This window comes from Coptis chinensis, chromosome 3, assembly GCF_015680905.1.
Source record: "Coptis chinensis isolate HL-2020 chromosome 3, ASM1568090v1, whole genome shotgun sequence".
Lineage (NCBI taxonomy): Eukaryota > Viridiplantae > Streptophyta > Magnoliopsida > Ranunculales > Ranunculaceae > Coptis > Coptis chinensis.
In genome coordinates, this window is record NC_141458.1 from 76,551,427 (window position 1) to 76,606,521 (window position 55,095).

Consider the following 55,095-nt stretch of genomic DNA (forward strand, 5'->3'; position numbering starts at 1 on the left):
ATTTTAAATCACTTGATCAATGGGCGCGAAACAGGCCTATGAATACATGATTAAGAATTATTTAATTAGGAATCACACAGTAATATCTAAGCTAATTAATTAAGTCTATTGTTATTCAATCAATCTGCTCTGGAGAATAGGTGCCACATTAAATATCTAAACCACCACTTGATCAATGGGCGCAAAATAGGCCTACGAATACTATGATTACCAAGAATTCAAAAATCTTAAAAAAAAACAATAATTTAAAAATCATGCGTTGATTTGCAACACATTCTAAATCATTATTTATTGAAGGAAAATAAATAATTCTGTTTGTTGAACATGGTGGTGTCATAATATGAGGTTGCACCTGTACAACTCCTTAACACCCTGTTTCAGAGAAGCATATATGCGACAGAACAGAAGTACGGTTCTGTGGATTCGAGCCAGTCCATTTTCTTTTCTCATCTAGAAGCTCATTTCGCTTTTAAGTTTTAATAAGAGAGCATTTAAAAACCAAGTCTATAAGAAGGAAGACGCAGCTCATTCCATTTCACATCCTTAAAAAAGTTTCGCTCTCAAAGTTTTTCAATGGAGATTATTCCTGGTCTACCAGATGATGTTGCCAGGGGGTGCCTTACTCGTATTCCTCGTGAATATTTCTCAAAGGCTTTTGAGATATGTAAAGCATGGAAAACAGAAATTGATTCTTCCCAATATCTTCAACAAAGAAAACTTCATGGCTTCAGTCGAGCTATAGTCGTTCTAGCCCAAGCTGAACCAGGTTGCTCATTCAGTGAGGCTAAATATCCACCTAAGCCTTCATACCATCTTACTGTTTTTGAGCCGGAAACTGGCACTTGGAGTAGATTACCGGCTATACCCAGTTGTCCTAACGGGTTACCATTTTTCTGCCAGTGTGCTGGAGTTGGTCGTCGCTACTTAGTTGTTATTGGCGGTTGGAATCCAACGACTTGGATGGCCTCCAAGTCTGTGTTTGTTTACGATTTTGTTACTGCCAAGTGGAAGTGCGGGGCCGACATGGTGGGACCAGTGAGGTCGTTTTTTGGCTGCGCTTCCGATTTTAATCGGACGGTGTTTGTTGCTGGTGGTCATGACGATGAAAAGAATGCATTGAGATCTGCACTGGCGTACGATGTGATTGAGGATAAGTGGGTGCCGTTGCCTGACATGGCTAGGCAACGAGATGAATGTAAGGGTGTATTCCATGGTGGCAAGTTCCACGCTATCGGTGGTTACTGTACAGATACGCAAGGAAAATTTGAGAAAGATTCGGAGGTCTTTGATGTCGAGGCGTGGAAATGGTGCCACTTGGATGATGATTTGCTTCATACAGGAATGTATCCAAGGAACTGTGTTGTAGATGAGAAGGGGAAAATGTTTAGGTGTTATGAAGGCAATGTTGCTGTATTAGATGGCTCCGTTTGGCGAGAAATGGCTGCACTTCCAAATGACGTACGTGTGAGATCATTTGTGGTGATGTGGCGGGAGAAAATGCTTGTGATCGGATCAAGCGTGGTTGATGGAGTCCGTAACACTTATCTGTTGGAGTTCACGGATAATAAGCAGTACAAGTGGACAAAGGTGGAGACACCTAAAGAATACACTGGTAATATTCAAGCTGGTTGCAGCTTGGAAATCTAAGTAAGAGTTCAACAAGAACATAGTGTATATAAGAATCTAGTAGTCTTTGATGTAAAAAATCAATTGCAAGCAACTCTTATCTGTCTTTTAACCAAAAGGAAAACAGGAGAAAAAGTACAATATATGAAGTTAGGTTCAGCAAGTCCACACTCCACCCACACATGGGTGGAATGGTTTCGCATGTGATCCATTGACGACCTGCAAGGTCCGTCCCACAACAAATTGTTGATTCACTAGAACGAAACTTAACGGCAAGAAATACAATTATATTGAAAGTGGGAAAATCTCAAAACTAACTAATATGGGAATCTACACATGCAGACCAAGACAAAGGCCTAACCGGACTAAGACAAAAGCCTAACCACTTGGATAACATGTACGTCACGGCAAGTTTAATACCATCAAGTTCTCGCTCCTAAGAATGTTTCACGCTTGAAGCAACCAGTCTAAGGGGCTCTTTACCAGTAATCAATACACAAACTTGTCACTCCTAAAAATCATAGTAACAATATTGCCGCACCTGAAGAGGCTCTTGGAAATGCCAGTAGCAGCTCACTAAATCTCCTCAGCGGCCTCTGGCTATCACGTGAATATGACTTACAGGTGAAGATGATCAACTTTTCCAAGGCAATGGCATTCTTCAGCAATAGCTTAAGAAATTCAAGTTCATTCACATATCCATGTACATTCCATACTTCAACAAACCTGAGGTTATAGAAGTTGCACTGCAAGACCATATTTGTTTTCCAATACTCCCATATCTTCGTTGTATCAACATTTGTCTAAACAAAAGGAACCAACAGTAAAAAATACCACTTAAAGTAAAAACAGATGTATTTAACTGAATGCAAAGTACTTGATGGTTTTACCGCGTTGCAGTATGGGTACATTAGACGCTTTGAGCAACATCTCTGGAAATTGTTTGAATCCAAAGATAAGAAACATACACGTAGGCGGAGTTAATAACAGGACATATTGTCTAGAAAAACACAACTAAAGTCAATACAAGGTGTTTTACTGTTACCGTAGTTATTTCAACAGGAAGTGTTTCCAAGTTGTAGGACTTCTCCAGTAAGTACTTTATACCTCTGATGCAATCTCTAGAAAGCCACATTTTAAGCTTTAATTGCCTAAGAGCAGAAAATGGAGTTGGCATGCTTCCAATTGCTTCTGGTACAACCTTGCAAATTTTAAGAGACGTGAATACCTATTCAGGTACGTAGCACGGACAAAAGGTAAATACTGCAAAGTCAGATACGTATATGGCAACACAGCACCAGATAAATGTAATAAAATGCCAATCAGTCATATATTGGGGTAATGAGGTAACTAGCAGGACAATAGTCCATATATTGGAGGTATTGTAGCATAAGGTCAGTGAGTCATATATTGAGGTACTGACGTACTGTCGCATGATTTCAGTTTTGAATTTCTGTTATGTTCCTCCAGAACATAGCCCAGGCCTGTATTGGACTTATAACCAAGGGTGTTATACTAAGGAAAAACCTAAAAAACATAGGGTGTCAAGGAAAAACCTTAAAAAACAGTAGAATCAGTTGCAACAGTATCCTAAGTTAAGATATATATCTTCAACAATGACAACTAGCACCATGTGGATGGCATAACTAAATAGTCACACATACACACACACAGCAGATAATCTTACCTTTTAGGGTGGGGTTATAGATTCAGAGAATCTTCCATCTGTGCATTTTTGGACAGTGCACAGATGGAAGCATACTAACATTGTTGAGTTCTTCGCAATATGAACATGTGAAGTTTTATTTTTAGTTCATGCAACCTACCCCTCCCAGCCCCACCTACCTCACCATAAGTGTCTTTCTAGTAATTTGAGAAATCAAAGAGCACAGCAATCTTTATGTATGTCGAATTTACAGAGGTTGACTCCACCAAGAAGACATTAAGTGTTTCTTTCCTAACTATAAACACGTACTCTTAGTTTTCAAATGTATCTTTCATCTTCTCATCGCGCAATTATACATATCATGAGGCCGATTGGCCTGTAGCTTTCCCTTGAGAATAAGGGTGATATATGTAGTATCAATACACCGTAACACCGATCTAGAGAGCTGGAGTTCTCCTTCATTGACTGACTTACATCATCCTTCAAGGGGTAACCTTACCTCTTGTAGAAGAGCATTAGGAATCCATGAGGTTAGCAGACCTATTCACTCAATCCCATACTTTTGAGAATATCCTCAATCTTTATCTAGTGCCTGTTGCACAGCACCAACAGAATCTATACAAATAACACCATCCACTGTCGGCCTAGAGAAATCCTTCTCCACATACAACATGATGAAGTAGCCCAAAACCTGTCATTCAAATAGCTTTAGGCTCACGCACCATCACTCAATATGTTACTAGTAATTTGCACCAGTGATAACACGAAAACACTTAATGAAAGCATACCCTTCTTCGAACTGCTAATATTTGTAGTTCTGTGTCCAATTGATTTCTTCCATCCTAAGAAGTCTTTGGAGTTTAAGTAAATTCCACTTTATCCTCAAGAGGTAGGTGGTTCTATATTACAAGGTATTAGCGGATTTTCCTTTTTCTCATCTTTCCTGTTCTCAAACTACCAAGGAAATGCTCCAAATGAGCTAGCCCTTCATCCAAAATTATATTTTGTCAGTCCTAAGAAAGCTTTAGAGTCACTTCCACTATTTCCTTCGAGAGAAATGTGGTTCTGTGTCTGCAGGTATTAGCCGATTTTCCTCTTTCTCGTCTCTCCTTACTCTCAAACAACCAAGGTCATGTTCCAATTGATCAAGGTTTTACGTCCTTAAAACAAACTTAAGTATGGTCAAATCCAAGATTTAGCTTCTCTTTCAAGTCCAAACGACCTATCCACAAGAGTCCCAAGCATGCCTGGAAATACTATTTCTCACAGATTCATACCAAGCCAGTACAGACATATTGACACTAAAAAATCAATACATCAAGCATGCTATAAGAGGTACTTTTCTAAAAGTATAATGAGAGGTCTGCGACACACAAGCTTCAACAAGAGCAAAAACTCATAGTAAGTACAGATATTCAAGTGCCACTAGGTTCAATATAAAAATTAGGTAAACGATTGAATTCAATTTCCTATATTACAATCCATCTGCATAAACAATTAGTTTCAAGCAAAGACAATTCCACTTTATCCTCAACAAATAGAGGACTCTGTGGAAGATATTAGCATCTTTTCCTCTTTCTCGTTGTTCTTTGCTCTCAGACAGACAAGGTAATGTTCAAAATTGGCTAGCCCATGTGTGAACGTTTCGTGTCGTTAACCCAAGCCTAAATATGGTCGAGTTCAAGAGTTGACTTATCTTTAAACTCTCACACGTCCAATCGGATTTGAAAAACAATTCAACGAGCCTGCTATAAGAGGGTTCGCGAAAAGCAAGCTTCGAATGAGAACAAAAAGTTAAATAAGTACACAAACTCCGCGCCACTAGGGTCAATACGCACATTTTGTAGGCATACAGACATACAGTCATGAAGTATATGGACCTTTTTGTATATTACAATTTATTTGCAATTTAATTACCGAAGAGCCTCATGAAGAAAGTTAAACTAAATACTATTATTGAAACGGAGATGAGTCGCATACCTCGAGCAATAAAGCAGATAGACTTAAAAACTTAGCATTAGAAAGTGCTCCAAGAAACTTGATCATCTCCTTAGCGTACTTTCTCTTCCAAACTTTAGACAACACCTTAATGTACCTTTCCTCCATACCAATATCCGCCTTAACAAGAGCAGAAAGATTCTCCATACCATACTCATTCAAAACATCAACCTTACACCTCAACGTCTCTAGGTTTGGAGCAGATACTGTAATCTTACCATTACAATAACTATAAGCATACAACCGCTCAATTTCCAAATGCTTAAGTTGACCAGAACAAATAACAACACCATATCTTCTATCAAGTTCACAATTAATAATCACAAGAGTTTCAAGAACCGGACAACTCAAAAACAACTTCTCCATAAACTCCGTCCTGCGAAACATAAGCGACTCAAGATGCAAACTCTTAAGTCTAGGCAAATAAACCGATTCGGGTAACTCCAAAGCAGCAAAACAATGTACCCTTTCAGCCCCATCATCATATTCCAACAAATTCAACTTTAATATCACCAATGTAGTACAACTAAAAAGCTCAAAACGTTCCGGTAAATATTCAAGATCGAGTTCCATGACATTACAACGAATTATAATATTAATCCATTTATCTAAATTATCATTAGTAATGCAATGCATTGTAGACCCTTTAATACAAAACCGTTGTATACTACTACTACTACAGTGACGTACTAATAATGCATTGTTTATAAGTTGAAGAAAATTTGGAAAAGTGTAGGATAGTTACGATGGTAAGAAAATGTATTGTAATTGAAAATGAGGAATGGGAGTGATATCCATAGACCATAGTGATCTCCATCTTTTTGATAAAATGCTTGTTTGAATGACATCTGTGATGTCGAGGAATGAAAGTATTTGGTGTAGCATTGGTTCGGGTAAGTTGGTAAGTCTGTCGACTTGAGTACTATTTCGTTTACGTTTCTTGGATGATTTTTTTGATAGTGTTTGGACTTTGTGGTATAGTTTTGGGTCGATTATTATTTTTTCGTTTGAGGATGATGATGAATATGGCGACATTTTCCTTTTTGGTTAGTGTTTGAATGTTTTTGAGTAGAGGAATACAACGAGATTATGAGACCATCGTGATTAGAATATCCTAATATACGTCGTGTGTAATCCAAACACTCAAAAATCAAAATAGAGGAATACCGGACTTTGTGCTTTTTTAGGGCATCTCCAATGGGGGTGTAAACCGTATAGAGTGGAAATTTTACACCTCAAATATAAAAAAACTCTCTCCAATAGGGGTGCTAAACCGTAGGTAATAGTGTATTAGCTAATAGAGAGGGTGGGAAATTCCCCCTCTCGCTATTAGTTAATAAAAAGCCCGGACGTCACTTAAAATAACGTCTGTTTAACTTAAAAACTCGGACGTCACTTCAACACACGTTTGAAGCTTTATTTTTTAACTCGGACTTCACTCCAAGTGACGTCCCAGTTTAAATTAAAGAGGGACGTCACTTGGAGTGACGTCCGAGTTTAAAATTTATTTATTTTTACACCCTTCCATTGGAGAGTATAGAGTGTGGATATTTATGAGTTATACAATACTATACAATTAGAGGTGTAAAATCCTAATGGCACCTACGTGGAGCCTAGGTGGAGGTGTAATTTTACACCCCCCCATTGGAGATGCCCTTAACAATTTGGGTCGTTGGGCCTATATACGATGTAGGCCTGTTTAAAACCTTGGATTCTCTCAAATAAACCCGAGACCTTCCTTCATTTTTGCCCTCTATGCACGTGTCCAAACACATTTTACATTTTACACTTTATTCAACTTTCCCTCAATTGGGATTTTCCTACTATAAGAAATCCTAATTGACTTATCTGGGGAATTGCACAGGGTTAAGAAAAAAAATTCATGTATATCAGTATATGTATGTCTTTAAAAAACAATGACAAAGAAAATCCGTAATCTTCTTATTCTTCTCCAATCGGCGCTCCTTCATCTTTTTTCTCATCTCTCTCTCTCTCTCTCTCTCTCTCTCTCATCTTCATTTTCTTCTCCCTAATTCAATTTTCATACTAATTTGGAAATCCCTACTCATTTATTTCATCTCTATCTTTAGATTGGTGCGGCGACATCTTCCGCAAAATCTTCTTCTCTCTTATTCGCTCATTCCTCTCGCAACTCGTCGTCTCTCTTCTTCGCTCGTTCCTCACTGCTCTGCAGTATACTGTACCAGTTATTTCTTATTTTGAGAACGATAATGGTAATACACACCCATATAATGTCTTGCCAAACAATGTCCTTTAGAGCCAGTCCAATGGAGAACTGCTAAAAGTTGCCACATAAGCTTTTTTGGTAGGTTTAACTAGGCAAGTCAAATTTGGCATGTGAAAACCGAAAAACAGTTCTCATGGGGTTTTAAAGTTGGAGTGCCAAATTGGTACGGACGGTGGAAAGTCTGCCGTCTGTCCAATATTTTCGTAACTTAAGTTGAAAGTTAAAGTACAGACGGCAGAAAATGTGTCGTCCATCAAAATTTAACATATAGACGGCAAAAACACTGTCATCCATCTCCCGGAACATAATTATGGCAGCTGCTAAATAAGGCCACAAATTTGGTTGGGTTTATCACATCAGCCATATTTAGGACCCTTCTAGCAGCCCCATTGGAATGATATTTTGGTGTTTGGGGTGCTATATGGCCTTTTAGCAACCCATATAGCACCCCATTGGACTTGCTCTTAAAACAAGGGGTTTTTAATTTTTGGTCCTCCTAATAATAGGGTAATTAGGCTTTGGTTCAACAATGATCGATTATTATGTTTTGGTCCTCCTAATCGTGAGTTGACTTGGTTGACCAACGATGTGCCTTACACGTGCCTTACACGTGACTTATTGGTTTTTGAATAAAAAATATAAGACACGTGTCAAAATTTGGACAAGTAGCCGTTGGAATTCAATTACACCAGGAAATTCAATTTTCTAATTATGAACTAGCCGTTGGAATTCAATCCTATAAGTAAAGTTGTCTATTCAATCCTAAAGGGGAAATAGAAGAGAGGGGAGAAGATGGGTGGAAGTGAGGTTGTTGCAATCGTTGCCGCTCCTAAGGTAAAGTTATGTTAGTTCAGAAGGACTAAAACCTAAATGATGATATTAACAGAAGGACCAAAAGCTAATTGATGTTTACTATTTTGCAGGTTTGTCAAATGTGCTATGAAGAGGGCCATTATGCTTCAACATATTCATTTTGGCATTCACTGTGATTATGCACCTTGTTGTGGCTTTCTGAGAGTTGTGTTAGGTCACATGAATCAAGAAACTAGGCAATTCAAGTATCTAAAGTGTTCTCGTCCTAGCTGTAAGTTTGTGAAATGGATATACTTCGACAAAGAGGTATACCACCAAGTTTAACCTCTGCAAGGAACAAGTTGAAGTTTGTGAAGAGTGTGAGTTGTGCGCTGTTTGTCATCTTCCTAATACTTGTGTCAAGAGTGTGTGAGAGTTGTGAGGAAGAGTGTTATGTGTAAACTGTACTAAATATAGTGTGTTCTACTATGGGTGTAATCTATGTGGATGTAGTGCTATCAAGTACTCTGTGTGTTCTACTGTGGGTGTAATCTATATGGATGTAGTGCTATCAAGTACTCTATTCATACCCTATAAATAAAGTTGTATGTTTTTAAAAAGTACGTCTTTCTAGCATAAACATTACATAACATGAGGTGCTTTTACATATCAAAACATAACATTGTACTATATAAGATTCTTTAACACAAAAAACACAAAAACCATAGCACTCCAACAGAACATTGTGATAAGATTCTTGAAAACAAAAAAAAAACAGACAAAATAACACTCCAACATCTTATGATGTGAGTGATCTCACTGGGTTTGACTTAAAGGCTCATAGAGGCAAGGAGCAGATGTATTCCCTGGTGTACTTAGTGTCTGAACATGACCACCATCATTATCCTCTCCACCAAACTAGTAATGAAACCCCCTTGATCCTCTTTTTCCCCTTGGCGGTCTGCTTCCCCTAGGTGCTTTCCCCCCTTTCCTAGCTCTTGGCACTTGCTGCCCAACATCTTGTTGATTAGCATTATTCTCCTAATGCTCTTGGTGCTCTTGTTGCTGCTGCTGATGAACATTGTAAGACCCCAAATTATTTTTATATTATTTTCGTAACAATATTTAGCATTTCGGAATTTGATATTTACTTCTTGGTCAACGGGCTAATAAATGTGGGCTTGACTTTTTGATAGAAAGATAAAAGAGGGAAAATTCATATTTTGAATTTTGAATTTTGTGAAGAGATTTTTAATTATTTAGAAAGTTTTCAAAAGATATATTAATATAAGGTATGTAATATATATAGTACTCATAATAGAGAAAAATATTATATAATTAGGAATATATATAGTTGGTAAAATAGGAAGTTTCTAAAAGGTCGAACATAATATATGGTAGGTAAATTCTTTGGAATGGTCTCCGGAAAAAAAAATAAGGTTTTTCTTAAAAACAAAAAGTGCACACACGAGCTAAAACAAAGAAGGAGAAATGGCAGATTTGTGCACCTCTTATCTAGTCATGGATCGGATTTTTTGCGTTATATATATATATATATATATATATATATATATATATATATATATATATATATATATATATATATATATATATATATATATTCAGAATACAAAGGTAAGTAGATATATTTTTAAATCTATTTCACCGAATCTACGGGTACTGTCAAAGTTTTGTTTTCGGCTCAGTATATTTTTGTTATGCTTAATTGCTTACTGTCAATTTTTTTCATCCTATTAGTATTTCTAAAACTTGTTAAATGTTAGTAGGTTGTTTTGCCAAATTACTATTGTAAGATTGAACTGTTGAAGCTTTGACAGGGTGTTAATGGCGGCGAAAAGAAATCAACCAGTTTATGATCTTTTGGACTTAAGGTTTGTTTAGTTGGTTTGGATCTGTTGGGTTAGCCTTGAGTTGGGCCTGTTGAGTTTGAGTGGACTAGATTTGTTGAGTTTGAGGGGACCGGAATCTATTAAGTTAGATGGGCTTTGGTTAGAGTTTGTTTGTTTCTTTGGGCCGAAACCAAATTAGTTGGTTTTTTTGGGTCAGTTTCTATTTTTTTGTTTTGGGCTAGGTCCATATGACTTGAATTGGGTCAGGTTGAATAAATGGATTGGTTTTAGACTTTTGGGCTTGGGCTTTTCCCTTTGTTTTGTTTTGGTTAATTGGGTTAGGACAATGGGTTGAACTGTTTTAAACATGAGTTTGGGTTAGGACCAGTTTGGATGACCACCGGTTTAGGACTGTTGACTGTTGGGTTTGACCTATTGACAAGTCAACCTTTTGACTATTGACCGTTGACTGTTAATTGTTTATTGTATTACTTTTTATATTAATTTTATGGACTAATCAAATGGTAGAATGTTGTGAAAGCCTGTATAAATTGTATTGTCATTATCTAAGAAAGATTTGACGTTGATATTGTGCAATTATTGACACGTGACGAGAGTGAAATTTTAAGAGACATGATATTCTTAAAACGCTATAAAAATGTTATGTGGTACGTTTGAGCAATTGTGACATTATGTGGTATGTTGAAATTGTGGTTCTCTTAAATGATATGATATGTTAGGATATCTATTAAATGCAATATTTTTGAGAAATAAATGTAAACGCTCCATCATTATATCTGTGAGATGCTACTATGTGGTAGTATAATATTTGTGGATATTTCCCAAAGGATTGTGGCTTAGTGCAATAGTTTATGTGACATGTGAAAGAATGAAAGTTGTTATGAGATGTATTGAGATATTTCTAAATATGGTGGTTTAGGCAATAATGTATTTGGCATGCACGTGATAAAGTGAAATGGTTATGAAATATAAATGTATGTTACCTGAATAAATTATGTAACGAAAATCCTAAAACCTAGCCACCACAACTCATGCGATTTGGCCCATGTGTTGGGCGTATGTGATATGATTGACCCTTGTATAGGGTGTATGAGATGTTGATTGACCCATGTGTAGGGCAATCGTAGCCGAATAGTGGCTTGATTATTTCGTTCGCAAAATTAGAACGAGACGCGCGATATTTTATAACGAATATTGGCAGTACCCACGTAATAACGTTTGTGTGGGGGTTACCTGGTATGCGATATCCCGTTTAGGGTAATTACGGACGAAGTGGTTCATTACGTGAGGGGAGGCATGTGGATGTACATGTTCGGCGTTGGAGAGCGATTATGGTAGCCAGGGAAACTAGGTAAGACATAGAGACGACGTGATTCTAGAGACACTTGAAAAAACTTTAAACAATAATTGTGATGATTTATCAAAGTGTACGTTAAATCTATAATAAATGATTTATTGTGATTTAGGTTGCATTCACAATAGTTTTGCAGAAGGGTGGGTTGAATTGATTATTTATGCAAGTGTGACCCACTTTGTGATTTGGCTTACACCAGTGTAAGTATAGAGTAAATTTTAGTTTGGTTATTCTATTATTAGATACAGTTGATTTAGTACGGTTTGAAGCTAAGACGCCTTAGTGGAGGAACTAAATGCCTTATTATTATTGAATTGGAAGCTAAGGCGCCTCAGTGGAGGAACTACCTGCCTTAATTATTATATTTAAAAATGTTGTATTATTCGTTGAAAGTTAAGGCGCCTCAGTGGAGGAACTAACTGTCTTATGGATTATGTATATATATATATATATATATATATATATATTTTATATATTATATATATATATATATATATATATATATATATATATATATTGTTTTTGTATTTTATGGCTACTCATACCAAAGATTGTTCATAATTTGTTTATTTGCATGTTTGCTTATCGGGTGTGTTCATAAAATGAACCCAGTTGATAAGTCTTGACAGGATTAGTGTTGAAGACGGGTGGTTGCTGCTTGTGGTTTGCGTTAGCATTGCATTACAGGATATGTTTTGTTTTCCCTTAAGGTGCAATAGATTTTCAGTTGAGACAATGTTTTTGTATTTTCATTTGTAAATATAATTAAAGAGTTGTTGAAAGGAAATTTGTAACTTAATCATATTTGTGAATTTTTGTAATGAATAGGACTTTTGTTTATTCGAAATTTTTTTATGGGTTGTTTTGGGCGTTAAAAGTGCATCACACCTCGAAAATCGAAGAGTCGAGAACAAATATTGTTTTTCAGATTTTGTCGAAATTCGGGGTGTGACAAACATGGTGCTCTTTGCCGATGTTTGCTGGCCGATGAACATGGTGCTCTTCAAGAGCGATCTTTGATGAACATGGTGCTCTCTTATTCTTTGTTGATAAACATGGTGCTTTTTTTTCCGCCGCCTTGGTTGTGTTGATCATGCTCTTCTTCTTGCCCTCCATTTTGAGCCTTTTCTTTAACTAATCAAGATTTAAGAAACATTCATTGATGCAATCATAATTTAAAACATATGACAATCAGTCAAACATAATTTCATTGAAACACAGTCCTAATTAACAGGACAGTTCCCTCAAACATTTTTCATACAAACATAACATAATAACATTAAAACATATCGTAGTACCCTATACATAATAGACCCCTACAACAACATTCATCACTCAAACATTTTTCACTCAAACATAAACTTAATATACCTTACTTAGCATAGGCATAGTTGATCACAAACATAAACACTACTTCAATTTTGGGAGCACAAATCTCTTAGCCTTTAAGGCTTGCACAACAACTTTCTTTGGTCTGTTATGGTGTTCACCACCATGAAGGTCTTCCTCCTTCCCTTTAGATCCATGATTTTCCTCCCAGTTCAGCTCAACCATATGATCCAGCACCATTTTGTGTGAACACTTTGGATTAAGGTTTATGAATTGTCTACAGATTTCAGCTTGTCTGGCATAGAAATTGTTGTAAACACCAGGAAGGATGAGATCTTTTAAGTGGGGTAGGTACCAGTCCAACAATGTCAAGTCCCTTTCCTTTACCTTCTGCTTTCCCTTTCCCATTGATATGTGTGTGAGAGATGTGGAAATGAGATAAGTGAGAAGTGTGTGAGAGGTATGAAAGTAATGTGTTGGTTTTATAGCCCAAAGTCAAGTCTAGTCTTGGAAAACAGACAAGTTTTGAAAACAGACCATGCTTCTATGTCTAGTCTAGTCTAGTCTTGGAAAATAGACAAGTTTTAAAACAGACATGGATATGTGTGTTGGTTTTGGTCTCCTTTGAAAATAGAAAATAGACAAAATCCCAATAAAATAGAAAGAAACATGTTAGGGCCCTGTTTCGACAAGATTTGCCAAAACACACCAGTTGGGTCGGAAGTGATCTTTTCAGAAGAGATTGCAAAGGGGATGGTTGTTGTTGAGAGTTGAGACTGGACTTCGGTTTGAAGTTGCCTACCTACCTAAAGATATTGCTTGAGATCAAGTCTCGATTGCGTAGTTCTGGAGAATGACGAAGGTTGGATTTTATAGGTAGGATTGGTGATAGTTACTTCCTCGTTCTCTAATATTCCAATCGTGGGATGAAGTTGGAGAACTGTAACACGATATGAAGTTTATGGAAGTGAATCTTGAATGTGGACGAAGTTATAGAAGTTGTTTGACTCGCAAAATATGTGCGCAATTGATATTGATTTTACGTGTAGGTATGTAGACTTTGAGCATAAGCTTTGAACATGGGCTCTGAGTGTGGGCTTTATTGTAGATAAGCTCTGAGCATGGGCTCTGAGCGTGGGATTTTTGGGCTCTGAGCATGGGCTTTATTATAGATAAGCTCTGAGCATGGGCTCTGAGCGTGGGATTTTTGGGCTCTGAGCATGGGCTCTAAGCGTGGACTTTTTGGGCTTTGAGCATGGGCTTTATTGTAAGTAGATAAGTAGGCTGGTTCTGAGCGTGGGCTCTGAGTGTGAGTTTGTATTGAATTGAGCTTTTATTGGGCCACATTTGTGGGGGGCAGAACATCGTCCTCTCTTTGTTACATGAGCAAGGCCCATGTGGCAAAGAAGTAAATAAGATTTGTTTTTTGTATGTACATAAATAGAAGTTGTAGGCGGTCGACAAATATCTTGGATAAAGGTAGATATCAAGTTATTTGGTAAAATGTAATGGAAATTTGGTAAATTGTGGGTAAGAAAGATTAAAAGATTGAAACGTTCGATATTGGTGATTGGTGATATTGGTTAGTGATGACAATTTTGTAAATAAAACAGATTTAAAGAAAAAAAATATGGTCTATTGGGCTTTGCTAATGGGCTTTTGGATTTTTGTTCATTTACTTAGAGAATCGGCAAAAAAGAAAAGAAAGAATATCACAGGAGGACATGGGCGACAAAAGGATCAGCAAAAGAAGGTAAGGCTTATGGATTGGTAGAAACCATATTTTGGTTCAAATAACTAGGTGGAACAGCAATAGGATCGGCAAATGAGGGTAAGCTATTGATCGGCAAAAACAAGTATTGAAAATGCAAACCGATTGAGGAAAATGAAATTGCCTCGTGGTTTTTATTAAGTTAAGAAATTTGATTGATAATGAATGATAATGAATTTTACAATTAATTATGACAAGCGTGCAACAAGCTGCGCCACAAGTCCTTTCTGAATAGCAAATCCTATCCTTCTAAAAACAAACTCGTTAGAACCAGCTGTCATAACGTTACAGTCCATAACTTTCTGAAGTCTCTTGAGTAGCTCAACAGACTGTTGTTCCAAGAACCCAAAAGTGTCGAAACTGAACGGAATAAAACAATGCTGATTAGCCTTACAAACTTCCTCATGCTTCTCCATCTTTCCTGTTGCTGCCCTCTTAGCAGCTTCTCCTACCTCAAAGTCACCATTCCCCAACCCTACCAACGGAGAGACTCCAGTTACATCAACACATTCATGCTTTTCCTCGGACCAACTGTAAATCAAGACATCCGCAGGCCGAAGTGTCGATCTGCCCTCATTCGGATCAGTGAGAAAGTTAACAGGAGCCTTTTTATTCACTTGTACCCCAGCCCTCCAAAATGCATCACACAAAATGTCTCTAACATGATCATGTCGGTATTTAAAACCAGGGAAATGTCTACAATGTACTGCATGGTCCCCAAAAGCATCTAATCTACTTTTTTTGCATACAGGGCAAAGACCCCCGTCAGAGTACAGAGGAATCATAAGACGGTACCTGAGAATGGCACGATACTCCACCTGTGACATACGTTGTCCAAGTCCCTCCATCGGAATAGCAAGTAGAAAATCTTTTGCATGTTCCGACTGCAAGCATCCCATGACTGCTTTCTGACGAGTAGAGAACTCAAACTCCCTCTCAAGACTAGCAACAATCTTACCGTAGAAAGCTTCCGCCAAAACTTTTTGTGGTTTTGAGGGGACGGTAGCATTCACAGCCAGAGAATCAAGGTCAAAATCAGGAAGACAGAGACGCAATGCACTAGTAGCATCACTAAGGATCTCACCCATAGGCACTGGACCACAACTCTTAAGAATGTGGTTCTGAAGCTCTAAAGTCTGAAAATGGGAGGCCACAAAAGCAAAAGCAGAGACATCAGAGGCACAATAGATACCTAACCCACCAAGGCGCAATGGAAGCGTCGCTAAACGCCACTGCAAATCACCGAAGCCAAGACCATCAGAAACTATAATGCCCTGCAGAACCATGCGAATGTGCTGATCAAAAGTCTTAGCTGCCTCTCTAAAAAAAAGTGGTGGACAAGTACGAACTGCAAAAACCAACTTGGAGAGCCCAGCACAAGCTCATAAAAGTGCTAACTCACACTGTGGATCCTCTAATGCAGCTAAACGGTCCATCGAAATCATAGCCTTTTCAACACGCTTACGAGCAAGACTCATGACAAAAGAAGAATCAGTGATAAGTGCCCCTCCAAGTAACCCCGACCCCCTAGCTCTCCGGGATAAATAAATCAAGGAAACGGATCAGAGTGGAACGACGCGATCCAAATGATGGCCAAAATATCTCAGTCTTGGGCACATTAAGAACCAACCCATAAGAAGGCCCTTCTTCCTGAATGATACGCAGAGCTGCCGCCACTTGTTCTGTATCCCCAATTAGAGTCCCATCATCTAAATACCAAGCTTGGAGCAATAACTGACAACTTGACTGGATATGTAGAATCAGAGGGTGCAACACCAGTGCAAAGAGAAGGGGACCCAAAGGATCACCTTGTTGAACCCCAGAAGCAGACCATATGTAATCATCCCCCAAGTATAATCTTGCAGGCTGACAATACAAATACTCGACCCAAGGGGAAATAGCGGGGCAGCGAATGTGAACCTCTCTCAACATAGTAGTCCGATCAACCATATTAAAGGCATTCTGAAAATCTACTAGCAACATAGAAAGAGATGTACTGTCACCGTTAGCATATACCATGCGATTAACAGCATGCAAAATCGCCTCTGCTCCTCCAGGGACACCGACCCCATACTGGAAATCCTGCAAGTACCCTACCACCTCTTTGGAAACCCCTTTCATTGCAATTTTGGAAACAAGACGTCGCCAAACCATACCTACAGCTATCGGACGAATGCTATTATCCGGCTTAAAAGAGGAGAGTGGAGCGAGCACTCGCTATGAATTCTCGCTAACGGCCGCGGACATTGTCCCTCAGAACCCACAGATTCACCACGGGCCAAGGCATCTAAAAAGTTAGACGATATAGGCTGCTGCGCGCAAAGACCACTCATGACATCTAACAAGTCCGAGCACGGAGACCATCAATGACCACAAAGAAGTACCTTCGAAACTACTTAATACATGACAATAAGGTGTCTCTCTCTACTAATAAAGGGGGCTCAGCAAAAGGAACAGTTGGTCTCACAGGTGGTTGTCTCATCGGGTGTTTCTCCTTTAATGCATGTACAGTCTTTGCATTATTGGAGGCAACCCCTGATGATGATAACACTTGTACCACTGCAACAAAATGTCCATCAACAACTTTCTATAAGCATCAACGCACATTCTGAGTGGGGACGGATTTCCTAGTTGACTGGATTGAAGGAGGCTCTATTACAGACTCTAAGAGGCGAAACATCCCACCAGGCTCATTCCATGTCATCAAAGCATGGAGAATCTGTTTCTACTGAAGATTTTTTCGAGTACCAGAACGGCGTTCCTGACGATTCTGTGGTTGAAAAACTTGCGAGTCTGCGGGCGTGAAGGAGACGAACCCAAGACATAACTGAACCAAGATCAACCGTAATATCCCAGAGAGCAGATTTAAGTGCACCAGAAAAAGCCAAACGACAAGCGTGTGGTATACTTTTCACAGTACGAAAAGGTATACGGAATGCACTATCAAGTAATGTCTCATCAAGATGCGAAGCACCACCAAGCAGATTAGGGGTATCACCGTCACCCCTGTGTGCCGTGGGTGTAAGATTCATAGTGTTGGGCTTAAAGGGTGGCTGCGGTATGCCCACAATAACACATGTGAGTTCTCCACTTTCCATCAAAACAGGTGGTTCTATGGTATCATCTGGGTGACGACACGGTATACCAAGTGCGTGAATGCAAAGACAAATGCCACAAACCCATTTGTCAACTGACTTTAAGAAGTTCTCTAATGACAAATACAAGTCACGATCATCCTTAATATCATCTCGTACCCTTTCAATACTCAACTGGCAATCCAAGTGTTGTTTATCGAAATATGTGAAAATATAGGGAACAGTAAACCCATTACCATTCACCCCATTGGTGCAGCCATGACGATCCCGGAAAGGGCAATGAACACGTTTCTTAGGGGGTGGGGCAGAAATCCCTGAAGAAGTAACTGAGAGGGCGAGACCTTTCTTCCCTCTCATAATTCCCTCTCATATTTTAGTGATAAGTGTTTTGATCGGGCAGTATATTGTTATGCAAGTTCATCGGCAAGTTCGATTGGTTTAATCAAACAGATTAGTTCATCGACCGGCAACTTGATAGATCGGCAAATTGGATTTCAAATTGGATAATTGATGATCGGGGTTGTTTGTAGAGAAACTTGTTTTCGACAGGCTAAACTTTATGAGATCGTCCAAGTTTTGAAAAGTGATCAGTTTAGGATTGCTAATTTGATAGGACTTACGGTGAGAAGTTGGATTACAATTGATTGGTAATTTATAAAAAAAAGGGATTGGTAGAGTCTGTTGGGTATTCAACTCAAACTGAAAACTTGACATCAATTTCAAAAGGTTAGTTTTACAACAGCAAAAGATTGGCAAGATTCAAATAGATTGAAAAAGATTAACTGATTTAAATAGATAATTGTATGAAATATTAAAAACAAGATAATGGGGTTTAAGTGTTTAACAGACAATTATTCAAATTGATCGGCAAGTTCAATCGGCAAATTCGAACTTTTAATTGATTTATCGGTATCTTTTTAAGTTTGATCGGTTAATAGGAAGCAATTGATAAGCATATTGGATTTCAATCGGGTAGCAATTGATAGATTGATCGATAAAGGATATACTAGGAGAAGGATTTCTAATTTTACTCAGTTTGAATCATTTCGAAAGACTGATCAGCATCAAAAGATTGATCGGTAATAGGATTGAGCCGCAATTTCAAAACTAACTGATTTTCAATTTAAACCAATTCGATCGGCCAAGCTAAAAACTAATCGGTAAGTTAATCGGTTTAAGGAATTGTAACTCCACAACTATTCAGACTCTGATCAGCTGTTCAAACACCGATCAATTTGGATTGAATGAAGCAATTCAAACTCGAAGTGGTTGGTCAGGTTTCTAACCGATTAGTATCTAATCATAGGAATACCAATCAAATACGAAGTAAATCGACGTGTAGAATTTGAGTGCTAAGAGGTCTGTAAATTCAACAAAGGGTTGGTAAGTTAAAGTGATTAACATGTAAAGGGTAGAAAGTATTGAAACAAGATATTGGGTTCTTTTATGTGAAAAGTCTATTGATTCCATAATTATAACTAAAAACCAAAAGGATTGGCAACTCATTCAGCGGCAATTCAATGGATCGGCAAGTCATTTAGCCCCGACAATTAAAAGGATTGGCAACTCATTCAATTCAAGTTACCAATATTGTCACTAACAAAATGAGGTATTGAAGCGGGCTTTTGCTAATGGGCTTAGTATATATAAATTTGCCCCCACCAAGAGCATTGGAAAAAACAGGAAAGAGCATTATATAGGGTATATATATGGGCGGCAAAAAATTGGCAAATAAAGGTAAGCTTATAGATTAGCAAAAACAAGGATTTAAAATGCAAATGGATTGAAGAAAATGAAAGGTCGGTACACAATTAAGTGCTTGGGATTCAATATTAGTATTGCAATTTCACTGACTGAATGAAGTGAAATTATAAAAGCAGTTTAGGGGAATGGTGATTGATCGGCAAGTTGAGTTGGATTGGTAAGAAATATATTGGGAAGAGGATCGGTTTTATTAAAGGATCGGCAAATATAAATAGTTCATATATGATTTATATGATTGGTGATCTACAATAATGATTGATCGACAAACAGATATAGGTGCTACGATCGGCAACTTTAAGTTTTAATTTGAAATCGGTAAGCAATTGAATTGGGTAATTAGGTTATTCGGAAATAGTGCTTCAACGGAAAATTGTTTGATGAGTAATTGAATTTCGATTGAGATTGACTGAGTAAAAAGTATAATTGGATATCAGTAATTAAAGATTATTAGTCTTTGGATCCCTTGTGGAATTTTAAGTTGGCAATTTATACAAATTGATCGGCATATACGAACTGCTGAGGCAATAAGAACTGTTCAGTTTTTTGTCAAGTTTTGTAATGAAACTTGGGGTGTCACCGCCCCCAATGATAACGTAATGAAACTAGGGGTGTCACCCCCCCCCCCCAATAGTGTAATGATAATGTAATGAAACTTGGGGTGTCGTTGCACCCATAGTATAATGATAATACAATTAATAAGGGGTGTTGCCGCTTTTATAATATAATAATAACGTAATGATATTTGGGGTGTCGCCGCCCCCAAAGTGTAATGATAACAATGAAATTTGGGGTGTCGCCGCCTCCATAGTGTAATGATAACATAGTGAAATTTGGAGTGTTGCCGCTCCCAAAGTGTAATGATAACGTAATGAAATTTGGGGTGTCGCCGCCCCCAAAGTGTAATGACAACGTAATGAAATTTGGGGTGTCGCCGCCCCCAAAGTGTAATGATAACGTAATGAAATTTGGGGTGTCGCTGCTCCCATATTGTAATGATAATGAAAGCTGAGGTGACGCCCCCAGATTGTAATGATTACATATTGAAAGTTGGGGTGACGCCGCACCCATAGTGTAATGATAACGTAATGAAATTTGGAGTATCATCGCCCCCAAAGTGTAATGATAATATAATGATTTAATGATTAAAATGTATGAATATAATGAAATGTTATGAATGCTAATTTAAATGTATGCATGTATGTACGAATAACAAATGAATTATAAATGTAAAAGATATTTAAGATGCCCCATGTATGAGTGGAAGGTCTTTTATTTGATGACAGAGTGATAGTCGTTATTGTAAGATTTTTTTTTTTTTTTTTTTGAATCAAATCAATATGACTTTGAGGTAGAATGATTGTAAGTATCATCATTCTTTAAGTAGTTGGTAAAGCACTTCTTGTCTTGTTGTATGGCTGATCCATTCTTTATTTAGGCTATAAATAGAAGAATATCGATATCATCATATTGGACTGATCTGCATGTGTCGATGAGCCATAGGCTTGACATGTTATAAACTGTGCGAGTTCCATGACGAGATCAATCACTTCTTGCTGTATACTGATCCATTATTTGATGAGGCAATAGACAGAAGAATATCGACATCAACATATTGTACTGGTCAACATGTCGATGAGCCATAAGCTTGGAAGACCACTGTGCCATGATGAGGTTAATCACTTCTATCTATATGCTGATCCATTCTTCAGTGAGGCAACAAATAGAAGGTTATCGACATCATCATATGGACGGATCAGCATGTCGATGGGCCCTAAGGTTTGGGCTACTATCGACTGTGCGAGTTCCATGACGAGGTCAATCACTTCTAGCTCCAATCCATTCTTCAGTGAGGCAACAAATAAAAGGCTATCAATATCATCATATGGACAGATCAGCATGTCGATGAGCCCTAAGGTTTTGGCTACTATCAACTATGCAAGTTCCATTACGAGGTCAACCAAGTTATATGTCGATCCATTCTTAAGTGAGGCAACAAATAAAAAGTTATTGACATTATCGTATGGACATATCAGCATGTCGATGAACCTTAAGGTTTGGGCTACTATCGACTATGCGAGTTCCATTATTGAGGTCAACCACTCCTTGTTATATGCCTTGGGGTGAAAACAACCAAAAACTCGCCTGTAACATAATCAAATTACAAAATTGCACTGGGTTAAGAAAAAAAAAATCATGTATATCAGTATATATATGTCTTTAAAAAACAATGACAAAGAAAATTTGAAATCCCCTTCTTCTTTTCCAATCGGTGCTCTTTCATCTTTTTGCTCTCTCTCTCTCTCTCTCTCTCATATCTTCATTTTCTTCTCCCTAATTCAATTTTCATACTAATTTGGAAATCCCTATTTATTTCTTTCATCTCTGTTTTTAGATTGGTGCAGCGACATTTTCCGCAAAATCTTCTTCTTTCTTCTTCGCTCATTCCTCTCGCAACTCGCCGTCTCTCTTCTTCGCTCGTTCCTCACTGCTTTGCAGTATGCAGTACTAGTTATTTCTTATTTTGAGAACGATAATGATAATACACAACCATATAATGTCTTGCCAAACAAAGTCTTTTAGAGCAAGTCCAATGGAGAGTTGTTAAAAGGTGCCACCTAAGCTTTTTTGGCAATTTTAGCTAGGCAAGTCAAATTTGGCATGTGAAAACCGAAAAATAGTTCCAGTGGGGTTTTAAAGTTGGAGTGCCAAAGTGGTATGGATGGCGGAAAGTCTGCCATCTGTCTAGTATTTTCGTAACTTAAGTTGAAAGTTAAAGCACAGATGACAGAAAATGTGTCGTCCGTCAAAATTTAACATACAGACGGCAGAAACTCTGTCGTCCGTCTCCCAGAACATAATTATGGTAGCTGCTAAACAAGGCCACAATTTTGGTTGGGTTTATCACAGCAGCCATATTTAGGACCCTTCTAGCAGCCCCATTGGAATGACATTTTAGTGTTTGGGGCGCTATATGGCCTTTTAGCACCCCATTGGACTTGCTCTTAAAGCAAGGGGTTTTTAGGTTTTGGTCCTCCTAATAATAGGGTAATTAGGCTTTGGTTCAACAATGATCGATTATTATGTTTTGGTCCTCCTAACCGTGAGTTGACAGTGAGTTGACTTGGTCGATCAACGATATGATAGACATCCGCCCATCTCACATATTTTGCTATTACCCACAATACCCTTGACGTGCCTTACACATGACTTATTGGTTTTTGAATAAAAAATATAAGACACGTGTCAAAATCTGGACAAGTAGCCGTTGGAATTCAATTACACTAGGAAATTCAATTTTCTAATTTCTGAACTAGCCATTGGAATTCAATCATATAAGTAAGGTTGTCCATTCAATCCTAAAGGGGAAATAGAATAGAGGGGAGAAGATGGGATGGGTGGAAGTGAGGTTGTTGTAGTCGTTGCCGCTCCTAAGGTAAAGTTAGGTTAGGTTAGTTTAGAAGGACTAAAACCTAACCGATGATATTAACAGAAGTACCAAAAGCTGATTGATGTTTACTGTTTTGCAGGTTTGTCAATTGTGCTATAAAGAGGGCCATTATGCTTCAACATATTCATACTTTGGCATTTACTGTGATTATGCACCTTGTTGTGGCTTTATGAGAGTTGTGTTAGGTCACACGAATCAAGGAACTAGGCAATTCAAGTATCTAAAGTGTTATCGTCCTAGTTGTAAGTTTGTGAAATGGATATACTTCGACAAAGAGGTATACCACCAAGTTTGTAACCTCTGCAAGGAACAACTTGAAGTTTGTGAAGAGTATGAGTTGTGCACTGGTTGTCATCTTCCTAATACTTGTGTCAAGAGTATGTGAGAGTTGTGAGGAAGAGTGCTATGTGTAAGTTGTACTAATTAAATATAGTGTGTTATATTGTGGGTGTAATCAGTGTGGATGTAGTGCTATCAAGTACTATGTGTGTTCTATTGTGGGTGTAATCTATATGGATGTAGTGCTATGAAGTCCTCTATTCATACCCTATAAATAAAGTTGTATGTTTTTAAATAATAAGTCTTTCTAGCATAAACATTACATAACACGAGGTGCTTTTACATATCAAAACATAACATTGTACTATATAAGATTCTTCAACACAAAAAACACAAAAATCATAGCACTCCAACAGAGCATTGTGATAATAAGATTCTTGAAAAAACAAAAAAAACCAGACAAAATAACACTCCAACATCTTGTGATGTGAGTGATCTTACTGGGTTTGACTTAAAGGCTCATAGAGGCAAGGAGCAGATGTATTCCATGGTGTACTTGGTGTCTGAACATGACCACCATCATCATCCTCTCCACCAAACTAGTAATGAAACCCCTTTGATCCTCTTTTTCCCATTTGTGGTCTGCTCCCCCTAGGTGCTCTCCACCCTTTCCTAGCTCTTGGCACTTGCTGCCCAACATCTTGTTGATTAATATTATTCTCCTGATGCTCTTGGTGCTCTTGGTGCTCTTGTTGTTGTTGATGAACATGGTGCTCTTGCTGCTACTGCTGCTGCTGATGAACATGGTGTTCTTACTGTTGCTCAGCTTGGTTGTACTGATCATGCTCTTCTTCTTGCCCTCCATTTTGAGCCTTTTGTTTGACTAATCAAGATTTAAGAAACATTCATTGATGCAATCATAATTTAAAGCAGATGGCAATCAGTCAAACATAATTTCATTGAAACACAATCCTAATTAACAGGACAATTCCCTCAAACATTCTTTATACAAACATAACATAATAACATTAAAACATGTCGTAGTACCCTATACATAATAGACCACTACAATAACATTCATCACTCAAACATTTTTCACTCAAACATAAACTTAATAGACCTTACTTAGCAGAGACATAGTTGATCACAAACATAAACACTACTTCAATTTTGGGAGCACAAATCCCTTAGCCTTTAAGGCTTGCACAACAACTTTCTTTGGTTTGTTCTGGGGTTCACCCCAGTTCAGCTCAACCATGTTATCTAGCACCATTTTGTGTGAACACTTTGGATTAAGGTTTATGAATTGTCTACAGATTTCAGCTTGTATGGCATAGAAATTGTTGTAAACACCAGGAAGGATGAGATTCTTTAAGTAGGGTGGGTAGCAGTCCAACAATGTCAAGTCCCTTTCATTTACCTTCTGCTTTCCCTTTCCCATTGATATGTGTGTGAGAGATATGGAAATGAGAGAAGTGAGAAGTGTGTGAGAGGTATGGAAGTAATGTGTTGGTTTTATAGCCCAAAGTCAAGTCTAGTCTTAGAAAACAGACAAGTTTTGAAAACAGACCATGGTTATATGTCTAGTCTAGTCTAGTCTAGTCTTGGAAAATAGACAAGTTTTAAAACAGACATGGATATGTGTGTTGGTTTTGGTCTCCTTTGAATACAGAAAATAGACAAAATCCCAATAGAATAGAAACAAACATGTTAGGGCCCTGTTTCGACAAGATTTGCCAAAACACACCAGTTGGGTCGGAAGTGATCTTTTCGGAAGAGATTGCAAAGGGGATGGTTATTGTTGAGAGTTGAGACTGGACTTCGGTTTGAAGTTGCCTACATACCCAAAGATATTGCTTGGGATCAAGTCTCGATTGCGTAGTTCTGGAGAATGACGAAGGTTGGATTTTATAGGTAGGATTGGTGATAGTTACTTCCTCGTTCTCTAATATTCCAATCGTGGGATGAAGTTCGAGAACTGTAATACGATATGAAGTTGATGGAAGTGAATCTTGAATGTGGACGAAGTTATAGAAGTTGTTTGACTCGCAAAACATATGCGCAATTGATATTGATTTTACGTGTAGGTATATAGGCTTTGAGCATAAGCTTTGAACATGGGCTTTATTGTAGATAAACTCTGAGCATGGGCTCTGAGTGTGGGATTTTTAGGCTCTGAGCATGGGCTTTATTATTGATAAGCTCTGAGCATGGGCTCTGAGCGTGGACTTTTTGGGCTCTGAACATGGGCTTTATTGTAAGTAGGTAAATAGGATGTATAACACCCCGTCTTTTATTTTATTTTTCCTAATAATAATAAAGATAATAATAATAATAATAATGTAATTGATAAAATACAGATAGGATATCCAGTAGTTACGGATAAAAGCCCGTAAATAACTAGATAAGAGTTATCCTTATTTTTTGAGAAGTTAAATAAAAACTAGAAAATAGGGGTTTCTCACGTAAAGTTTTTAGGGAAAAACAAAACGAGAGTTTGAGAAAAAAAAAATGAGAGTTTTACTGAGATAAAAAAAAAGGGGAGAGTTTTACTGAAAAAGTTTTGAACGAGGAAGATTATCTTTTCGCGTGACAGTAGACGTCGGGCTTTCGGGGTTTCGATTTCGGGGAGCTGTTCGGGCTGTTTGGTTTTAAAACGGTGAGTAGTTTAGTTTTCATTTCTAGTCGATACCCGGGGATAACTTTAGCTTTACTGTATTACAGTGTTGCTGTCCGTTTTTTGCTCATTCCACTGTTGTTATTCTGCGTATTGTCTGTCGTAGGATAAAGAAAACTTAGAGTATTGTTAAAACTTGTCTGTTATAGATTGTTTGTTCTTAATTACTAAATTTATTGAACTGTTGGAGCTCTAAAGAGGTCGTTAATGGCAACCAAAGCTATAACCAAGAAATCGTCAGTTTATACCTTGAACTATTTTGATTGAAACTCGATAATGTGTATTATGATGTGATGTTGGTGGGATGATGTTTGGTTGTTGAGGGTTGATTGGGGGCTGGACAATAGGGCGGATTGAAGCTTGGAGAAGAAGCGTTAATGGCGGCCCAAATAAAATCGTAGTCTATGATTTGGAAATGTATTAGTTGGATCTTGATGTTGTATGATGGGTTTTGCTTTTTGATTGGGTGATTGAATGTTTCGATGGGTGGTAAGGTGCTGTTGAAGCTTGGAGGTCCATTAATGGCGTCGGTTTGAGATTTTCGCAGTATAAGGAAATCTAAATTTTTGGATATCGGCATATTGGGTTTTTGAAGGGGAGTGGAACCGTTGGGTTCTTTTTGTTTATAGGTGGCCGGTGGTGGCTGTTGTGGTGGTCGGTGGTGGCTGGAAGTTGAATGAGGGAAGGAGATGAACAGTAGCAAAAACGAATTTGGGCTTGGGCCAAAATCGTGTGGGCTAATATCTTTTTACTTTTGGATTTTTATTTTTGGGCCTTAGACTTTGGGTTAGAAGAGTTTATGGACTCGGACTTTGACTGTTGACCAGAGTGGACTCTGACTGTTGACTGTTGACCAGAGTGGACTTTGACTTTGACTGTTGACCAGAGTGGACTTTGACTTTGACTTTGACCAGTTGACCCGAAAATTTGACTTTTTCCTAAAATTATGATTCGGTCTAATAGGATAAGTCTAGGACTATTAACGTGTTTGACCTTAGGCTAGGACCTTTATAAATATACTTGTATACGTGTATTTACTGCTTTGTGATTTTTCAGTCTTTTGCGATACACAACGTTATGACACTTATACATTCATGAAATTAATAACGCGTAAACCAAAAATAATTGAATCAAGATATTCCTACGTTCTCGAAATAATCTATGCAATAAAGTACAATAATCGTAAACAAAACTTACCGCGACCACTTTTTAGAACTTTCCACGCCTCAAGTTATGGAATTTAATTTATGACCGATGAAGTCATATGTTAGGTGGGCATTTATTGAATGTGCCATAAATGGCCCGTTAGTGTTATATAAAATTATTCATTGAATGTGCCATGAATGACCCGGGTATTCATTGAATGTGCCATAAATGACCGTGATTGCAGAATGATTTGCCTAAAGAGGAACTAAGGTATTCGCCTTGCGGGTTAGTTGTATTCATTGAGTGTACGGGAATGTAGGATTGGGTATTCCTTGAATGTGGCAGGAATGACCCAGGGCATTCATTGAATGTGCCATGAATGGCCCGTTAGTGATATGATAGGTATTCCTTGAATGTGGTGGGAATGACCTAAGGTATTCATTGAATGTGCCATGAATGACCTGAGTTTTTGTGCCCAAAGAGGCTGTGAAATATGTGTATGAAAGCCCAAAGATGGCTATGATATTATGGTATTCGGTGGGAGAGAGGCACACAGGAATGTGTGATTTGGCAAATGTGTGGAGTGCAAATCGTGGAGTAGGTACTAAAGGGTGGGTGTATAAGATAAAGTAATTGATTAATTGATAAGAGAAATGGATTTGTTTATAATGAAATGCTTGGGTTTACCTTTGAATACATATAGAATATCTACATATGTTATATATACAAGTTCTAACTTTTTTTGCGGGAGGGTAGGACTTAATAATATTTTGTCTTGAGGGGCCGGTCCTACCCTTATCTACATGTGGCCGGACATCGGTAAGTGTAATTCAATTATTTAGATATTAAAAGGAGTTATTAGAATGAGTTAATAAAATGGAAGTTAATAAAATGGAAGTTTTGCTTGGGAAGAAACTATGTCGGTTGAGATGACGGAACTACATGTCTTCCAAGCTGAGAATGATTAGGTTATGATAGATTTAAAGGGTTAGTTGGATAAGTAAAGTTTGAAATGTTTGTATGTATTTAGTCTACTCATACCAGCAAATTCAATTTGCTGACCCATGTTTGCTTTGTTTTGACAACGTGGGTGTGTTCTTGGGAACATAGGTGGAAGGCAGTGGAACCGCGGCGTGTGATTGAGATTCTTGCCTGGAGCAGTCCGTTAGTTTTCTTTTAGGTCTGATTCCTATTGGAAGAATGTAATAACGTAGTTTACCTTTTTCATGGCATGAGAACATGGTAGTGAGGAATTTTATTCTGAGAGTTTGTTTGATATTTTATTTGGAAGGATGTTATCTTAATAAAGAAGTTGCGGATAATTATTGGGATTAATTTATTTTAAGTTGTTTCTTTTATGACATGGCTATTAGGGTTTGGATGTGTAGTATCCTCCGTCATAGTCTGGGTTTTTAAACAAGTGAACCTAGTGATGTTTGAGATATTTATATTTCAAATATTCACTTTGTTATTGTTTAGAAATTTGGGCTGTGACAGGCTGGTTCTGAGCGTGGGCTATGAGTGTGAGTTTGTATTGAATTGGGCTTTTATTAGGCCACATTTGTGGGGGGGCGAAACAGGCCTCAATAAAGTTACCTCTTTTGCTTGGTGATGAGCTTGTCTCCTTTGCAGCTTTCTTGCAAGTTCTTGCATTATGTCCTACTTCACCACATTTCCTACATTTTCTTTTGCCATTAGCCTTTTCTTCATCATTTCCCCTTATCCTTTGTTTCTTTGGCCTCCTTGGTCTTCTCTCATTTGGAGGAGGTAGTACAACATTCTTAGGTTTAATCTGTTTATATATAAAAAAAAATAGAATCATATTCATTTAGATAACAAATAAATAGAACAGTGTAGATTCAGATAACAACCTTGTTCCAGTGTTTTCTATTTGCAATTGGATAGATATAACCTGCATAAGTTGCTCTGAATGACTCCACAGTGTAGTAAACTACTACAAAAAGGGGCATTAGCCACAGTAGGTGAAATAGTATATACCACTGTGTTTATAATAACAGTGGGTAATAGTCATTTACCACGGTACATTTCGCATTTCTAATCTAGGTACATGCAAAAGCCACTGTTTACGTGATATAGTGGTAAATAATATCTCATATACCACGGTACTACCAAATATTGCCAATTTGTTTTTAGATATTCGAATTCCCCACTGTTTCTTGGAAAAAGGTGGTTTATGTTTTTCTAAAAATTACACCTACCGTGGATAAAGGGGGTCTCCAAAAGTCCAAAACCACTCGATCAAAAAACCAAAAATTAAACTGAAAATAGGGCAAAAAAACATAGCGCTAAAACCCCTCTTTTCAATCGTCACTGGGTTTCTGCTCTATCTCTCTCCTACAATTTTCCCAGTCGCATTCATCATATCGGAAAATTTATCTCTCGCCTAGATACAGTTGCAAGGTTGGTCCTTCCAAAAAATCGCCATGCTCGGTTAGGTGTTTGATTCACTTCATTTTCAATTCATCCGGTAAGAGTTTATCGTTTTTAGTTCGATTTTGATGTGTTTCTTTTTACTGCTCCTTTGAGAAATCCTCACGTGTCTTCTTGGCAATTAAATTTGAAAGAGTTGTTCTATTTCTGTTCTTTCCTTGTTGGTTTGGAAAAAATTATTGTAGCTCTACCAATCTGAAACTTAGATTACATCCTCTATAAGCTGTCTTCTTCTTAATTTCTTAATTTGGCGTGAATGGAAATATTGTGTTGTTTGGGTGGTGCTATCTTCCCCGCTTTTGGGTTTTCAGTCCATCTATAAAGTGTTTGACTAAAGGTCACAGTAATGGTGTATAGTTTATTGGTTTTCATAGCCATTGTTTTTCTGTCCCTCTTTGTCGTAGCAGTAGAAATATAGAAGCAAGATGGTTTATACTATGTAATATAATTAAGTTAACCTTGCTTGACCGCTATAACTTCCTTGACTTTTGATGAACCTGATGCTTTCTTCTCACCCGATGAACCCTGATGTTGCTAGTTTCGGGTTTCCGCTTCCCCTAAATAAAATTGAAAGGGAACATATGCTAGACAACAGTTAGGCACGCTAAGATTTATGAAAGCGAGTGTTGGAAAACCAAGAAAGGTATATCATCCGTTTGGAGTAGCTATGACACCGATCTTAAAATGGATCAGCAAGAGGTATATCATATGTTTGGAGCAGCTATGACGCTGATCTTAAAATGGATCGCCAGCATACCCTAGGATTAGGAAGGATAGGAGTTGCTTTCGGATAGGTTATAAATTAAGTGTAGCAAATTGAGATCGTCGCCAATAGAAAAAACAGATAGAGATGCCCATACTTACAAATATATTATGATGTTTTTACTTCGTTTGGTGGAATGTTGACTTGATTGTCTTTTACAGATCATTGACATTCACAAGATTGTCTTTACAAAACATTAAGATCGGGACACACAAGTGTATCCTTTCACATTTTCATAGAAGCAATTTTTGGAATGGGCATTTTGATATGTATGGTGTGATTGACATTATAAATAATCACAATAAGTCCCCACATTGTGTTATATCCTCCCCCAATACAATTTTTTTTGTCTTGGAATATTTAAGAAAGCGTAACTTCGAACTATTATCTTTGACCATCTGCTTAGATTTGTAGAAGTGTGCAATTTCTTCCTTGGAGACCTTGGGAAGGTAATGTTTAATGTCTAGTCCTTCCCATGAAATTTAAGCTCTGTTTTTTCCTCGGCTAATAATGTCATATTATACAGTTAATTTTTAAATGAAGTAAGGTACACACCTTTATATTTGCTCTTCGTGAGTATTCTAAGATTGCAAAATAAAGATTGCAAACAATAATATCCTTTTTGACAAGTAAAGGTTGATATATTTATAGAGAGTGTAACCCTCACCGACCTACTCTATTAAACCCATTACTTCTACTAAAAACAGATTAAATCGAAATCCCTCCCTTAATAAGAACACTATGCGATTTGAAGTTAAATTCTTTTTACAACAAGAGTCCCCTAGATTAATATTTATGTTTATCTGAATTCACATAGATTAATAAGGTTCACTGTTTATTTATTGGTAAATTGATAGATCATAATGTCAGCCCATATCAAGCATTAAGATTGTCTGCAGCAGTGTAGGGATAGGTAGTTTCTGAGGCAATGCCTTTGTTGAGTTGGACAAATAGAAATGCATCATCCATTTCACCGCCCTCACACCTTGGTCCACGCCTTTAGTGTCGCAATCCACCAATTCTTGTTTGGATAAGGAGATCAACTTCCCTGTTTTTAGTGAGTAAGCCTTCCATAGGCTTCAATCACTGAGAATGCCCAGCAGGATCCTGAAATTTCACAAGTTAGTAATGTATAGTGTATTTTAAAACCTTCTATAATAGTTTGGTAAATTAATCTTTTCACATTGGCAAGTTCTTTCTGTAAAACCCCACATTTTTGGGCTTAAGAATGAGTTGGGCCATTACTTCCAGTAATGGGCCTAAGGTGGATTTAGGGGTGCAATAGAATCCACGGGAAAAAGGGGGGAGGGAGTGCTGGAAAGGGAGGACACGAACTCTCTCTCTCTGTGGTAATTGGAGGGGTTTCTCTTCCTTGGTCTCCCTCTCACAATTTCGAGGGTACACTCATCCACCTCAATATAATTACATGAAAAGGTAGGAGTGGGCAGCAAGAACACAGAAGAAGAAAGTGGAAAAGAAAGCTTTGAATGAATTGGTGCATCTAATTCTTCTTATTTTAATCTTGTCATATATTGGGTTTCACTCTTTGCTGAAAGGTTTTACAAGAGTTTGTTGGTTAAAAGTATTAAAAGGTGACTAAGGTCCGTAGCTATTATCTTTGAACGTCTTTCGTATCTCATTTAGAAAATTTTATAGTAAGTACTATTTGTTAAGGATGTAAACTTTTTGATAGTTATGGGACTTGGATGTATATATTTAACTTGTGTTTTCGATAATGACTTTGTACGAAGTGCTTAGATGATCTGGCATTAGTCGAGACATTCAAGTACTTTGGCGTACTAAGTCGCAGTGATCTCATTTTGCAAACCGGTTACTTAACTGCTCTGGCATTGGTCGAGACGGTTAAGTAGCTGGGTTAATCAATGAGAAGTATATTGCTTAAATTTTCAGGTTATGACAAGATTTTTATTTATGAAATGTTGAAAATACAGAGGAGATTCTGCTAAATTTTTTCCATAAAAAGTCATGTATCTTAGGTATATAGTTGTTTGAGATTTGGGGCGTGACACTTTCCTAGCTCGATAGATCATTTTGTTGTTGTTGGGTGTGTTGTGTAGGGTATCAATTCGATGAAGGGGGAAAAGCAAGAAGACCAAAAGAAAAAAAAAAAGAATTGCATGCTCTCCAATTTGACGATCATCACTGCTATTTGAGTAAGGTATTATCCGGGTTCTTTATGCTTATATTATCCAAGCTCTATGTACTTGTAGCATATTTATTTATATCATGCATTCACTTACCTTCGTCTGTTAGAAAGGTGCCAAATGCTGCATTTTTTTTTTGTAAGCTTGTTTGTTAAAGAGTCCACAGGGGGGGTAAATTCCTTGAATGAATATATGCCACCAATTTTAATTGTTTTGATCCTTGAATGAGTACTTTTTTATTTTATTTTTTAATCACGACTATTTCTTTTTTGTAGGGTGACCAAATTTTGTTTAATCTTGGCTGAATGTTTTGGGGCGAGAATGCCAACATAGAGGAGGATGTTCTTGGTGAAGTTATTTGAATACAAAACAAAATAGAATAAGTTGGTTTGGAGGTTTTTTATAATATATTTGTATTGATTATAATTTGGATTTTCGATTGGGAAGGGATTGTTTTCAAATTGTGTTAGCAATTCAATGTCTTTGTGTTGGATGTGTAAATTTATTTCTTTTGTTTGTGTTGCACTATGAATTGTTTATTTGAGCAATGTGTTTTTAAATCCAGTGTGGATATATATGGTGAAAATGGGCAGGTTGCAGGTTGAATGAATATGATTACAATCAAATAATTAGGGGTTTTTATTAAAAAAAAAAAAAAAAAAAAAAAAAAAAAAAAAAAAAAAAAAAAAAACACGGTTTGATAAGAACCGAGGTATAAGCAATTTATATAACCCACGGTTTGTAATGACTATACACCACGGTTTGATAAGAACCGAGGTATAATTAGTTTATATAACCTACAGTTTGTGTCCAACCGTCGTATATATTATCACTATTTCCCACGGTTTGTAAATATAAGACCAAATTTTTCGGATTGTTAACCACAGTTTGTAAATCCTAATACCACTGTTTTACTTAAAACCGTGGTATATAAGAGGTACTTTTCCCTACGGTTTTGTTAGAAGTATTTGTCACGGTGGTTGTTACTACGGTATGAAAACAGTGGCTAAAGGCTTTTTACCATTGTAAATAACAGTGGTATATGAGCTTTTCTGTAGTAGTATAATGACTGCAGTACCTAAAAAAATATACAAAATATAAGAAGATAATATGAAATACTATAAAACAAAACAATTTACAATAACATAACAACACACTTGGCCCAGCTCTCCTTCTTTGGTCTTCTTGGTCTTATCACAGCTATTGCATAGACACATGGTATCCCTGTCATTTGCCATACAATGCATTCACATGTCATATCAGTAATGTGCACAAGGAAGGTCTTCCCATTCTTGGTATTGGTGGCCAAAAACTCATTTGGTGTAACTCCTGAAATCTTATACCTAAGATACTTGGCTTCTAACTTTTCAATTACACCTTGTACAGTAAGTACCAAATCACCCTCACTTAGTCCATCACCTATCTCTCTTCTATCATACATAAGTGACATAATTGTCAATGTATACTTGTCCACAAACTGCATCAGTGGATTGTCTCAGATATTAAGGATCCAAGAATTAAAAGATTCACAACAGTTACTTGTGACATCATCAGTCTTTGGTGTTATATCAAAATATGATCTAGCCCATGTCTTCCTAGATTCTTTCTCCAACCATTTTTTGGCATCTTTGTCTGTCTGCTCTATTGAATCCATAAAGGCCTCATGTGTAGTTATCATGTATGCTTTAGCTGCTCCCCAACATAAACTCTCCAAATGTAACCTTTAAAGATAGTCTTAAAATTCTTGTACATATGTCTGAAATAGAACCTGTGATTAAGGTGACCTAATGGTGTGAATATAGACTATAATATGAGAAAATAAAGTTTAAATATATGATGTAATATACCTGTGATATGCATATGGGAATGACACTTATACCATTGTTTTTAAGTGTGGTATAAATATATTTACCACTGTTATACAACCGTGACAATAGGTGGTGTAGTATATAATAATAACAAAATTGTGGTATATATGTTTAACGGATACCACGGTTTTTCAAAGAACCGTGGTTTGTAATGCCCATTATATACCACGGTTGTCAACATAACCGTGACATATAGACTATTGAAACCGTGGTTTATATTAGTGTATGTGTTATAATACCGTGGTATATAGTTATACTAAACACTACGGTTTATGCCAAACCGTGGTATATATATATATATGCTAGTAACAGTCTTCCACTTAAAAACCGAATCTGCATAACAAAATTTACACAGCCTGCCTACATACAACATTTCCATCTTCCCAACAAATTCCAAAATGTACAATAAACTATCAAATATTGCAAAAAAAGATAATAATAATAATAATAATAATAATAATAAAACTTCCATTAATTTTTTGAGTGCACTAAGAAAACAAATTTCAAATTCCTTTTCATAAATTAAAAAGGTAAAACTCATAAATTAAACTGGAGGGGTCCGAACATAGCTAAAACTCATCCTCATTCGCTTCTGACTGAAACACCCCATTTTCCTCAATGCTCGTAATCTGCCACGAAATCTTCTAGGGTTGCTTTGCCGTAAACACCAACCTGGGAACTCTTTAGCCAATAAGGCACCTTTTCCGCCCTTGCAGACCATTGTTCTGGCCATTGAGATCCCCGCTCAGATGCATCAACTGGGATCTTGTACATACATGCCTCCAGTGGCACATTCCTACAACGATAAATAATCACGTGTCAGGAAGCTTAGCTCAATGAGTTCTAACTGGACTAGAAACTTATCAAACGAGGACACTGAATTGCCTTTATTTTTAACACGCGTATAGCTCACCAGGTCAAACATATAAAACTACACATAAAAAAACACACACACACACACAGATAAATATGCTGCTAATCTCAAGGCAAGAAATTGTACAACTGCCACAGATAACACAACAATAGTCGAAATGGATACACGGAGTAAAAACGCAGTCTAATATTATAAATTTACACTTCTAATTTTAAAGACTATTTTCGACCTCAGCTACTATACACTTCTAGTTAAAAGACGTAATGATATTGTTTGTAAATATTTATATTTCCAATGAAAAACATACTAACCAGGATATCCTTCCATAAAAGATCTATTGTTCCATAAGGAAAAATGGCCCATTCAGCGTGGTGTACCTAAAAAGTGTGAGCCATAACTTTGGCCAAAATCTAGTATGAACCATTAAACTTTCATGTACTTTTTCTGCTCTTTTTCATTTCTGTATCATAGTGAGTTTGAGTTCTCAAGCAAACTCTTGATCAACCGATCATCACAGTTGCATTTCAACACATAAAAAAACTAGTCCTATTAAAAAATTTCTCCTAATGAAAAAAAAAAATCTACAACAGGCAAGTACAAACTTAAACAACAAACAAGTACAAACTGCGCGCTACAAGATCAAACAAGTACTAATTAACTCACTCAGTCACTCACTCACTCACTCGTCACCTTAAACTGTCTCTCTTCTTTCTTTCTATCATGAACAACACTCTTTACCAACTCTTCCTCTCTTGAGAATGAAGTAAAAGGAAACTATTTAATGGGGTGTTTTCTTAATTGTTTTGGTGCAAAAAAGGAACGTAGACGACGAAAACCGAACAAAAGAGTAATACCTAAAGATCAAAGAATTGGTTGTAATGAATCGGCCAAGAGAGTGCAACTTTTACACAATGTACCCCCATGCAGAAATGTCTCTGAGGAATCGGGAGAGAGAGTGCTACCTGTAGTTGCAGGCCAAAGAGAGGCTTGTGATGAACCTTTGCAAAGAACTGGTTGTGATGAACCTCTTTGTCCCGCTATCTCTTTGAGTCAAGACCTCACAGAATAAGCCGAAACCCCGATTGTAGAATCGAGTGATAAATTGCAGGAGCAATTGAGCTTTGGTACTAGAAAGAAAGTCACTTTTGACTTGAATGTAAAAACCCATGAAGAGACTTCAACTCACGAGATTAGAGATTATGAAAGTGAAGAAGAAAAAGAAAGCGAAGATAAGAAAGAAGAGAGAGATGAGTCGAGCATAATAAGTGTAGTAGGATCTTTCCCATCAAACCATAGATACCAAAATTGCAGCAATAGTGATGATGAATACGAGGTTGAGTCGGAGGAAAGTGAGCTAGATGACGATGAGGATGATTATTATGATGATGACGATGAAGATGACCGGTCAAACAGTTGTTGCAAGATGAGTCTTCGAGTCCTTTTTCTCTTTACCATCGCCAGCATTACACGACATGGCTCTGGAAACTCCATTGGCTGAGAAGGAAGTCAATAGCCCTTTGCTGCTAAGCCGTACTGGCCCTGAGGAAATGAAGACCCTAAGCTCTAACCAGAATACTTGAGATAGAAGCCAATATGTCCATTCAGTTTTAAATCCAGTTGAGAATCTAGCTCAGTGGAAGGTTGCGAAGAAGAGGTTGTTGGAATCTCTTGTGTATTTCTAAATACTAGTGTGTGTGTGCAAAGTGGAGGAGATGAACAAATGGTATTCTCGCCACTTTAGTGCATAGTAGATAGTCCCACATTGGTTATCCACCACATCGGGTAGGGTTCGGGCCTGGGCTTGGGCTTACTGTTGTGGGTAGTGGTTTGACCAATAGCCTAAACTTGTTTTGCCTTTTTCTTGAGCAGCAAGTTTCAGTGTTCTATTAGGAGTTGGTCTCTCTTTCTCCTAACCTCTATAAATAGGACTGTGAGTCCATAGAGAAAAGAGACTTGATCAGAAACTCAACTCAGAGAAACAGAAAACTCAAACCAGTCCTTTTCTTCTTCTCTTCTTCCTGTCAGCCGCCAGAGAGAGTTATATTGCTGTTCTAGAGGGTAGTCTGTTCTAGTGCAAAGTCAGGCTGCTGTTAACCATTGAATCCTGTGAGGAAGACGCCACTGTTGCCTTTCTGCACCATTGGAAGGGGCGAAATCTTTCCTTAAGGACAGCCTAATCCGCGCCTTGGTTATTCCCAGTTACTGCTGTCCTTGTTTCTTCATTGCTACTGTTCCTTCTGTTCTACTTTAGTTGCTGTGTTCATACAACTATTCTAACAATCTTAAGGAAAGATTTTTGTAGTAGAACAAAGGAGAGTGCTTTAATACGACAATCAAAAGATAAGTCTTTTACTTTGAGTTATTGTTTGTGTTATTGGGTTATGACTTTAGAAATTTTCTAATAATTTTGTTTTTGGTAGGGAAACCAATTAAAGATTGAATATTTATTGATATTTTGTGGTTTATTAAACCCTATATGGTTGTAGACTTTTCTCCTACGTTTGTGGGAGTCAAATATGAGATTTCTATCAAGAAAAACGTCAAAGTTCGTCTTTTTGACAGCTACGTCACTCGTTACGGAAACTGCTATAACTTTCAGCTCAGAGCTCGGTTTTGCAATCCACTTCTTGTGTTGGATAGCTGATTCAAAGAGCTTTCCAGTGGTATAAGGCTTGATACCCAATTCTTCATGAGCTGGTTCAGAATTACAGTTCTTTTGAACTGTTTTTTCTAGAAGGAGGAAAATATGGTAATCCGGTTTTTCAATCGGTTAGGTATCGTATTCTTTCACTCTTTGCAATTCTTTTGGTTTAATTATATGGTGATATTCTTGCCTTGAGTTGCATGCTAGTTTTTCTTAGGAGGGAAATCCCTAAGCTTAAACTTCTTCAATAACCTAGTCAACAAATTATACGTGTTTAGCACTGAGGAATTAATTGGTTTAACTAGAAGTAGTTTGATATTAATTTTCTTTGTACATATGTAGATGTATGTAGATGGTCTAAGAGAGACCTTAAGATAGTTAATATCAACCACACTCAAATCTTGGATAGTAATTATAATGTATTCAATGCATAATTGCTTATCTTTATTGAGTGAACGTGTTGTTAGACGATGGTTATAATTGTACTGTTGTGAAAATACATGTTAGATGAAGTAACTTGTAGCTTATATCCAATATAGCATATGTTAAAGTTGTGTAGCATGCTAGTTTTGGATATTAATCATCATGGATTTACTTTAAACTTGATAATAGTTTATTGGTAAATTTTTCTAGTTGAAGACATTAATGGATTGAGCCATTAGATGTTGTGGTAGTACTTGAGGTCTTGTTGATAGGGTATTCTATCTTACTTGAGCTCATATAAAAAGAGGAGGTGGAGTCCTCAGGTTGTTTTGCATATTCATGGCTAGATTTGCTTAAATATCGTTATACTTTTTGTTGTGAGGGGTACAGCTTAAAGTTTACTTTTCCTCAACCTATGATATGATATTTACCATGTTTGGCATGAATGCATTATTTAACATTGACATGAAGTTTAACCATGTCATATATTATTAAGTAATGAGCATCGTTGTCTACGAGAGGAAACAATATAGGAAACAATCAATATCCTCTTAAACCTAATTTAGTCAAGGAGATGTAATGTAATGGTTTGTCTTCTTAGACAATATCCTCCAGTGACTATTTTAGACAAGGAGATGTAACGCTTGTAGATTGTCTTATTAGGCATTATCCTCCTATGACTATGGATAAATAGCCAAGGTGATGTACAAGTGCGTGGATTGTCTTCCTATGACAGTTGGAATGTTGAATGATGAAAAGAAGGATGATAATGATATTATCTCGGGTAAAACCTTTTTCATCTAATTCTTCTATTCTTTAAAATTCATTTGAATCACTTGTGGATTTCCTTTCATATAGATAGCATGAACATAATATGACTATGTTTAATATGATCCAGAATCATAGACTTGAGTAAAATATATTCTTGTCATAAGAGTGCATTTTATTGTTGTTGTTTCTTTTAGTGTTTGTAGAGGTATAATGTGTTTTGCATGTAAGTTTGATTAGGTTGAGTAACCATTGAACTGTGGGGGGTAGTGACCCATATGCATGACACTGTTTTACCATAGTTCATCTCACAAGATAATTGGAAAGACACTGAACTACAAAGTATGGAAAGGTCTTGGGCCTATCCAAAAATGTTTCAAAATGTGGGGGGGGGGGGGGTGTCTTGCCAAGGCTATTGTGAATGAATCTAAAAGAAATTTTTTTTTTTTGAGACCTAGAATTATCAAGTAGATGTTCATTGGTGAAACTCATAATAGTGATGTTTGTTTTCAGTTGTCATGAGTGATAACAATTTTGTAGATACCACACTATTATTGAATGTCTTATATGCTAATTTTATTTGAGGTTGTGCTTTCTGAGAAATTGGCATAGAGTGGTTGAATGTTCATAATTAACTACATAAGATAATCCCATTATTTCTGCACAAGAAATTTGGAAGACTATCAATGAGTATTTCCACCATTAACGGTGATGATGTTTATATGTTTCTTAAGGAAGATTCATTAACCTATAAGGAAGTTGTCCGCCTATGAGAAGTGTCTTTTTGACGGATACAACTCCTTTAAACCGGACTCTTGATTTATTGGGGATCTATAGGTTGAATTGGATCTTCAAGAGAAAACTAAAACGTGATAGTTGTATTGCAAAAAATACAATGTTAATAATAATAGCCAAGGGGTTTCAATCGAGAGACAAAATTTATACTATTTTGAAACCTTGCTCATATAACTAGAATTTCTTCTACGTAATTCTAAAGACTCTAGTTGAGTAGTTGTCTTGAACTACAATACCAAGTAGTACCGTGTGATGAGTTGAAGGTATACAATTTAGTTAAATCTTTGTATGAGTTGATTCAAGCCTATAAATGGCATGAGCAATTCAACAACATATTAGTGTCATATGGATGTCAAAGTATCGTTGTTGATAAAAAAAAAATGTACTTTCTTTAGAGCAAAGCAAGACATATGTGTTAATCTCTTTTGTTTAGATGATTTAATATCATGAGTGCTAGCATTGAGAATGTGTATGAGATGACGAGAGAAATTCTATTTGAAACACGCCATAAACCGTCCATTGAAAATGATAGTTTATTATGTTGTTAAACTCATTTCTCAGAATCGCTATATTCAGTTGTCAAGATGTTGACGTTTGAATATGGTTGAAGGCCACAGCATCTTTTAAACCGACCGGCCGGATGGTATAGGGAATTTCGGCACTCTGAATTGAATGGTGGTGAATATAGGAATTAAAACTCATGTTGGTCTCATTATATTGTTATAGCACTTAGTAGAAATATTTTTCATTGAAAAGTATGGGTATTATGATAGTAAGCATGTGTTAACACATTTTGTGGCAAATATCCATCTTATGAAAAATAATCTCCTTGTGTTTTCTCATACTAAATATGTCAATATCATTGGTAGCCAATTGTACTTGATGGATAATGTATGTGAGACATGACATTGCCTACATTAATGGCATACTGAGCTGATAACCCATTGTGTCCTTATAAGGAACTTTGATGTATATTGTCAGATTATCCAAGTACTATAGCAGAGCCATTGATTATGGACTGATATTTAGTAGATTTTCATCATTGTTAGAAGGGTAATATGTTATAAACTGGATCCAGTAATGTTTATGTGTTTACCTTTGGTGGAAATTGAGTGTCTTGGATATCATCCAAGCTAATCGCCTTAGAAAAGGCATGTGATGATGCTGAGTGGGTTAGCAACCTCTTGGCAAATCTTCCCATTGGCTCTAAACAGCCTCCTGATGTGTATATGCTTTGCAACTGTCTCATTGCAATAGCTAAGACATGTTATCTTATGTGCAATGGGAAAAGAATACATGTAAGTTGAGATATAACTTAATCAAGCAGCTGCTAGAGATTATGTTAGGTTGGACTTAGTTTGGCCACATGTCTAACTGCACCACTTCTTTGGAGGCAAGTGGTTATACGTCGAGGGGGATGGGACTTTTGCCTTAGATAGAGGGCTTACAATCGACGGCAAACCCCACCTATGTGATTGGAGATCCCATGAATTAGGTTCAAAGGGAAAAACAAGTCACCTCGTCGCTCTGGTATGCTATTGTCTTTCTTTGAGACGTCCCACCCTATGACTAGATAGCATTATTGTATACTTTGTATAACTTGAATAGCAATGAGAAAAGGCTGAGTTATTTTACTCTTAATGGAATCCATAGTCCATTATTTTTATGAGATAGTGTATTCTAACTGCTATGTACACTTGATGGATATCCACCTACGTGAATGTAGAACTGGGTCGGTTCTTATGAGTATTCGAGCAAGTACTCTAGAGCATTCATATAACACACAGCAAGCTAAAGGGCCAAAAAGCAACACCGCCTTGAAACGGGCATATAATGAAAGAGCAATGTGGGTGCATGTCCTCTATTTTACTACAAGGGAATGTTGGTTCAAAGATTTTTAATCCACCACTTTCACGTATTATAAGACATGTTACCCTATGGTGGTTCAAGTTCAAGCCCGTGAAAGCACCAAGATTATCTTATGCATTGTTTTTTATTCTCTCTGGCATTTTAGTTAACCCCATTTCTTTTGTAATATTCTATTCCAAAATAGTGGGGGACTATTAGTATTTTGAAATAGTGGGGATTGTTGGAATCTCTTGTGTATTTCTAAATACTAGTGTGTGTGTGTGCAAAGTGGAGGAGATGAACAAATGGTATTCTCGCCACTTTAGTGCATAGTAGATAGTCCCACATTGGTTATCCACCACATCGGGGGTAGGTTTAGCCCGGGCTTGGGCTTATTGTTGTGGGTAGTGGTTTGACCAATAGCCTAAACTTGTTTTGCCTTTTTTCTTGATCATCAAGTTTCAGTGTTCTATTAGGAGTTGGTCTCTCTTTTCCTAACCTCTATAAATAGGACTTGTGAGTCCATAGAGAAAAAGAGACTTGATCGAAACTCAACTCGAGAAAAACGTAAAACTCAAACCAGCCCTTTTTCTCTTCTTCTTCTTCCGTCGGCCGCCCGAGAGAGTTATATTGTCTTTGTTCTAGAGGGTAGTCCGTTCTAGTGCAAAGTTAGGCTCTTGTTAACCATTGAATCCTGTGAGGAAGACACCACTTTGTTGCCTTTCGCACCATTGGAAGGGCTTAAATCTTTCCTTAAGGACAGCCTAATCCGCGCCTTGGTTATTCCCAGTTACTGCTGTCCTTGTTTCTTCATTGCTACTGTTCCTTATGTTCTACTTTAGTTGCTGTGTTCATACAACAGAAGGAGAACACCAATTTAGATCAAGAACTGCAAATACCATTCAGTTTAGAACCAATATTCAAGGTTTCACCATGTAGTTCAAGCCCAAAGAGTGATTGGTCAAAGTCTCCCAAGGAAGAATTAGTCGTGGATGCAAGCCTTTCAAACTGGTTGGGTTTGTCTGAAACAACACCCTCAACCAAGACTAGTAATTTATCTATTGGTAATGAGTCACCGAGAGAAGCATGTCGCAGAGATCAAATTCACCAAGAAGTCACGAAGATCGACCAATCTTAGGTGCTTTAACCGTTGAAGAGCTTAGACATTTTTCAGCAACCGTCACCAAGAAAGTCACCAAGTAGAAGTCCAGATGAAATGCCTATCTTAGGAACTGTGGGAAGCTACTTGAGTCATACAGACAGGTGTGGGATTCATCAAGCTCGGGCTCTTCAGATAAAGGAATACCAAATACAACCAAAGAAATACAGAGGACACAAAAGAGTGAATTGGCATTCTACTCCATTTGAGACAAGGTTAGAAAGAGCTTTGATCAAAGGTGAAGCTTACGCCAGCTAGTAAATGGTTTGAAAAAGTAATGGACTGCTGGCTGGCTTGGTGTTTATCTTGGGTTTGTATTTTGCGTTGATTCACGTTTGAACATATTGTGAAGATACATGTGTTGTTTTGAAAAAAGAGTTTGAGAGTGTAGTTGTGTTTATGTGTTTATGTGTCTCTCTTATCTTGTTTTATTTACTAGTTAATACCCGTGCCTTCGGCACGGATTTCATGAAGTTATAATATATTGTTGCTCCTTAACAATCATTGATCTCAAATTACAATACTTAGGCAAAGGAATAAATTTTTTTTCTTAGCTTTTACACTTACTTGCCTATGGATAGACTTCAGCTTTGCAACAACATCCAAGAGCTACACCTCTTCCTCCGAACACGATAGTAATTAACTATTAGAAGTAATTAAAAAATTGAATCAAAGAAATACTTGAACATCACTGAGAACTGTGTACTCTTCACAAAGTACTATGTTTTATAGCAGTATGTGAAAGACCATTATCTTCTTTAGTTTCGTTACTTTTTGCATCTTAATCAATAATTCTTGGTGATTTTCCAAGTAATTCTTTGATGCTATGTACTTGTAAGTTATGTTCATTTATGTCTAAATGGTAAAATCCAGCTAAATATTGTATAGTGATGAATTTGTGCAGAAAGCCTCAGCACCTACAGTGAATATCATCAGTGGTTGCTAGTTGCTGGTATTGGAGAAGTGTAGATACTCTCCATTGTTCCAACAGTTGGTCTGTGTGATGGTAAAATACAGTAGCATGTAACAATTCAATTGCTCGACAACTTTTTACATACTACAGATACATTCAAATCTTACGTAAAAACAAAAAAACAAAACACACAGAATAGAGATTGCGCTGAACACAAATTACACTGGATCTCACTCACTAACTCACAGTTTTACTATTAAGATTGTGCTAGCAGTATCTGTATAGATTACACTTTTTCTCACATTGTCAATCGTACTTTTACTCTATAAATCAATTTCAAAGAGGTAGCAGATTTTCAGGTAGCAACGGCAGTACCCGCCCCAACACCAACACTACTTCCAATGCCGATTCCAATACCTCCATCGCCAACGACAATGTGAGAGGTGTAACAGTCCAGTGAATATATTTGATAATAGTATGCCAAAGTACCGAAGTCAGAACCAGCTACTACCAAAATCAAAACAGACGACTCCTAAACATACGCAATAAATGCATCATTTTAGACTGTTAGATGAAAACAATATATGCACTAAGTACCAATCAATTTATTAACTGTGCCTATATTGCTAGCAGCATAACTATTAAGGATCGGGAACAAATACAACAAAATATAAGTTACTTGGTCAAGCGGTTTGATCTACAAATCGTTTAACGTTTCACAGCAGTGCAAGAATTTTTAAGCAATACACTATGCCCCCAAAGAACAACCTATAATATGCCTCATTTCCATGAATAATTAAAATGAAAAAAATGGGAAAAAAAAATATTTGCCATGCAATACAACGTGTCTAAACCTTAGCAAGAAGGAAGAATAACAAAAACCCAACAATATGCAAAAAAACAAATTCTATTAAAGACCATATATGATTCTTACTATGCAAAAATGGAATAAACATCCCTGTTAACCTACACAACTTTCATCTAATCGTTGCGTGTGTAATAATAAACTGCGCTTAGCTAAGATAGTCTTCACTAAAAGAGCAATGAAATGCTTATAAATAGTCATGCCAAGTATACATAGATTGGTGTCTTGGCATCAATAATGTTAATTTGATGAACATAAAATCAGTGCACATTTGCAATTTGGTCGAGTGGTTTTGCCATACCGCTATAAGTGTACGTTTTTCCTAGGCAATACAACATGTTTATGTATTTGCACCTCCATTTTAAAACACAACATGAAAATAAAATAAAATACCCGAATAAGGTGTACCTTTGTAGCACATCCTTATTGCTTATAGAGCCTGCTATACAAACTCCATTCGCCGGTGAAAGAATTATAAAATACCATACAAATGGAAAAGAATAGTAATAGAAACAACAAACATAGCAAGTGCAAAACTTTAAACGAAAACAAAAATAGCGAAAACACACAAAAACAAACAAACAACGGTTCCTAAGTTAGGAGGACAAAGAACTAAAATTAAGTACATAGAACTTAGATTACTTTTAGAATTAGTGTGGAATGATTGTTGGGTCCACTTGGGATTGACTAAAGAAGTTACACAATCGGATGTAACTAAATGAAAGAAACAAAAACAAATAAAAAACCTACAATGTAAAACTATTACAGTCTAAAAACAGAGATGAAGAAACAAAGTGCAAGGTTAAGATAAACAAAGTGCAAAGTTAAAAGAAAGGCACTGGAGCGTTAATAACGTGAAAAGGATATTACCTTGGCACAGTTGACCCAAATGAAAGAGATGTGACTTCAAAGTCCTGCAATTGGCAATGAAATCATATTAACCTAAGTGGCCTAAAATGAGGGTACAATCCGTTAAGCGTGTATAAATTTTAAAGGGATTACAGAAAGGTATAATACCTCAAGTGTAATCAATGTCTACCTCAATGACATAACTGAAAGCCAAACAAAAATATTGACTAAATTGGTATAAATCTTAACACACGATTATGCAATAAGAAATTAAGTTTATTACAAAGTCTAGGGAACAACATAGATTTACAAATTTCTTTTTTAGGAGGGGAAAGTATCAAAAGGTAAAAGAGAACAAAGTGATCGACATAGGTAGTTGGAGAATATTTCGATTCAACAGGAATGTATATGCAATATTAGTATAATAATACCACTTTGTAACATCCCAAATCTCATGCAATTATATACCTAAGATACATGACTTTTCTAATAAAAATTCGACAGAGTCTCCTTTGTATATTCGACATTTCATATAAATAAATCTGTCAAAACCTGAAAATTTAATAAGAATACATCCAAACCAAATATAAAACCTCATACCTCAGTCGTAAATTAAACTACTAAAAGATAGACTGATTCGTAGAACCAGCTACTTAACCATCTCGACTAATGCCAGTTAAGTCAAGTAACCAATCCTCGAATAAGAATAAAACTATAAATATACAAACATCCTAGAAACCCTAATACACTATTTATACAGTGCAACTAACATACATACATACATCTCCACGTTATAAATACATTCAAATCTCACCGAAGCAAAAAAAATACATCACGATGACAGATTATTATTTCTTGCGAGCACAAATTACACTTGATCTCAGTCACTAACTCATAGTTTTACTATTAAGATTGTGCTAGCAATATCTATATAGATAACTCTATAAATCAATTAAAAATAAAATAATACATAAATAATAAATAAAACAAAAGCTCTTATCAAATGTCTGCCTCTAATGGAAGAGTTTGTTATGCATATAATGGGGCAATGTCAATATAATTCCAAAAAGCTAATCATATTTAAAACCTCTGAGAAACTTAATTTTGTTTATGTCAATAATATTTTTGTTTCTGTTTTGAATTCATGGAAAAACACCAAAACTAAAAAGAGAAATATGAGGTGGAGGATTGGCATGATCTTTTTTCTTTGACTAATCAGATACAAAGGCAGAGATCCAAATGTTAGATTACGCAGACTTCTTGTCATAAAAGTGGTTAACAAAACATGGCTGCTTTGTTAACAAACCATCCTAATAAGAACGTATAGTGATGAGATTACATAAAAAAAAAATCCATCATTTCCTCATAACACCATTCGAGCAGTACATAATAGTGTCTACAAACTTTTTAAAAAAAAAAAGTTTTAGGCTAGAGTTCTACCAAAGATCCTAGCAAAGAAGCACCCAACAAACGCCTCGCACCATATTTCCATGCTTGCAAAGTACTTTTAGCTCTCGTCCACCTCTAGTCCAATCTCCACTGGAAAAGTTTTCCCCCTGAAAAGCACACAGAGTTCCTTAAGTATGTTTGCAACATTACCGGAACAAATTAAAAACGAAAAAAGTACAGTCATGAATTGATCATAGACAACCCAACAATATAATGTCACAACAACAATATAAAACCATGATAAACATTGTTTGAAGGGATTTTAAATGTTCTAAAATATCCACTTTGCTTGACAGCTAGTTTCTAGTTGAAAACCTGAGTTGGAATTAAATCAATAATAGCAATAACGAAAATAAAGGTGGCAATGCATACCTAATTTTATTTCAACAATTTTTTAATGTGTTCTTATATGAGTTTAGTAAAAGCCACGGCCTGAAACATAACATAAATGAAATATAGTTTCAATCAAGCTAACATAAAAGTGTTAGTTATCTCAAAGTACATTGGTAAATAAAGGTTTTCTGCGGGATAGTAAATCTGAAAACAAAGAAGGAATAGAAAAATAGGTTGTATTTTTTTTAACCAAATGGGGTAACAATACAAAATCTACTTAAACAAAAAGGTAAAAATGCCGTCAAACAGTACACATAACTTATTCAAAATAGCAAGGCATGCACACACGTGCTCCGCCACCCAATTTGTCTTCAAATATGTTATTACTATTAAACAAAGTGCGTGTCTAATGCAATAATTATTGAACTCATCCACAATTCAGAACAATGTTTAAGGAAAAAAGTGCAATGTGCTTTCGGTTAATTAGTTAACTACTCGCATTTCCATCTGCCCAAATGTTGGAAGGAGAAGAAAGATAGTGGGGGACGAATTCATAAAGCATTATATAGTCAAACTAATTACATCGTGTCACGTAAAATGCCTATAGAAACAATTAAGAAAAAAAATGTCTTATGATACTCATATAGTTGGCTTCTACTTGCAGGCAAAAATTCAACTAAATAAATTAAGAAAAAGTCATTCTCCAGTTAGCATTACCCGGCAAACTATTCCTAAGTCACATCATTTTATATGTGCTGTCCACACAATGTATTGTTGACACAATAAAATAAGAGGGTCGGGAGGGTCTTAGTCTTTAGGGAATCAATATCATTAAAGGAATTCTGGAAAATAGTTGTGGCAAAGCTCATTGGGGGTGAATGAGACAACTCTAAATTTCCATTTTCTGGCCCCAATCTTGTTCAATCTGATATTCAAAAATCACCTTGAGAGTAATTATGTACTTGCCCCGAATTGGAAAAAGCATATACACACATGATATCATAAATAACTATTAATGATTACTACTATACCACAATCAACAGATAGAATAAAATCGAATTTGGAAAAAAGGAAATACTTTAAGTAACTTCTTTTGCCAAATTTTAAAAAGATCCTAGAAAATTCGGAATCCCTTAAGGAAAGTAAACAAATTACCAATTATAACAGTGTAAGCAAGAAAAAAGAATGTATGTATTCAACACAAATTTAAAAACACACCTATTTCTATTTTAAGTCATAAACGGATACAAAACCAAAAGAAATGAAGCTACATCTGGTATAGAAAAGTAACACTAACCTTTAAATTGGGTGTAATAAACCATATAAGTGGAGGCCATGATTCTGCAACAATAAAACATAAACATTCTTCTATTTCGTTCATCACAATTATAGTAGAGTAGAAGAGCATGAACAAAAATAGATGCCTCAACAAAAGTCATATATATGTATATAAACAAAGAGGAAGAAAGCATCATGTTAAGTAGTATGATGCAAAGAGCGTTAATAATGAAGATGTAGGTTATAAGGCTTGCATGCACACAGAAGAATGTGTAGGGTTTGTGTGCATAAAAAAATGAGATGAACAATCTCAGAGTGAAAAGAACATGAAAGACAAAGTAAGAGCAGATGCATAGCGTCCTAATAATAATATAAAAAAATAACTATTTAACACATATTGCATTTCGACTGGTCTTGACCAAAGGGGGTTTCCCGGTTCTGATCCTCATTGTACTCGTCTCAACATATAAAAAAAGGGGGCCAAAGGTCTCGTAAATTATTGAGCAAAAAAAAGGCAACTCCTCGTGACGAAGGTTTTCTCAACCCCAGAAACCCACCACAAAGGCGGAATCACAAACTTTTGGAGCTTGGTCTCCCTTTCCACCCGACTTTCTACACTAATTCAACACAGGTTTTTGAATGGAGAGGCTTAGTATTTTGACAGTGCAAGGACTCAAGCTATCGGAATAACATTAGAACATAGTGTAATGCAAATACAAAGATACTCCTTGAAAATTAACAAAAAAAAAAAGCAATAACGTAATGTGCGGAAAAGAAAGTGTTAAGGATGGGAAAACAGGTAGGAATTGAAGAGTCATACATGAGAGTAACTTAGAAGAAAACACAGAGGGTGAAAAATGTCTTTCTCTAGAATTGACTGTATCATGGAAAAGTTTAAGGCTTGAGCAATCAACAAAAATGGAACTGCATTCATGAAAGGTTCTTCTCATGTTTGAAACTAAATAAAGGGAAAAAAAATAGGACAAAAAAATAACATAACTTACATGAGATTCATTGATCACAGGTGGTGCAAGAGATAGAAACATGCGTACCAAGTACTGGGCGTATTTAAAAAAATAAAGATCCCCAAGAGATGATTTGAGCAGGCAATGCTAAGCTAACATCAAAAAATAAATGAAATAAGGGAAAGTCTGACACAAAAAAACACAATAGAAAATCTGATTTCTAACGGAAGTATGAAGAAATATAATAAACAATTTGGAAAGAACAAATAATGGAAATACATACCCCCTGTTATGCAAAGCTTGCACTCCAAAATGGGTAATAACATGAATGAATTAAAAAGCAATCAATCAGAAATGGGGACTTAAATTTTAATGTCCTTTTAACCCTCCCTCTCGGTTTTATCTAGTTGTTTTGCCGGTCGTTCCATCGTGAAATTGTTTTAGCTTTCACATTCATGCATATGGAATCTGGTACATTTTCAATTTGAAAAACCTAACCACCACTCAATGTGCACTTTGTAACAAAATCATTTTAGTAGGAACAATAACAATTGATTAAAGTTCAAGCTGAAAATAGAGTTCATGAAATGTCATTAAAAATCAAATTGCAAACTGAAAGAACTTAATTACACAATCATAACCAAGACAACCTTAAGGTGTTATACACATCCAATTTTCATACAAATATAAGATGGTCCAATGGCTATTTGTTTCAAGAATCCTTCCTATCAAGAGAACACAAAATTTTCCAGGACTGGAAATTGTACATAAAATAACCCTTGTATTCTCCAATGGTCCTCAAAACCTTTGCCTTTAATTGCCCTATAATCCTCCCCCGTCAATACAAAATATACTTAGATGACGCCTCTATGCTAGAGTTAACACCACTCATTCACTTATGCAATATAAGGGGGTATATTTTTTGCATTCAACTGTGAGGCCATGGTCATTATTCTTCTTTGACAACTGCAGTAGGAAATAGAAAAGAAAAAATGAAATTCAACAACTTCAACATTTAGCACTTGGTAATTGACATGAATTTTTTTGCAAAAACAACCCAAGGCAACATTCATAGTGGTCAAAGCATATTATTTATCCTGTTATGCCAAGTAATGAGCTGAAGACAAATCAGATTAAAAGCGTAAAGTAGATAATAAATGCATAGGGCAGTAAATAAAAAACAGGAAAACCTTGCAAAACATGGTTCATTCAATGTAAAAAGATATCTACATAAGTAGTACCTTACACACATAAACTTGAAACAGCTAAATAATTGGAGTGTTTTACCCTTGTGCATTAACAAAATAGAAGTTTCAAAATTAGAACTAAAAAATTTGGAATATCAAGAATTTAAGAGAATCAGAGTGTATAACCGAAAAAGAGATAAGAAAGAAATCGAATGGAAGGCTTAAGTAAATAGCGTAAACAATTCTAGAAGCTAACATTAAAGACATTTAAAGGACTTTGTACAATATGAAATACAAACACATAAGACTTTTACTTCTCAAATGGCACAGATAATACTCTTACATGATCACCCGCCGCAGCAAAATTTGATCTAGCCAATGCCGAACTAATTTCAAGGTCTTCATGGCTTTCCTGGTTAATAAATCGACAATCCACACAAACAGTAGCTTGCATCAAATAAATCAAAGGAGAACTCTAACCTTGTGCATAACAGGATTCAAAAATAAAATAAAAAAATCAAAGTTAAAAATTAAATATCCCGAGAACTTTGGAGAAGCATAGGACAAAACAGCCTAAAGTAATGACAACTATATGCACCCCAGAGCCATTTGCAATAGCAACCACCATATGTGTTTTTACAAACACTACTTACGATAGTATGACCTTACGAAGTACCATAATAGCCAAGAAATACACTGAAAGAGAGTGAATATACATTTAAATTAAAGAATTCATAAAAACAAAAAAAAAAAAAAAAAAAAAAAAAAAAAAAAAAAAAAAAAAGTAAAAAAACTAAACTGGACAATTGAGTTAATAACTTAATATTGGATATCAAATCTGAAATAAGCTTATAAGTAAAACTCAAAATCCTCTACTACACAATAGGAAGTATAGATAATTTACCCACCTCCCTTGAAAATACCATATCAAAACAACACAATATCATAAAGATTAAGTTGGGGATCAATTTCAACACTTACGATTTGAGAGTGTAGTACAACTTTGAGAGTGATGACTGCATAAGAGGAAAGAAAATAGATGCATGTAATTGCTTCAAGGAGTTCTGCTCTTACCTTGAGAACTGGTTCGATATACACATTAATATTGTTGATGACGAACGGAGATTGTGGAGCCTAGAAGGTGGCGACTGTCGTGTTTTTCATTAATCACCCTAAAAGGTAGTGGTGCTAACTTCATTAAAAGAAGGCGGGGCATATTGAACTATAAGCTTGGTCATAGACGTTCCAAAGTCCTTTAAAAGCTAAGGTATGTATTCACACTTCTTTTTAGAACTGTACTTCATACATTTTCAGCTTTACCACCAACGGGACACTGTAAGCAAATTGCTTAAAAGCAGACATCGTCCTAGAACATCTTAACACGTGCAAATGTTTTTTCTTTATGATGTGCATATAGTAGAGGGCATTAACTCATTTATGCGATGACTTTCAGGTCATGAAGGGAAAAAAGCATGAAAATACTTCAACGAATTCATCTTTAATGATATTGCTTACTCTAGAACTATAACAGATTAAATGGCCTTTCTCTCCATGAGGACATATGACCATCGAAAGTAAGAAACGTATTAAGATAAACCTTCGCAAAAAAAGTGTCAATCCACAAAAGTTCTTCAAACATGTATTTGAGGTTCTTATATATAGAGAGGCACTCGGTAGAAATTATAGTTTCTAAGGTGTCTCAAGTTCACAGAAATCAAGACGTATCAACCTCCATTAACGCCACAGACAAAGAAAACATCAAGAAATACTTATGACATTAACCTTACACTACTCAAAGAGAATGAATACGACTCGATCAGGTTTTTGTGTGTGTGTGTGTGTGTGTGTGTGTGGGGATATATGAGAATTAGGATTTTTTTTTTTTTCTTTTATACATATTAGAGCAAGTACAAAGGAAAGACACAACAAATGAAAAATGGGCCATTTGAAACCTAGCACCCTAAACAATGTAGTCAAGTGACGGGTGATTATTACATCTTCATATTTGATACATCTATTAGGGGCGCGTTGATTGGTTACTGAATTGTGGTGGTTTTATTCACACATTCTCCATAAAATTTGGGTATATGTATTTGGGTGAATGGTGGTCTCAAAGAGAGATGAGTTCTTGAAAACCTCTCCCTGCCGCAAGGCATCTTATCTTCTAGATAAATTTCCATTATTATCGTTCTAACATAATTTCAATATTGAGCATGGATGAAAACTATATGACTTTGCATATGGTAACATTATCTATAGTATATTATAGTGCACAAATCTGTATAGAATAATCTATTATCATAACCTATTAGCCTGTCCACATAACATATAGATGAGCAATTAACTGTTTTACACAAACCAATGGGCCATACTATAGCTCCCGACTTTTCTCATAATCATCTAAGAGCTTGTTTTGGCAATTAACATACATTGATACAAAGATTATCGACTATTCAACATTATTTAGTCTTAAGATTAAGCGTAAACATGAGTACATGAACATCTCCAAATTTGGGCAATGCCTGAAAGAAAAAGAGCATCGAAATCGAGCCAGTTCTTTATGTTAAGTTATTAAGTCATCAATACACAACAACGGTTTGAAAGTATGTAGCTTAAAACAACCCAACGAAAATTACAATGAATTAAAAGACGACAAATAGGAATAGAATCGGGGAAATAAAAACCAAACGCGCAAGACTTTTTTATCAATATTTCAACTCAATAAAAGCGATCAATCCATGAAAATATTACCTCGAAAGGCAAATATTAAACGCACTGATATCCTACAAAGCACTGATTATATCAATAGGCGATTACTTTTTACAGTCCCTGCACTCATCAATACACATTCCTATTAGAACATTAATCAATATAAGAAATAAATCAAAGTAGCAGTGTACACTTTATTTCAGTTTAACAGTTTTAAAATCATAATCGTTATAAAAGGGAAAAATAGATGGCATTGTATGGATTCTGACCCTTCAATACACCAAGCAAATAGTTAACTAACCAAATCAAACAAAATTGTTACATTATAATTATAATACACTGCATAGTTTTTGCAGACTTAAACATGTTTCAATCCTAAATATTCCTTTACTCTCCATTTTTGTTTTAATAGAATCATGGAGGTGTGAGAGAGAGATATGATTTTGCCTTTTAATAAATATGAGTTTCCCTTAAAAAGACAATTTGAAACGAAGAAGAAAGTAGAGGCGTTAATACCGGTAAAATTAGACCAATCACAAAGTTTGATTATCACAGCAATGCCTTGATTAGAGGCACAACACCTTCTTTCGTCTTCAAACCAACTACACAAAAGACGCATAAAAATCAAAGTTTGACACAACCCCATTTCTTAAACAATGAAAATAAAAGTCACGTTACCTTGATTGCGCTCCATCCATTGATCAGTAAAATGTAAGAAATCTTTTAACTTTTTTTCAATCTTTTGAATGTTAGTAATAATAAATAGGTGGATTAAACAAAATCGAAGTGGAAGAAGACGGGTGTAAAACCCAGAGAGGAGTGGAAGTAGCGGTGGGAAAAAAAAATAGACTCTTGTTATTTGGAATAAGAAGAAGACATGTGATTTAATACATGTAAAATTAGATCATACCAAACCCAAAGCTGGATAGATAAGAAATTTTCACGCTAATTGCTTGCTTCTTCACTGAGGGGTGGGGGAGACTGGGAGAGAGAACGAATGGGTCTTCACAATTATGACTCCTAATTAAACTGAGAGGTGGAGGGAGAGAGAACCCAAGAGGTTTTCACCATTAAGTCCCAATTAATTTTTGTAATTTCCGAAAGGTCTTCAGTTTTCCCGATAAATATGTTATAATATGCCAATCCTACACGCCATCCTCACTACTTTTTGCTAGATGAAACGGAAGGAACGAATATACAACACAATGTATAGAGTGCAGTTACAAACCTTCCATAAGGTGGAAGCTTTAGAAGATTCATGCAAGGAGCCGATGTTGGCAATCGATAAAGAGCTTCTTCAGAAGCATCAGCAGCAGTCCTGTACTTGAGCATGTTTACTCAGTAACAAATAGGAAAAGAGTTTTTAAAATGATAAGATGACAGTAATATTATGATTTCCTTCTTCAAGGATATATAACCTCTAGATGCAGAACTGCGGTTCTAGATACTTGAACCCAAGCAAAGGTCCGCGAGAGCATCCTGTCACAAACACGCAAAAGGTGTTTGATCAGTTGAACTGAACTTCAGTGAACCCTCCTTGTTGTACATATAGAGGCAGCAAACATATGTCCTACAATATTCTGAGTACTTCTTTATGCTTTGCAACCAATGCCATTAAGTAGCAGGAGTAAAAAGATCATTTAGATCAGTTAATTGGAACTCAAATGTACCAAAATGATAAGGTCTATGGTACAACAATTACTTATTTCAAAGATTTCTTCTGAT

General features: G+C 36.3%; 2 protein-coding genes, 2 long non-coding RNA genes and 1 pseudogene across 8 annotated transcripts in view; 3 read left to right on the forward strand and 2 right to left on the reverse strand.

The window, feature by feature from the left end:
* Window positions 1-8,950, forward strand: part of LOC147510873 (uncharacterized) — a 9,222-nt gene extending 272 nt beyond the window's left edge. The window contains exon 2 of the long non-coding RNA XR_015219054.1: window positions 8,462-8,950. This is a non-coding gene — a long non-coding RNA (uncharacterized LOC147510873). The remainder of the gene's footprint in view (window positions 1-8,461) is intronic.
* Window positions 540-6,919, reverse strand: LOC147510874 (FBD-associated F-box protein At1g66320-like). Of its 2 annotated transcripts, none has more exons than XM_086602702.1 (4): window positions 5,273-6,919; window positions 2,672-2,827; window positions 2,517-2,558; window positions 540-2,429 (listed from the first exon to the last, which is right to left on the reverse strand). In XM_086602702.1, the coding sequence occupies exons 1-4, from the start codon at window positions 5,924-5,926 to the stop codon at window positions 2,145-2,147; spliced, it is 1,137 nt and encodes a 378-aa protein (XP_086458828.1). In that variant the 5' UTR covers window positions 5,927-6,919; the 3' UTR covers window positions 540-2,144. The 2 variants fall into 2 exon arrangements, with proteins under 2 accessions (XP_086458828.1, XP_086458827.1); XM_086602701.1 differs by having other exon boundaries at window positions 2,672-2,854; window positions 5,273-6,025.
* LOC147510875 (F-box/kelch-repeat protein At1g80440-like) lies at window positions 574-1,744 on the forward strand. The gene has a single exon (XM_086602703.1). It carries the CDS (start codon window positions 574-576, stop codon window positions 1,645-1,647), a length of 1,074 nt encoding a protein of 357 aa, XP_086458829.1. The 3' UTR covers window positions 1,648-1,744.
* Window positions 8,951-35,696: 26,746 nt separating the features above from the next.
* Window positions 35,697-43,080, forward strand: LOC147510876 (uncharacterized; annotated as a pseudogene).
* Window positions 43,081-43,839: 759 nt separating this feature from the next.
* LOC147510877 (uncharacterized) lies at window positions 43,840-54,860 on the reverse strand. Of its 4 annotated transcripts, XR_015216891.1 has the most exons (11): window positions 54,789-54,860; window positions 54,599-54,688; window positions 53,887-53,972; window positions 53,413-53,490; window positions 51,005-51,073; window positions 49,514-49,626; window positions 48,529-48,572; window positions 46,890-47,005; window positions 45,618-45,652; window positions 45,471-45,514; window positions 43,840-44,267 (listed from the first exon to the last, which is right to left on the reverse strand). It is a non-coding gene; the product is annotated as an uncharacterized LOC147510877 (long non-coding RNA). The 4 variants fall into 4 exon arrangements; XR_015216890.1 differs by lacking the exon at window positions 45,618-45,652 and having other exon boundaries at window positions 49,514-49,621; XR_015216889.1 differs by lacking the exon at window positions 45,618-45,652.
* Between the last annotated feature and the right edge of the window lie 235 nt (window positions 54,861-55,095).

Bases quoted from the DNA above. Each gene is read 5' to 3' on its own strand.
- LOC147510875 (XM_086602703.1), top strand. From the start codon at position 574: ATGGAGATTATTCCTGGTCTACCAGATGATGTTGCCAGGGGGTGCCTT.
- LOC147510874 (XM_086602701.1), bottom strand. From the start codon at position 5,926: ATGCATTGCATTACTAATGATAATTTAGATAAATGGATTAATATTATA. The intron at 2,855-5,272 runs GTATGCGACTCA...GTACCTGAATAG, and splicing joins TATCTGCTTTATTGCTCGAG to GTATTCACGTCTCTTAAAAT. The intron at 2,559-2,671 runs GTAACAGTAAAA...AACAATTTCCAG, and splicing joins TTCCTGTTGAAATAACTACG to AGATGTTGCTCAAAGCGTCT.